This window comes from Zophobas morio, unplaced genomic scaffold (genome assembly GCF_036711695.1).
Source record: "Zophobas morio isolate AGI-343-1 ecotype UQ-CSIRO unplaced genomic scaffold, CSIRO_AGI_Zmor_V1 ptg000031l, whole genome shotgun sequence".
Lineage (NCBI taxonomy): Eukaryota > Metazoa > Arthropoda > Insecta > Coleoptera > Tenebrionidae > Zophobas > Zophobas morio.
The window spans coordinates 3,747,726-3,819,814 of record NW_026972136.1 but is presented as its reverse complement, the minus strand read 5'-3'; the positions used below and the strand labels follow the sequence as shown (position 1 = coordinate 3,819,814).

Below are 72,089 nucleotides of genomic sequence, written 5' to 3'. Positions count from 1 at the left end.
TCTGATGATCATTCATTGGTGTAACTGTGGATAGTTTATGGGATATATGAGGAATCCATTTGGCAGATTGGTTAAATTCAAATTCTTCAGACCAAAGTTTTGACCAAAATGTTGTTACATCCTGTGAACTTGGAAGTTCACCGGATAATTGAGTTTTGTTTGAATTAGTTAAATGTTGATAGAATAGTTTTTCGTTGTTTAAAAATTTAGTGTTATGAATTTTTCTGAGATGTGATTGTTTGTATCTTTTAAGTCGTTTGCTATATAAGGAAAGTTTTTGTAATAGGGTATCTTTAATTTGGGATAATGTTGTGTTGTACTCATTGTAATCAGTTTGATGAAAATTATTGTTGGTCAGTATCGAATGCATACATGTCATGATATGTGGTGTTTTAACTCCTCTAAGGTACTGTGTTATTTGACCTAGTTGTTTTCTAATGTTATTAATTTTATAATTTAACCGTGTTTCCCAATGAGGGGTCGAAGGTATACGATTGGTGTTTGTATTTATTATGTTATCTTTACATGTGTTAATTTGAATACAAGTTAAAGCTGCACAGTAGATAATTGTATGAAGTTTTTCAAAAGAGATCGAGTTTGTGAGATATTTTGGTAAAATGAAGGAGTTCATTATTTCTACAATTGCTAGAAACTTTTTAGAATAATACTGGCGGGGAAGTGAATGTCTATCATTTGGTTTTAATTTGGAACATGTTTCGAAAGTTAATTTAAATTTGTCTTCAATTTCATTTTGGAAATTAATGTGAAATTTAAAATTGTTGTTTACAGTTTTGATTAATGTGTCTTCGTTGTTGTAGTATGTGTTTTGTAGATTATCTGTGATGTTAATTTCGTTTTGGATTGTTCTTGATAAATTGTTAAATGATTTGTCAGTTAATGTTTGGGATCTGTTTGATATTGTGTTTGTAATTTGTGTTATGGTTGTGATCTTATTTTGAGGTGTTTTGTTTAATAAATCTTTAGTAAATGCGTCAGTCGGTGTCTCTGGTGTATTTGATAGACTACTGTTACTATTTTGTGGTATAATTGGTATCTTATTTTGAGATGTTGTTTTTGACAAATTGGTGACAGATGTGTCAGTTAGTAATGTATTTGGTGGTGTCTTGTTGATATCTTCAGGAAGTGGATTAATGGTTTTGGAAACTTCATTTTTTAATTGTTCTAGAGTAAGTTGAGGTATGTAGTTATTTTTAACAATAGCTCTACGTTGATCTGCTAAATTTTGAATGGTAACTGGAAAATTTGGGTACTCACGGCTGAAGGCTTCGTGTAGAGCTGTACGATAATTACTTACATCAGTTTCATTGTTTGTAATTTTATAATATAAGCGCATAATATGTAAATTCATGTCTAGAGACCACTTTTTACGCTTTTTTGGTTCTTCTCGTCTTCTAATGGTCTGAGGCTGATTTGTCTGAGAAACATTAGAGACCAATATGTTGTTAATTGTCCTTGTGGTAGTATTTCCCGAGGTGATGCCACTTGCTCCATCTACCTCTTCGGAGACTGCAGTAATAGGTGTTCGTCGGATTTCGAGTTGAACATTCTCCGTTGTAGGCGAAACAATTTGGTTTAGACTCATTTTTTAGTTGGAAATGTCAGCGTTGACAGTTGGTTATGAAAAAAGGAAATTAAATGCAAATATCGAGTTAAATACTTTGTTGTAATAGTGAATACAGTACCTTGCACTATTATGAGTCCTTTTGAGTCAAATAAAGCTATTGAATTGAGTTTTATCCAAAGATTCCGCCTTGTTAAGAAATTTATGAACAACCAAAGGTCACTTTTTTTTTTTTTTTTTTTTTTTTTTTTTTTTTTTTTTTTTTTTTTTTTTTTTTTTTTTTTTTATTATTGTTATCCTTCGGAATTTTCTGCTGTTTATTAGTTTTTTGGCCGGATCGGTTTTGGACACTCTTATCGCGTGATGTTTTATAGTGTACTTTTTTTTTCCACTCGTTTGTATCGTTTATGCCATCGGAAGATATATCGGAGAACACATCGACATCGAAAGAGGGCACCTTCAACAAATTATTTTTGGGATAATCTGTCAACATTTTTATCATATCAACATTGGAACTCTTCACATTGTTAAGCTCTTGTTTAAGACTTCGAATTTCGTCACGCAGGGAGACGGTGGTTGCTTCTATTGCCTTGCGTAAGATGCTAGAAAAGGTGTTGCTTTTTAGGAAACTAATTACTGTTTCCGTTATCGAAGTTTCTTCATCTCCTATCTTGACAGATGTACTCTCTGAAGTCGCTGTTTTATTGTGATGAAGACATTCCATTTCTGTTTCGGTAAAGAAACTAAACACTTCCTTTTTTTTATTTTTTTCACGAGCACAACTAGGGTGATAAGTTAGCCCACAAACTACACAACGTGTACACTTGCTTCTTAGCACTTGTTTGCATTTATCGCACTTTATTTCCGATTCACTTCTTTGAGAATCCGAAAACACTTCTTCACTCGTCGCCATCTTGTTCGAGAAGGACGAAGGACAAAGGACGAAGGACAAAGGACGAAGGACAAAGGACGAAGGACGAAAAGGACGAAGGACGAAAAGGACGAAGAACGAAAAGGACGAAAGGGACGGAAAGGACGCAAAAGAACGAAAAAGACGAAAAAGGACCAGAAAGAACGAAAAAAGACGAAAAGATCGAAAAAGTCGAAAAGGCTGAAAAAGGACGAAACAGGCCGAAAAGGACTAAACAGGTCGAAAAGTACGAAACAGGACGATAAAGGATGAAAAGGTCGAAAAGGACGAAAAAGGACGGAAAAGGACGAAAAGGACGAAATCGAATGAAAAAGGACAACAAAGGACGAAAAAGAACGAAAAAGACCAAAAAGGACGAAACATGATGAAAATGTCGAAGAGGACGAAAAAGGACGAAAAGGGCGAAAAAGGACGATAAAGGACGAAAAGGTCGAAAGTTGAATTGAATTGAATTAATTCAATTCAATTCAAATTCAATTCGAAAAGGACAAAATAGGACGAAAAGGGCAAAGGACGCAAAGGATGAAAAGGACGAAGGACGGAAAGGACGAAGGACGAAGGACGAAAAGGACGAAAGACGAAGGACGAAAAGGTCGAAGCACGAAGGACGAAAAGGACGAAGGACGAATGACGAAAATTACAAATTACTATTAGTTTTATATTCTGACTGGCATCAGGTCTAAACTTGATTTGGCCTGACCTGAACTAATCTGACCTGACTTGATTTGACGATTATAATTTTATTAAACAACAAAAATTTTAATAATAAACAAAGTCAAAGTGGATTTATAAACCAGAATAATATGTTAGGTCCACATAAAATTCGCAACAATCGGCAGAGTAGTTTTGGAAATTATCTGTATAATAAAAATAAATCCAGGCGACAGACATACAGAAACGGGAGACCGATTTTTTCATACCCTAGTAGAGCAATAATTTATTAGCTTACGCTCCGGAAATAAAAATATAAATAAACATTGACTTTTTTTTTAATATTGGTGAAGTCATCTTAAAAAAATGAAACAATTCGCTTACAAATGCGAGCTTGTCATAAAAAAATACATGTAGATTTATGTCCCCCAGAATACTAATGACGTGGTTTCCATTTTTGTGTTGACGTAATTTGTAAAATTTTCACTGTATTACTTTTTCTAGTAAGTAATAATTTTTATTTGTTCCAGGTAAGCCGATACCCAGCTAGAACTAAAATTATCGTAAGTAAAAACACAAAAAATACAAACGTATACAGTTTCTTAACAAATAATAAATTAGAAGTGGCAAAACTCATTTCATAAGTTTAGATTGTTTAGTAGTCTTTTTTGTGCAATTAGAGTAGTTATTGTTGTTTATTGTCGGTTAAGATATACTTATAAAATTCCTACATAATACGAAATACAAATTTTGTATTGTACTAAAAATAGTTTTCGAACAATCTTTTATCGGTCGTCGCACATTTGTATAGTGCACCAACGAAAATAGCCGTTTTACGATTTGACTCCTCCACCACCCTTGCCAACGAATAATGCAGCTTGTTATTAAAGTTTCATCAGTTTCAAAATTCATGAAGTAGTCGATCATTCTTTTGATGAAAATAGTTTCCGGTTTTTAAAAATGCAATTCACCAGGGAGAAAGTTAATCTGAAATCTCGCTCTTTCTCTTATGTTGCGCTCGAAAATTAGGAAGTTAAGAGATCTATAAAGGTTTCAGGAATGCAGACACCGAGACGAATAATCGATACCAAGCGGTACATCGGTATACAGAGTGAGAGGAATACGTTCATAAATTTCGCAAAGGTAATAGCTAAATAAAAGTGTCAAAATGAACAAAATAAATATAGACGAAACCAATATGTCCATGAATTGCGCAGAGGGTAGACAAAACGGCACTTTGAAGGAGAACTTAAAAAAACTGAAAATATTCGTTTAAACGGGGCAGAACGAGTACACAAATTAATTATACAAAAAATGCGAGCTTAAACAAAAAACTCCGCTCTCCTATGAGCTAAATTAAATTCAATCTGTGATTTCATTATCGCTGTCATTGGCTGTCATTGGCTGAAATTCAAATTCTCTAGATTAGCTTTGGCTGGATTAAATTTTGTCAGCGAAATATTCTATGTAATAAAAGCTCTAATAAACGAAAGACAAACCTGACCACACATATGATTCCCATTTTTTTAAATTTTAGCACCCGCGAAGTGAGTATTTTTGTCGTACACATGAACAGTAAATGTGTTCGTGAAGGGTCAAAGCCCAGGGGACCCAACACGACATGTAGGAGACCATCGAAATTATTAATTTTAGTACTCTAAAAATACCTCCACTCTTTTTATTCGCACTGAAGCCCGATGTCGCAAAAACTGAAAAAGCTTTAGTCGATACCGCGTCAACGAACTCCCGAGTACATCAACTAGTTATCCAGTAACCAATATAATCTTCCACACCACAACTTCATAAAAACGTATCGACAGTTCGGTATCCATTAGACCGTCTGTCGAAATAAAATCAAGCACAGTTCGCCGTATCGCGACAAAATCATCTGTGACACCGTAATTTCCACAAATATCATGGCCACTAATTGAGTCTATCGGCACAACGGGCCGTAATGGGCTCGATGAAGATTACATCCATCGTGATTTTATTATCATTTTATGCGGTTCGACCGAATTAGTAGCGCTCTTTATCCTTCAGTGGACAAAATTAGTTTTCGTCAGGAAGGACAAGTGTTTGCGGAGCGATCGATGGAACAAACAGCTGAGTTTCGCCGCTATGTCATTTAAAATTCGTGATAAAATATGACACTAAGACTATCGTAATAACGGGTATCAGTTCGAAAAGAGACGAGTGTTTGGTTAAGCAATTCCGGAGGACGGTGGAGGTGGGATTGTTAACATTTGTTTTTGGCGAATGTTTCAGCGGGTTTGAGTTTTTAGAGAGTTTTTTTGTGCGGATAATAAATGCTGTTTGGACGGTGTTTGTACTATTTCAGCTATAATTTTTTATTAAACCAATTGATTATTAAATGTTTTTCAAAATTTTTTTCTAATTTTTAATTCTATTATATCTGGATCTATATCCACATTTACAAATTCTCCTCCCAAAATTTGGCTCACAAGCGACGAGGTAGTAAAACCTACATTTTTTTCTAAAACAGACTTAAATTTCTGAAAAACTTTTTCACCTGTTTTACCTTGAACATTGGATAGTTTTTGAAAACAATTTGTTACAAGCTGAATAGAATCTACCAGTGGTAAATTGTTACATACAAGTTTAAAATTGTATCAGCAACTACGGAAAAATTGGCTGCAATAAATGCCAATTGAGATGGCAGTCCTGTTTTAACAAAAATTATTTGACATTCTTTAACAGAAGTGGCATTATCTGATAGTTCATTAACAAAATTCTTAATTGTATTGTAGTTTTTGGCAGGGGCGGCTGCTGCCAGGGGGTACAAGGGCACGTGCCTACCCAAAATTACAAGGTCTACAAACACATTTGACATTGGAAAATACTAATTTTCAAAATTTAAAAAACTATCTGGAAATTTGTGTCATAATTATCAAAACTATTTTTTTATCTCACTCCACTTGTACAAAATATATCAAAACTTATATCCACTTACATCTAAAGATGTTATGTCTTGGATATATGATATGTTATTGCGGCTAAAGTGCTAATAAAAGCGGAGGCGGGAACCAAATGGTTCATTTAGACGTTTTGTTTACACCGTTGCCATGGAAATCGTGCGTCTAGTCGCGCTATTGGGAAGGATCGGGTCCAGCAGTAATTTAATAGCGGGTTTTAATTTTCATTCTGCGTGAGTGAAATTGTTTGATTTTAAATAAAAATAATGCATTTGGTTGAATATTTAAAATCGTTCTATGTGTCACGACGGTAGAATTTTAGTGAAAAATTTCGATTTACTAATAAAAAAAAGTGTTCGTGGCAAAACGAGACACTTTCATTGATATTTTAATAGACGTAACACGTATGATAAATATTCGTGGATGTCCGGTTGTGAAAAAAATAATAAATTGTTTTGTTTTGTGTTTCCCCTCAGTAATGAGTTAAAACCATCGCCCACACACATTTTGGTCTATTAATTGGTAATAACAAACTGATTTATATCTTCATATTTAACTCATCAATCAAATTGTGTCACCCCATTTCAAAAGGTCACGAGCCACCACTGGTTTTTGATATAAAATACAACTATAAAGGTGATTTCACAATTTTTTTTAACATTGTTGGCTAAATCGTTTACTACTGCTAAATTTCTAATTTCCTCAGCCACACTATTTCTACCATGAGCTAAACGTGTAATATGGATTAAGCGAGGAAAACATATTTTTAGGTTGGATGAAGCTTTGCACATGTATGTAGCAGAATCTGATGACATTAATATGATTTTTTCAACTGAAACTAGTTCCGGAAGAAAAAAGTTCATAAATTTGTAATGGTATTATTATTTGTCTTTTCCAAAGCTTTTATGCCAAACAAGTATTTAGTGCCACATTTCTCACTGGTCACAGTTCCAATCAACAAACTTGCGAAATAACGTCCACATGAATCGGTTGTTTCATCGATATGAAAATAATTACATTATCGCCTATAATTTGACAAATAGCCTACTTTGTTTTTTGACACAATTTGTATACGTAGTTTTTAAGAAATTATCGTAGCTTGAGGTTATTCAGTTTCGCTAAAGGAATAAAAAATACCGTTCGCGATAACTGGTCCAGCTACGAACAATATAGCAAATTCGTTAAAAAATATATTTTTTAATGCACGTCCCAGATTTTTTTGTTCCCAATGCCACTTATTTGGGACAACGGCAGTTTCTGAAATAAGAAAAAGTATTTATTTTTCTGTATGTGCACGGGGTGACTCTAAAATAAGTAACTTCGGAAAATAAAACCACATTCATTCAATCATTTCTATTAAACCTAATGCAGGAGCAAAAAGACCAAAATCCACACCTACAGGCCCCGCCCACCCACCCTTTTTTTTCGTAGAGGGTATATAATTTAAAAAATTAGTCTCATCTTAGTAAATACTATCCCCGCCCACCCGCCCTCTACTTTCTTGGAGGGTATTTCTTTTGACAAAATCAGTCGCATCTTACCAATTACTAGCCCTGCTCACCTGTCCTCTATTTCTTAAGGGTCGTTGGGCTGGGCTAGTATTTACTAAGATAAGACTGACTTTTTCAAATGATATAACCTATAAGAAAATAGAGGGCGGGTGGGCACGGCTAGTACTTGCTGTGATAATTCTGGTTTTGGTTGATGACGTACCCTTTAAGAAAATAAAGGGCGGGTGGGCGGGGCTAGTACTTGTCAAGGTATTACTGATTTTTGGCGAATAACTTACCCTCGAACAAGAGAGAGGGCGGGTGGGCGAAGCTAGTACTTGCTAAGGTAAGAGTGATTTTGGAAAATTATACACACTTCTATTTTCTTAGAGGGTATATCAACTGCCAAAATCTATCTTATCTTAGCAAGTACTAGCCCCGCCCACCCGCCCTCTATTTTCTTTGAAGGTATATCGTTTGAAAAATTCAATCTAATCTTAGTAAATACTATCCCCGCTCACCCGCTTTCTACTTTCTTGGAGGGTATTTCTTTTGCCAAAATCAGTAGCAACTTAGCAAGTACTAACCCTGCTCATCTGTCCTCTATTTCTTAAGAGCCGATGGGCGGGGCTAGTATTTACTAACATAAGACTGACTTTTTCAAATGATATAATCTATAAGAAAATAGAGGGCGGGTCAGCACGGCTAATATTTGCTATGAGAAGTCTGACTTTTGTTGATGACATACTCTCTAAGAAAATAAAGGCCGTGTGGGCGGGGCTAGTACTTGTCAAGGTATTACTGATTTTTGGCGAATAACGTACCCTCGAAGAAAAGAGAGGGCGGGTGGACGGGGCTAGTAATTGCTAAGATAAGAGTGATTTTGGAAAATTATACACCCTTCTATTTTCTTAGAGGGTATATCAACTGCCAAAATCAATCTTATCTTAGCAAGTACTAGCCCCGCCCACCCGCCCTCTATTTTCTTTGAAGGTATATCGTTTGAAAAATTCAATCTAATCTTAGTAAATACTATCCCCGCTCACCCGCTTTCTACTTTCTTGGAGGGTATTTCTTTTGCCAAAATCAGTCGCAACTTAGCAAGTACTAACCCTGCTCATCTGTCCTCTATTTCTTAAGACCCGATGGGCGGGGCTAGTATTTACTAACATAAGGCTGACTTTTTGAAATGATATAATCTATAAGAAAATAGAGGGCGGGTCAGCACGGCTAATATTTCCTATGATAAGTCTGACTTTTGTTAATGACATACTTTCTAATAAAATAAAGGGCGGGTGGGCGGGGCTAGTACTTGTCAAGGTATTACTGATTTTTGGCGAATAACGTACCCTCGAAGAAAAGAGAGAGTGGGTGGACAGGGCTAGTAGTTGCTAAGATAAGAGTGATTTTGGAAAATTATACAGACTTCTATTTTACTAAAGGGTATATCAACTGCCAAAATCAATCTCATCTTAGCAAGTACTAGCCCCGCCCACCCGCCCTCTATTTTCTTTGAAGGTATATCGTTTGAGAAAGTCAGTCTAATCTTAGTAAATACTATCCCCGCCCACCCGCCTTCTACTTTCTTGGAGGGTATTTCTTTTGCCAAAATCAGTCGCAACTTAGCAAGTACTAACCCTGCTCACCTGTCCTCTATTTCTTAAGGGCTGGTGGGCGGGGCTAGTATTTACTAACATAAGACTGACTTTTTCAAATGATATAACCTATAAGAAAATAGAGGGCGGGTGAGTACGGCTAATATTTGCTATAAGTCTGACTTTGGTTGATGACATAATCTCTAAGAAAATAAAGGGCGGGTGGGCGGGGCTAATACATGTTAATTCTAATATCGACTTTAGCGAATAACATAACCCCGAAGAAAAGAGAGGGCGGGTGGGCGGGGCTAGTACTTACTAATATAAGATTGATTTTGGTAAATGATACATCCTTCTGTTTTCGTTGAAGGTATCTTTTCCCAAAATCAGTTTTATCTTAACAAGTACAAGCCCCGCCCACCCGCCCTCTATTTTCTTAAAGGCTAGATCATTTGCCAAAATCAGTCTTATCTTTACAAATACTAGCCCCACCCACCTGCCCTCTATTTTCTTAGAGGATATTTCATTTGCCAAAATCAGTCTTATCTTATCAATAAATTAAAGCAATTGTTTGAAATCGCAATTTTAAAAATTTTAAGACTTTACTTACCTTACTTTACCCAAATTAGGACTGACAAAATAAAGAATGAAACGAATAAATGACAAAATGAGTAATCGCCAGAAGGATGCCACCTGACGAGTTAAATAAGGGAGAATTAAGATCATTTTAAGCCGGATCCGTCCTATTCAATATACGAATAAATGGAATGACTCCAGTTCGGGTTAGCATGTCTTAATTACTGGTTTTTCTGGGTAAAGATTCTACCGAGGTGTCTTGGTATTTGTTGAATAAAGATACAATTTGAAAAGTTTACAAAAATATGCATTTTTTTTTAAAACCCATTGTTTAAAAAAGGGGTAATGTGGCCAGAAACTTCTTTTTTTCTGATTACGCCGTATATATTGTATATATGCGTATTAAAAAGCATAGAACATATTAATATAACATACTAGCAGTAACGTGTATGTGAATTTAGTATGTTCAATTGGGGTTTAAAATAAAACGTAACATTTTTACCGCGCAGTGTCTGTCATTTTAGTCATCGATTTTGAAAGAGTTCGGACAAATCTAAAAAGCTAGTTAAAAGCTCATGAAATAGTTATTAATGCGCGTTCGTCCAACACTCCATTATTTCATTCCATTTTTTAACTTTATTAGCTGAAAGCACATGCACGCCGCTGAAACTTTATCCTCGTATTTATAGATCCCGCAGGACGCATTAATATTGAACTTTTTCATCGAACGGTCCATTTGTTCCCTATTTACATGGTGCGTAAATAAGGGCACTCCATGCTCCCCGCACAAAACCTTTTCACTTCACCCGTTTATTGCATGATTTGTTACAAACTTGTAAACGGAGTTCGTGGAATCCAAGATGAATTACTAATTTCGGAAATGTGGGCCAAGTTTGTGCATATTCCCGTATTAACTCCACGTAAAGGAATTTCGCGATTATAACGATACCAATAAGCTTGCGGCCTCGTTCTGGATAATCAATTAACGAATTCCTACACGCTCCGGCTCTTCGGCGGTTCCAGAAGAACGGGAATGTCGAAGAGACGGAAAGTGAAATAGTCTGCGTGTTTTGATTTCTTTTCCTTGTCCTAGGGTTTTAAAACTCGACCCGGCCATCTAATACTCAATGTAAAACGTGTTATGGCTGAAAGAGTGTTTGCTTTATTTCCATCAATAAAGCATTGTCGTTACGACATGAAAAATACCGGCAGGTGCCCATAAATGTCATTACTTTTATGTCCTAGGCGAAAATAACTTTTTTATTGCCTTACAAGTTTCTTGCAAGTCCATCTGCTTTATCATGAATAATAAACGCCGGCTTGGTAACGCGGGCGTACGTGAAAAATTGAACAATTGATTTATTTATAGTCGTATCAGTCCGACGGGCTAAAATTAAATTATTTCTGTTAAACGGATTTTACCGGTTTATCGGGTAATAACGCCAGGAGGCAATTTTGGATAAAATTTGTTTCCCGATTAAATATGGACGTTAGATTGAAGGGTGAATATGGTGAAAAATAGCCGCTAAAAGAGCAGTTAGGTCGGAGTTTCTTCATCGTAAACAATTATTTATTTATGCGTGTAAACTCCATACATTGTGGAGTTTTCGTGTATTCCATGTGATATTAAAAATTTACTTCACCCTTACTTATGGAAATTTTGTATCTATAGTTGTTGGTCCGTGGAAGTCTACTCTACATTTTAAACTCAGTCTTCACGTTATTTATTAGAGATAATAAATAATTATGCTCAGGTTCTCTCAGCAATTTAGTTCTCGGTTGTCTTCAGAAACAACTAAATTAATAAGAGTTTTGCTTGTTAGTATGTGCTTTATTTTCCTCCTTGAACGACTATTCAAACTTCTTTTACTAAAACTTCCGAATTCTATTCAGCAGCGAAAGCAAACGCTCTTTGTTGAGTAAATTACGTCTTTTTTGAGGGACCCACGTCGTACTTGAATAAATTTAAATTGTTGGGATTTTGCGCCGAAACAGAGCTCATTCTTTCAGGAAAGAACGGATAATTAACTTTAAATTTGGAAAATTGAACAATTCAAATATAGAAGAAAAAAACTCGAGAAATCGAAAAACCTAAAATATGGAAAAGTTGAAAGATTGTGAGAACCGAAAGTTCAAAAACGAAAAATTGAAAATTCAAAAAGTAAAAAGTCGAGAAATCGAAAAATCCAGAACGTGAAAAATCCAAAAGTCGAAATTCTAATAAATCCCAAAATTGAAAAATTGAAGAATCTTTAAACTGAGAAAACACACAAAATTGAACGAAATATCCAAAAATTGGGACATTAAAAAATTGAAAAATTGGGAAATCGAAACCTTGGCAAGTCGAAAATGGGCAAATCAAAAAATAGATTAATTGAGAATTCGGAAAACTGAAAATTCAAAAACGTCAAACCTTGAAAATTTAAAAAATTGGAAAATTGAAAAATCGGCTAATTCAAAAATCGAAACATCGAACAATTCAAAAACTGAGACAATCAAAACATCGAAACATTGAACAATTCAAAAAGTGAGACAATCCAAACATCGAAACTTCCGAATATCGATAAATCGATTTCTCGAAAAATTGAAAAATCGAAAAATAAAAAATTCGGAAAAAAAAAAATTAAAATATACAGAACTGAAAACTCGAAACATTCAGAAAACGAAATATATGTAAAACAGTCAAAAATTGAAAAATCTAAAGTCTAAAAAACGAAAAATTAAAAATCCAAAAATAAAAAATCGAAATGTAGAAAAATAGAAATATTGAGAAATCCCGAAACTGAAACAAATATCCAAAATCGAGAAACTAAAAAATCGAAAAATCCAGAACGTGAAAAATCCAAAAGTCGAAATTCTAAAAAATAAAAAAATTGAAAAATTGAAGAATCTTTATACTGAGAAAACTCACAAAATTGAACAAAATATCCAAAAATTGGGACATTAAAACATTGAAAAATTGGGAAATGGAAAAGCCGAAAATTTGCAAACCTAAAGAATCGAAAAATTGAAAAATCTAGAGCCTGAAAAATCGAAAAATTGAGGAACTGAAAAACTGAAAAATCGAAACCTTTGCAAGTCGAAAATGGGCAAATCAAAAAATAAATTAATTGGGAAATCGGAAAACTGAAAATTCAGAAACGTCAAACCTTTAAAATTTAAAAAATTGGAAAATTGAAAAATCGGATAATTCAAAACTCGAAACATTGAACAATTTGAAAACTGAGATAATCAAAACATCGAAACTTCCGAATCTCGATAGATCGAGTTCTCGAAAAATTGAAAAGTCGAAAAATAAAAAATTCGGAAGAAAGAAAATTAAAATATACAAGAACTGAAAACTCGAAAAATTCAGAAAACGAAATATATGTAAAACAGTCGAAAATTGAAAAATCCAAAAAATAAAAAATCGAAAAGTCGAAAAATAGAAATACTGAGAAATCCTGAAACTGAAACAAATATCCAAAATTAAGAAATTAAAAAATTAGCCAACCAAAAAATCCAAAAATCGAAGAATTGAAGAACTGAAAATATATTAATTGAAAAATCGGAAAACTGAAAATTTAGCAACGTCAAACTTTTAAAACATTGAGCAATTGAAATATCGCAAAATTGAAAAATGGAGATATCCAAACATCAAAGAATCAAAAAAGAAAAATTCGAAAATCTAAAACTTAAAAATCGAAAAACTGAAAACTCTAAACATCAAAAAATTGGAAAATCGAAAAATCCAAAATTCCAAAAGTCGAAACATCGAGAAATAGAAAAAAACTGAGAAATTGATAAATTGAGAAATTGAACAATCAAAACATCCAAACATCTGAATTCGATAAATCGAGAAAAAAAAAATTGAAAAATTTTGAAAAAGAGAAATTAGAACATCGAAAAGTTGAAAGTTTGTGAAAACCGAAAGATCAAAATTAAAAATTAAAAATTCAAAAAGTAAAAAGTCGAGAAATCGAAAAATCCAGAACGTGAAAAATCCAAAAGTCGAAATTCTAAAAAATCCCAAAATTGAAAAATTGAAGAATCTTTAAACTGAGAAAACTCACAAAATTGAATGAAATATCCAAAAATTGGGTCATTTAAAAAATTGAAAAATTGGGAAATCGAAAAGCCAAACAATTGCAAACCTAAAAAACCGAAAAATAGAAAAATCTGGAGCCTAAAAAATCGAAAAATTGAGGAACTGAAAAACCGAAAAATCTAAACCTTGGCAAATCGAAAATGGGCAAATCAAAAAATAGATTAATTGAGAAATCGGAAAACTGAAAATTCAGAAACGTCAAACCTTGAAAATTTAAAAAATTGGAAAATTGAAAAATCGGATAATTCAAAAATCGAAACATCAAACAATTCAAAAACTGAGACAATCAAAACATCGAAACTTCCGAATCTCGATAAATCGAGTTCTCGAAAAATTGAAAAATCGGAAAATTAAAAATTCGGAAAAAAGAAAATTAAAATATACAAGAACTGAAAACTCGAAAAATTCAGAAAACGAAATATATGTAAAACAGTCGAAAATTGAAAAATCTAAAGTTTAAAAAACGAAAAACTGAAAATCCAAAAAATAAAAAATCGAAAAGTAGAAAAATAGTAATATTGAGAAATCCCGAAACTTAAACAAATATCCAAAATCGAGAAATTAAAAAATTAGCCAACCGAAAAATCCAAAAATCGAAGAATTGAAGAACTGAAAAATCAAACTGCGAATTCGAGAAACGGGAAAATCAAAAAACATATATTAATTGAAAAATCGGAAAACAGAAATTTAGCAATGTAAAAATTTGAAAAATTGGAAAATATAAATATTGAAGAACTGGAAAATCAAAAAATCCAGAAATCGAAAACTCTAAAATTTAAAACATTGAACAATAGAAATATCGCAGAATTGAAAATTGGAGAAATCCAAACATCAAAGAATCAAAAAAGAAAATTTCGATAATCGAAAAACTAAAAAATCTAAACATCGAAAAAATGGAAAATCGAAAAACCGAGAAATCCAAAAATCGAAACATCGAGAAATAGAAGAAAATTGAGAAATTGATAAATTGAGAAATTGAACATTCAAAACATCTAAACATCTGAATTCGATAAATGGAGAAATAAAAAAAAAATTGAAAAATTTTAAATAAAACATCGAAAAGTTGAAAGATTATGAAAACCGAAAGTTCAAAAACGAAAAATTGAAAATTCAAAAAGTAAAAACTCGAGAAATCGAAAAATCTAGAACGTGAAAAATCCAAAAGTCGAAATTCTAATAAATCCCAAAATTGAAAAATTGAAGAATCTTTAAACTGAGAAAACTCACAAAATTGAACGAAATATCCAAAAATTGGAACATTAAAAAATGGAAAAATTGTGAAATCGAAAAGCCGAAAAATTGCAAACCTAAAGAATCGAAAAATTGAAAAATCTGGAGCTTGAAAAATCGAAAAATTGAGGAACTGAAAAACGGAAAAATCGAAACCTTGGCAAGTCGAAAATGGGCAAATCAAAAAATAGATTAATTGAGAAATTGGAAAACTGAAAATTCAGAAACGTCAAACCTTGAAAATTTAAAAAATTGGAAAATTGAAAAATAGAAATATTGAGAAATCCCGAAACTGAAACAAATATCCAAAATTGAGAAATTAAAAAATTAGCCAACCGAAAAATCCAAAAATCGAAGAATTGAAGAACCGAAAAATCAAAACTGCGAATTCGAGAAACGGGAAAATCAAAAAATATATATTAATTGAAAAATCGGAAAACTGAAATTTAGCAACGTCAAAATTTGAAAAATTGGAAAATAGAAATATCGAAGAACTGGAAAATCAAAAAATCCAGAAATCGAAAAATCTAAAATTTAAAACATTGAACAATTGAAATATCGCAGAATTGAAAAATGGAGAAATCCAAACATCAAAGAATCAAAAAAGAAAAATTCGAAAATCTAAAACTTAAAAATCGAAAAACTGAAAAATGTAAACACCGAAAAATTGGAAAATCGAAAAACCGAGAAATCCAAAAACCGAAACATAATTGATAAACTGAGAAATTGAACAATCAAAACATCCAAACATCTGAATTCGATAAATCGAGAAATAAAAAAAAAAATGAAAAATTTTAAAAAAGAGAAATTAAAACATCGAAAAGTTGAAAGATTGTGAAAGCCGAAAGTTCAAAACGAAAAATTGAAAATTCAAAAAGTAAAAAGTCGAGAAATCGAAAAATCTAGAACGTGAAAAATCCAAAAGTCGAAATTCTAAAAAATCCCAAAATTGAAAAATTGAAGAATCTCTAAACTGAGAAAACTCTCAAAATTGAACGAAATATCCAAAAATTGGGACATTAAAAAATTGAAAAATTGGGAAATCGAAAAGCCGAAAAATTGCAAACCTCAAGAATCGAAAATTTGAAAAATCTAGAGCCTGAAAAATCCAAAAATTGAGGAACTGAAAAACCGAAAAATCGAAACCTTCGCAAGTCGAAAATGGGCAAATCAAAAAATAGATTAATTGAGAAATCGGGAAACTGAAAATTCAGAAACGTCAAACCTTGAAAATTAAAAAAAATTGGAAAATTGAAAAATCGGATAATTAAAAAATCGAAACATCGAACAATTCAAAAACTGAGACAAATCTAAAATTTAAAACATTGAACAATTGAAATATCGCAAAATTGAAAAATGGAGAAATCCAAATATCAAAGAATCAAAAAATCAAAAAAGAAAAATTCGAAAATTTAAAACTTAAAAATCGAAAAACTGAAAAATCTAAACATCGAAAAAATGGAAAATCGAAAAACCGAGAAATCCAGAAATCGAAACATCGAGAAATAGAAAAAAATTGAGAAATTGATAAATTAAGAAATTGAACAATCAAAACATCCAAACATCTGAATTCGATAAATCGAGAAATAAAAAATTGAAAAATTTTAAAAAAGAGAAATTAAAACATCGAAAAGTTGAGAAATTGAAGTAGAAAACTATCGAAAATTTGAAAAATCTAAAGTTTAACGAAAAATTGAAAATCCAAAAAGTAAAAATGGGGTGGAAACCCAAAAACTGCAAACTGAAAAATTTAAAAATTGGAATCGATTGGCCTGAAAATTTTTTTTTTTTTTTTTTTTTTTTTTTTTTTTTTATGTAAATGTTTATTGTCACATCAACCACGAAGGGTTATTAGTGACAAGGCGGTACAATTCAAGATGTATGATACAATTTGCAATCCTTAGATTAACTGCAGAAGGCCGGCTGTTGTGAGGAACTGCAATAGCTTTTCCACAGCTGGGAGATCACCCAGAACTTCGGTAAGGGATGGTGGCAGTGACCAGCGGATGCGGTTCTGTTGAAATGTTGTACAGTGGAGTAGAATGTGTTCCACTGTTAGTACTGACTTGCACTTCGTACACTGAGGTGGGACCTTATCGAGTGAGAACAGATAAGCATGAGTCAATCTGGAATGCCCAAGCCGGAGTCGGGAGATTAAGACTTGGCCCTGGCGAGTACTAGGTAGAGGCAACCGTGTTGTGACGCTGGGCTGGATTTTGCGTAGATGGGAGGGATGCGTGTCCCATTTGCGTTGCCAGGATGCTACAATGCGAGTTCGAAAGAGACTCTTAATATCCGTAGATGGGACAGCTATAAGAGGTTTCGAATTGACTGAAAGGATCGCTTCCTTAGCTAGGGTGTCTGCCATTTCATTGCCTGTTATGCCCATATGTGATGGTATATAGCAGAAGAGAATTTCTTTGCCCTGAAGTCGAAGTTGTTGAAACTGTTCTTGGATACGAACTACGAGTGGATTGACTGGAAACAACGCCTTGAAGGCTTGCAGTGCGCTCATGGAGTCCGTGAAGAGCACGAAGTGGAATCCTGGGAGGTTGACGATGTGGTTAAGGGCTTCCAGGATAGCGTATAATTCCCCAGTCAACACGCTGCTATAAGTTGGAAGTGAAAATTGGAGGACGTCGGTTGGGAAAATTGAATTAACCAAAAATTGGAAAATCGAAATATTGAAGAACTGGAAAATCAAAAAATCCAGAAATCGAAAAATCTAAAATTTAAAACATTAAACAATTGAAATATCGCAAAATTGAAAAATGGAGAAATCCAAACATGAAAGAACCAAAAAAGAAAAATTCGAAAATCTAAAACTTAAAAATCGAAAAACTGAAAAATCTAAACATCGATAAATTGGAAAATCGAGAAACCGAGAAATCCAAAAATCGAAACATCGAGAAATAGAAAAAAAACAGAGAAATTGATAAATGAGAAATTGAACAATCAAAACATCCAAACATCTGAATTCGATAAATCGAGAAATAAAAAAAAATTGAAAAATTTTAAAAAAGGGGAATTAAAACATCGAAAAGTTGAAAAAAAATGAGAAATCGAGTATAAAACTGTCGAAAATTTGAAAAATCTAAAGTTTAACGAAATATTGAAAACCAAAAGGTAAAAACGGGGTGAAAACCCAAACACTGCAAACTGAAAACTTTAAAAATCGGAATCGATTGGCCTGAAAATTTGAAAAATTGAAATACCCAAAAATTGGAAAATCGAAAGAAACAACAAAAATTAAGGAAATGAAAAAAAAATTGTAATATAAAATCGGGAAAATGAAAAATAAAATCAAGAAAATGCAAAATAAAAATCTGGGAGTTGAAAAATTTAGGGGACGAAAAATTGAAAAAGGGAAAAATTAAAAATCGAGAATGTGAAAAATGGAAACATGAGAAATTGTAATATTGAAAAATTGGAAAATTTGGAAGTCGCCAAACTGTAAAATTGAAAAATAAAAATCGGAAACAAAACATTGGAAAAGGGAAAACGTAAAAATTGAGGAACTGAAAAATCGAAAAATGAAAACTGTAATATTGAAAAATTGCCAAATTGAAAAACTGATGCCAACCTAAAAATTGAAGGAACGAAAAATTGAAAATTTTGGAAGTCGAGAAATTGTAAAATTGAAAAATCAAAAATAAATAAACGAAATATTACAAAATGAAAAGTTGAAAAATCTTAAAAATCGAAAAAGTGAAAAATAAAAAAAAAATGTATCTTATGAAATAGAGATATTGCAAAGTGAAAAATTTAAAATTGAAAAATACAGAAAATAAAGGAAATGAAAGAACGGACAATTGTGATATAAATCGAGAAAATGAAAATTAAAAATTCGCCACATTGAAAAATAAAAATCGAGAACATGAAACATTGTGGAAACGAAAAATTGACAAACTGAAAATTCGAAAATTGTCCTAAGAAAAATCGACACAGACGGGCAGATATAATACCTACTTTATATTTAATTAAAAATTAAACCATTATTAAATATTCACATCACGAGGCATTAATATCATACATCAAAATTAATTTCATTTGTGTTTTATAACCGCTAATTGCAAACGAACACGGAATAATAATAACACCGAGGGTTTCAAATTAGTGTTAGTCGTTAACATTATGGAAGAAATGAACAAAATATTTTAGTTTCTCTGCAATTTTTAACACATATGTTGAGCAAATATTTAACCAAAATTGGTGGATGCGCCGGGACAATTCCAAATAATTCTCATCACTCCACTAGAAAACCGACAAAGTCTCCATTGAATAAACACAACCAAATCGACTTGCAACAAAACGCCTAATTATGCACTTTGCAGTTTCGTCGTTACATTAAAATGCAAATTATGACACTAAACCAAGCAGAACTTCAAGAAGCTTCCATTAAAGCAACAAAACACCCGCTAGACTTGTTTACATTTAGTTAAGCAAAATTAATTAAACCATTTGTGGGCCAATTTACATAATTACACTACACTTTAATTTAGTACTTATATTTACGTCGATTTTGTTTTGATAGCGGTAAAAATAGAAACGGCGTCACAATTATCCACAATACGTCGTAACGAACCCGAGCTATTTTTAACCAGCACCCAATTTAAAAAATTAGTACGTTTTGACGGTTACGAGGTAATGGAATCACCCGACTTGTGGGCAGATGCAGTCAATACGACATTCAAATTAGAGGGAAAAATGGATAAAAGTGACAAGAGGTGGTTGGGAATTACACAAGTTTGAGGATGATGAATTATTTCCGAATGACATCGTCTAATCGTTAATGGGAAGATAGATTGTTACTGGCGGCGATTATTAATGTTAAAGCTTGTGTATATTTTCTTAGAGAATTATGTTTGCTTGTTTTGGCAATAACGTTTGAGGATGATTGTGCGTGCTTAAGTGCGTGGTTAATGAAAGCAAACTTAGGTTATCAAAACATTATCTAAATCACAAATTAATTGATACAGGAAGAGAACTCGAAAAAAAAGTTGTAGGAGGGCTTGGTGTACTGAGTCATTTTTGCAATCCCTGATTGCCTGTTATGTCGCTCCAATCCCAGGCCCGATCAGTAATTTTATCCGCTTCAGATGTCGTTAGCTTCATACCTGAACAGATTCTTTAATTATTTAACGAAGTCGTTGATAACAGTGCATCGAGCTCCCGAGTCTCCTTCCCATCCAATCAGACCCTCTTCAAAAATTATTAACAGAATGTTTAATTCTTGATGAGACTGAGTCACGTGTTTGCGCGAACTAATCGATACAACGTGGAAAAGTGTGTCGATTCGGGAAACGAGTTTGATTTAAACTTCGAAGTTTCGTGTAAGGGAATAAATTTGTAGTTTCTTTGCAACACAATCGTACGATTAAATATTAAGGAGTAATTAATTTTCACTTTACTTTGGAGCGGTGCTAAAATTTATTGTGAAGTTGTTGAGCAACAACGCAGGAAACTTCGGTAAATTCTAGGCGAAGAAACCTAGTTCTAGAGTAATTAGCTTTAATACTCTTAGAACCGCAAACTTGGGTATCAGTGTTCTCTTGTCCAAGTGGGTGTTACGTATTAAATCTAAATTTTGTTCATTTCTGTCTATTTTTAAGCACGGTATTGATAGTCCTTATCTGACGTGGTATTCGCAATGTTGAGTGCAGATGCTTCATTTCTGGAAGGAAGGAAGCAGATGTTATCTGAAACACCGTGATTTGTGCTGTGATCAATATTGTTAGAGGCTGGCGCTTAACTCGAATTTATTACTCTAAAAATTTTCCGGATTATATTGCGTTTTAACGTACGGGTTCATTATTCCGGGGCGGAAATATTAGAGTTGTGGTGGAAAAAAGAAAGCAACAAGGATTTTCATCTCGGCGGGATGCACACTACAAGTTTTAGATGTGTGGATATTTTGTGTTCAAAGCAAAATTAAATTGAGGTTCGTGGTTTTAGTAGAAGAAACTAAAGTTTATTTTGTTTCCTATCGGTTGTTCTATTTTCAGCTCAAGTCAGGTCAGATCAGATTAGATTGCTTTTATGTCAATTTAAAACTACGACCCATTACAACGTTTGATTCTAGAATTTCAAAATATTTTCTTACTACTTCAGTCTCTTCGTCGCCTGAGAACTTGTTTGATCTACAATCCAGTGCGCACTCAGGCCAATATCGACTCTAAGTGGTTTGATCTATAAGCCTATAAGCTATATCCTCTTATGAGTTATGGTTTATGAATCCGTGTTGAGTTTTTACCTTAAGCATTAAGATTTTTAAATGTTAAAAAGTAGCATAGTCCTGAGCGTGTGGTTTATGAATACGCGTTGAATTTTTATCCTCGATATTGGGATTTTTCGGCTTTTGGATTTCTCCATTTTTTTATTTATCGATTTCTCAATTTTCCGATGTTTCAATTTTACGATTCTCAATTTTTCTGCTCTTCCATTTTACGATTTTTAAATATTCAATTTTTCACTATTATGAAGTTTATAAATTTTCAGTTTTTCAATGTTTCGAATTTTCAGTTTTTCGATTTATAAAGTTTTCGATTTTTCGAAATTGCTTTTTTGCTTTTTCGATTTCTAAATTTTTCGCTTTTTTAATTTCACAATTTTTGGATTTCTTTCATTTTTCGACTGTTTAATATTTTGATTTCTAGATTTTTTGATTTCTCGACTTTTCAGTTCTTCTATATTTCAATTTTTCAATTTCCCGAATTTTTAAATTTTCGATTTTCTTTTTTAAAATATTTCTATTTTTCAGTTTTTTAAGTTCTCAATTTTTGAATATTTCTTGCAGTTTTGGGATCTTTCAATTTTTCGATTCTTCAATTTTTCTTATATTTTTTAATTTTTGATATTTCAGTTTTGAGGTATTTCAGCATTTCGATTCTTAGACTTTTCGATTTTTTGATTTCTGGATTTTTTGATTCCTGCTTTGTACATTTTGAATTTTCAATTTTTCGTTTTTTAAACTTTAGAATACCTTAGATTTTTCAATTTTTTGATATGTATTTTAATTTTTCAACTTTTCAAATTCTGGAGTTTTCATTTCCGCGAGTTTTCGTTTCTCTATATTTTAATTTCTCAATTTCTAAATTTTAGATTTTTCAAATTTTTGATGTCTCGATAAATCGGGTAATCGAAAAATTGAAAAATCGGGAAATCAAAAATTTTGAAAATCGAAAAATTGACTGTTTTAGAAATTAAAAAATTCAAATATCAAAAAAACTCGAAAAATTGAAGAATCGAAATACAAAAAAATCCCAAAACTGAAACATCGAGAAAAAAATTGAAAAATCAAAAACCTGAAAAATTGAAAAATCGAAAAATTGAAGAATTGATAAACTGAAAAATCAAAACATTGAGAAGTCGAGAAATCGAAATGTGTAGGCGAAAATCGAAAAGTGGAAAATTGTAAAATTCAAAATGAAAAAAATCGAATATTCGAGACATAATGATCAAAAAATCGAAACATATAAATCTCGAGAAATCGAAATATAGACAAACCGCAATATTGAAAAATTGGGAAATCAAAAATTTTTAAAATTGAAAAACCGAAAAATCCAAAATCGAGAAATCGAAACAGCAAAAAACTGAAAAATCGGAAAATTTAATATTCTAAAAATGGAAGAATTAAATTATATAAAAATTAAAAATCGAAAAATTGGAAAGTGGAAAAATTGAAAAATCCCAAAACTGAAACATCGAAAAAAAGAAGTTAAAACAATGAAATATCGAAAATTTGTAAAATCTAAAAATTGTACAATCAGAAATTTGAAAAATTGAAGAATTGAAAAACTGAAAACTCGAAACCTTGAAAAGCCAAGAAAAATTTAGAAACGCCAAAAATTGAAAAATTGAGAAATCGGAATAGGCGAAAATCGAAAGGTTTACAACTGTCAAATTTAAAATGGAGAAAATTGAAAATTCGGAAAATTGAACGATCAAAAATCGAAACATCGAAATTTAGATAAATCGAGAAATCGAAAAATTGAAAAACCGAAAAAACTAAGAGCGAGAAATCAGAAAATCGTGAAATCGAAACAAGAAAAAATTGAAAAATCTAAAAATCTACAATTTTAAAAATTGAAGAATCGAAACATTGAAATGTCGAGAAATCGAGAAATGGGAAAATCAAGAAAAACGATTAATTGAGAAGTCGTAAAATTGAAACATCGGAAAATGCAAACATCAAATGATCGAGAAATCGGAAAGTCGAGAAGTCGAAAAATCCAAAATCGAGAAGTCGAGAAATCGAAACAACAAAAAATTTATAATTTTAAAAATTGAAAAATTAAAATAAATGTATAAAAATTGAAATATTCCAAAACTAAAATATTAGCTCGTCGAAATGTATTTGCCAGAATTTTTTGATAATTTTTAGTCATCTTTTCAAAAATCTCAATTTTTCGGATTCAACCAATTTTTGACCGTTTTGTAGTACCCTTCGAAAATTACCTGCAAGCATTGGTTTTTTGAATTTCGACGTGTAGAAGTTATTTTCGGCTTTATGTTTTCGGAAAATTCAACAATTTTTTCAAAATCGATAAAATAGAACGTGAGGATTTTCGTGTTTTTTCAAAAATTTCATTTTCAAACCGAATTTTTCGAAAACCTTGTTCCTCAACCATCAACATGTTAAATTTTTCGAATCAGTCGTGGAAATATGTTTGGTAGAATTTTTGTGAATTTTAAGTAAATTTTTCCAAAATCTCAGTTTTTCAATACATACCTACAAATTTTTTGAGCGTTTTTAGGACTTCTTCGAAAATTGTCTACAAACACTTTTTGTACATTTCGACTCCTAGAAGTTATTTTTAGCTCATTTCTTCAAAAATTGCAACTATTTTTCCAAAGTTGATTAAATGGAAAAGAAAAATTTTGAGATATTTAACAAAATTCATTTTCAAATCGGGTTTTTCGAAAATGTTGCCCCGAGACGATCAACACGTTTTATTTTTCGAATTAGCTCGTCGAAATGTATTTGCCAGAATTTTTTGATACTTTTTAGTCAAATTTTCAAAAATCTCACTTTTTCGGATTCAACGAATTTTTTACCGTTTTTTGACAAATTCGAAAATTACCTACAAACATTGTTTTTTATATGTCGACGTGTAGAAGTTATTTTCGGCTTTATTTCTTCGGAAAATTCAACAATTTTTCCAGAATCGATAAAATAGTAAGTGAGGATTTTCGAGCTTTTTCAAAAATTTCATTTTCAAACCGAATTTTCCGAAAATCTTGTTCCTCCACCATCAACATGTTAAATTTTTCGAATCAGTCGTGGAAATATATTTGCTAGAATTTTTGTGAAGTTTAAGTAAATTTTTCAGAAATCTCAATTTTTCAATACATACCTACAAATTTTTTGAGCGTTTTTCGCACTTCTTTGAAAATTCTCTACAAACACTTTTTGTATATTTCGATTTCTAGAAGTTATTTTTAACTTATTTCTTCGAAAATTGCAACTATTTTACCAAAGTTGTTTAAAAAGAAAAGAAAAATTTTGAGATATTTAACAAAATTCATTTTCAAATCGAGTTTTTCGAAAATGTTGCCCCGAGGCGATCAACACGTTTTATTTTTCGAATTAGCTCGTCGAAATGTATTTGCCAGAATTTTTTGATAATTTTTAGTCAACTTTTCAAAAATCTCAATTTTTCGGATTCAACCAATTTTTGACCGTTTTTTGACAAATTCGAAAATTATTTACAAACATTGTTTTTATACGTCGACGTGTAGAAGTTATTTTTGGCATTATTATTTTGGGAAATTCAACAATTTTTCCAGAATCGATAAAAGAGAACGTGAGGATTTTCAAGCTTTTTCAAAAATTTCATTTTCAAACCGAATTTTCCGAAAATCTTGTTCTTCTACCATCAACATGTTAAATTTTTCGAATCAGTCATGGAAATATATTTGCTAGAATTTTTGTGAATTTTAAGTAAATTTTTCAAAAATCTCAGTTTTTCAATACATACCTACAAATTTTTGAGCGTCTCTTTTTGTACATTTCAATTCCTAGAAGTTATTTTTAGCTCATTTCTTCGAAAATTCCACCTATTTTTCCAAAGTTGATTAAATGGAAAAGAAAAATTTTGAGATATGTAACAAAATTCATTTTCAAATCGAGTTTTTCCAAAATGTTGCCCCGAGACGATCAACACGTTTTATTTTTCGAATTAGCTCGTCGAAATGTATGTGCCAGAATTTTTTGATAATTTTTAGTCAACTTTTCAAAAATCTCAATTTTTTGGATTCAACCAATTTTTGACCAGTTTTTGACAAATTCGAAAATTATCTGCAAACATTGTTTTTTATATGTCGACGTGTAGAAGTTATTTTCGGCTTTATTTCTTCGGAAAATTCAACAATTTTTCCAGAATCGATAAAATAGTAAGTGAGGATTTTCGAGCTTTTTCAAAAATTTAATTTTCAAACCGAATTTTCCGAAAATCTTGTTCCTCCACCATCAACATGTTAAATTTTTCGAATCAGTCATGGAAATATATTTGCTAGAATTTTTGTGAATTTTAAGTAAATTTTTCAAAAATCCAAAATCGAGAAATCGAAACCGCAAAAAAACTGAAAAATTAAAATATATAAAAATTGAAAAATCGAAAAATCTAAACATCAAAAACCAGAAGAATTGAAAGTCGAAAAATTGAAAAATCCCAAAACTAAAACATCAAAAAAAGGAAATAAACAAAAATGAAACATCGGAGTTTCCAAAAATCTAAAAACTTACAAATCAAAAACGCTTAAAGCTGAAGAATTGAAAAACTGAAAAATTGAAAAATTGAGAAATCGTGCAGTTAAAAATTCTAAAATCAAACTGAAAAAAATCGATAAATCGGAAAATTTAAAAACCCAAAAATCCAAAACCGGGAAGTCGAAAAATCGAGAAATCGGAACAAAAAAAACTGAAAACTTGAAAAATCTACTATTTTAGAAATCAAGGTATCAAAAAATTGAATAATTGAAAATCAGAAAAGTCGAAACATTGAAAAGTGGAGAAATCGAGAAATGGGAAAATCAAAAAAACATTAATTGAGAAATCGATAATTTAAAGAATCCAGAAATTGAATCCAAAAATTGAAATAAAAAATTAAAAAAAAAATGAAAAGACCTTCAACAGTAAACCACAAGTTCAGGGCCATGGGATATTTCGATGTTTTCATTGTTCAATTTCTGGATTCATCAATTATTCAATTTTTATCTTTTCGATTTTGGCCTATTTCGATTTCTTAATTTTTCGAGTTCTTGACTTTTCGACTCTTCTGTTTCTGGATCGTTTGATCTTTCTATTACTGGATGTCCCAAGTTTTGAATTTTTCGACGTTTCTAATTTTCGATTTCTCGTTTTTTTGATTTTTTACTTTTCGGCTTTTCGATTTTTCGATTATTCAATTTCGTGGTTTTACAATTTTTTTATGTTTCAATTGGTTTTTCGATGTTAAAACTTTTTCGACTTTCCGATTTTTAGTTTTCTCGATTTTTCAAATTTTCAATTTTTCAATTCTTTTAACATTATCAGTTTTGGGAACTTTTCAATTTCTGTTTTTTTCAATGTAAATATATCTCGCAGAAATTCTGAACGCTTGGCCTGGGCGCGCTCTGGTCTGTAGATCAAACAAGTCCTCAGACGACGTGTTCTAAATTTTGATTAATCAAAGTTTCTAATTTGAACACTTGAAAATTATACAGAGTGATCATAAAATAATGCACTGTAACACGGTTTTAAGGACTGTTAATTGAGCAAAAAAAAAATTAAAAATCCAAAATGTAGAAGACACAGGGCTTCAAAGTTTAATTTCACGAAATCAGTCTAACTTTTATTAATCAAAATAATTTTGTAAGTATCATCTATTTATCCATGTTTTTCTTCATTCCTTCATTTTAAGAGGTAACAACACAAAAATTGGTCTAGGGTTATTTAGACAGAACCTTCTACGTGAATGGTTTTGTTTCGTGAATATGGGGTGATAAAAGTAAAGTAAAATTTAGTGTACACTACTTCAGTAGAAAATTGGATAATTGAGGAGTGTAATGCAATAAGAATTAAGATTGTTTAGTAAACACCCTGTATAAATTCTGATACCTCCAACGTAGGGATAATCATAACATAGTTGTGCTTCCAAGATTTAAGACAAAGTTATAGAGACCCATTTTGAGATAATAGACAAAATAAACTCAACAATAATAATTGTTGAATTTTTGAGATGACGTCACACAAGTTTTGGAGGACATGAACAGCTAAATTCTGTTTAGTAATTCGTAATGTAATCTTAAAGCGCGTGAAAACTTCCAAAGATTTACGTAACTTCTGACATCAATCGTATAATAAAAAAGCTATCGTAATGTAGAAAATAACTTCACGTTTTGTAACTTATTGTCGTATGACAACTCAGACATAACTAAGTGTAACAAGGTATTGGAAATCATTAATTTCTGTGAACATGAACACCACATTTAGCCTCTATGTCATATCATCATGCAACAGAGAGATAATTGATGTTAATTAACCTAATTGTCTCTTTATAATTACACTAATAATAGTTAAAAAAGTATCTAACTTCCACTACGTTAAACAGAAATAATCTTGATCACTTCAATAAATTTCAAACACAACCATTACGGCAAAAACGCGAAAAAGGCAAAATATAGCGTTTTAAAATGAATCATGTTGACTTCCTGCTCATAATCAAGCTGTCTAGGGTACACCTGCAGAACTTCTTACATATAAATCATGTTTAAAATTGATGAATCATCCCAGGTCCTGAGAGTCTCGGGAGTCTCCTACGTGCCCAAACCAGAGTAACAAATTTCCTTAAGAGATACAATTTTTTGTAAAAGCAGCTGCGTAGTTTTATTTAGTAGCCCATAGTTCGATTTTTTTCTGCGAAATTTGGTGATTAAGCCCAGACTTGAAGATCCCTAAAGGGGATGCTCCATCGTATTAATCCGAATTTAACTCTTAGACAGCAGACTGAGTTAAGCGAAATGGTTTTAGTAGAATAAATGGAATTGCAGGAATTCGCCAGACCGAATTACCCTTCCAACGCCCGTCTTTATTATTTTGGAAGTTCTACAACTAATACACTTGGTAAGCTGACTCCACTTGTTTGTTTTCCGTTCCTTCTTCTTATTATATTTAATTGTTTGTTAAAACGGCTAAACATTTCGAAAATACACACAGCACTTAGCGCTGAACTGAAATACGTTTTTGTTTACACTCGAGATTTGCTGAAACACTATACAGACACAAAAACAGCAAAATAAGACGTTCCCTCGAGCCTCGGCAAATTCGAAACGGAAACGTGCGAGTAAGCGACAAATCCGCATGATTTACAAAACGTACAACGCGAAAAATTCAATGAAATTTTTTCGGTGAAAAACGGCACAATGCGTGAAAATTTCGTTCCATTTTTACCCCAGGTGCTAAATCCCCTAACAAAATTTTCCATTTCTCCGCAAATATTATACCAGATAAGATTGACATACTGTCAGGTGCTTGGGGGCTGAAGCGGCGGAAAGTAAAAGGATAAGATAAATCCTGCTCGCTGATCAGGCTTGATGTTGACGGCGTGACAGTTAAAAATTACAGGTCTAAATTTTTTCGTAGATGGTGTTGTTGTTATTAAAATTTAGGGTGATTCTTTATGAATTTTAGAGTTTTATTGGGAATTGGCAGAGTATTGTGACTAAAAAATAAATTTGTGTGTAAAAATAAATTGTTGGGTGTTGAGTCTGGAGTGTGCTTTTCAGGAGTAATAAAACTTTAGGGGTGGATTATTGGCAATATCTTTTCATTTTTTTCGTTTCTTTGGAAGTCTGCAAATATTTACTGTTTTTGTGTCAGCAAAAATTGAGAACCGTTCTTTGTTAGCGGTCTTTCACTGGAAGTTATTGTGTGCATCGTCACGTAACTAACCTTATTATGTGACAAAATAATTGGATGGCTTTGTTGCAGAAATAATTTAGTAGTGGCTGGGATTATAACAAATATTGTGATATGTTAAAATTATTGTTTGTTTAATTTGATGTTAGAACCTGAACAGCTTTAAAACCGAATTTATCCTTATTTTCTTACACAAAAAAAGCTAAATGCTTTTGGTGTGCTTCCAGTATTTTCTCTATAATAATGTTAATACTCGTCTTTTTTTGTCATATTAAACTAAAAGCATTTGCTTGTTGTGTAAATATAACCCAATCTATGAAAATCCATTAAATGTCAATGTATTCATGAAGTGACTCGATGTTGTGTTATTTTGTAATACCTATGTCTTATAATAAATATATTTTAATCTTAGTTAAGCTTTCACAGACAGGATAGTCGTACGGATTTTTTAAAATAATATATAGACTAGGGTGATTCAAAAAAAAAAAATAATTTTTTTTTTCGTGTCAAAGAGGTTCAAAAGTTTCTTTTCAACGTAAAAAAATACCAGTTAAAAGTTGAGCTCTTAATATTAATATTAAGACCGTCCGCATCGCGTTTTTCTATTTCCCATAAGAATAACATGGGAAAATTTTTGTTTGCACCTTCTGATTTTTATTGCTAGCCCGTCGTGTGTCGTGAAAAAAATTCAATCACATATTTTTATAGAGAATTGAACGCTCTACAAAAAGTGTCTCTTATGATTTTGCGAGAAACCTGACTATGATTTTTTAACCCACTGATGCTGAAAATGTTCGGAAAGAGTTTTACTGGCCTTATTATAGCATAAAATTATAAACAATTACTGTTTAAAAAACTAAATTTAAAATGTGTATAAATTTTTGTGGTGATTTATTCCAATAAGACCATCAAATTTATTGTAATGCATCAAAAACGTCAAAATTTGGATAAATTTAACTTTAGCCTAAAATAACTCTTCAACTATCAGGTTTCTCGCACAATCATAGGAGACACTTTTTGTAGAGCGTTCAATTCTCTGTAAAAATATGTGATTGAATTTTTTTCACGACACACGACGGGCTAGCAATAAAAATCAGAAGGTGCAAACAAAAATTTTCCCATGTTATTCTTATGGGAAATAGAAAAACGCGATGCGGACGGTCTTAATATTAATATTAAGAGCTCAAATTTTAACTGGTATTTTTTTACGTTGAAAAGAAACTTTTGAACCTCTTTGCACGAAAAAAAAAAATTATTTTTTTTTTTTGAATCACCCTAATATAGACTATATTCCTATAAACCAACTTTTACAGCATTGATTCTAAGAAAATTAGGGCGACAACGTCGGCGCAGTTTGGGCTTACCCACTGTATACCTGTTAGAATAATCTTGAACAAGTAATCTCGAAACTATAGGACCGATTCACTTCAATTTTAAATGAACTTTACGATTATTACGATGATGATAATAATAAAACAAACTGAAATTTCTTCTGCAATTGATGACATCAATTTCCGCCCTTATGAAATTTTCGTTCTTATTCCATCATCTTGAAATTTTGAAAATAAAAAAAAATACTTTGAGGCCGAATATTTCGTAAATCTTGCTACAAGTCCATAATTATGCTATATATTTCGAGATCTATTTTCTAGATTTTTTTGTGGATTTTTAGGTAACTTCTCCAACAGCCCTAATTTTCAATACTTTCTCTTTACGAAATTTTCGATTTTTTTCCATCACCCACGAAATTACCTGAAGAGATTTTTTTGCAGAATACGATCTACAAAAATTATTTTCGGCTTAATTTTTTCGAAAATATCTACCATTTTCAGAATTAAAAAAAATATTTTGAAAGCGAATATTTCGTAAATCTTACTGCGTAATCATAAATATGCTATATTTTTCGAATCAGTTCGTCAAGATGTCTATTCTACAATATGTTTTTGGATTTTTAGGCAGATTTTTCAAAAGCTCAAATTTTTAATACTGTCTGCTTACGGATTTTTGACTTTTTTCGGCCACCTTCGAAAATTCACTAGAAATTTTTTTGTACAATAAGATCTACCGAATTTATTTTCGGCTTCATTTTTTTCGAAAATATCTACCATTTTCAGAATTAAAAAAAAATTTTTGAAAGCGAATATTTCGTAAATCTTACTGCGTAATCATAAATATGCTCTATTTTTCGAGTCAGTTCGTCAAGATGTCTATTCTAGAATATGTTTTTGGATTTTTAGGCAGATTTTTCAAAAGCTCAAATTTTTAATACTGTCTGCTTACGGATTTTTGACTTTTTTCGGCCACCTTCGAAAATTCACTAGAAATTTTTTTGTACAATAAGATCTACAGAATTTATTTTCGGCTTCATTTTTTTCGAAAATATCTACCATTTTCAGAATTAAAAAAATATCTATGTGGATTTTTAGGCACCTTTTCTAAAAGGCCTATTTTCGATACTTCTTTGTTACGAAAATTTCGACATTTTTTCGATGCCCTTCGAAAATTACCGGAAGAGATTTTTCTGTACAAGATTTGTGTTGTAGAATTTTTTGGAGATTTTTAGCAACTTTTTCTAAAGCTCTGACTTTCAATACTTTCACATTACGAATTTTTCGACTTTTTTCGGCCACCTTAAAATTCCCTAGAGATATTTTTTTGTAAAATATGACCAACAGAATTTATTTTCTGCAATATTTTTCGATCAGCTCGTCAATTTCGTCAGATTCTAGGATCTTTTCTGGACTTTTAGGTAACTTTTCCAAAAGCCCTAATTTTAATACTTATTCCCTCTTTTCGAAAATTTCGACTGTTTCGATCGCCTACGAAAATTACCTAAACCAATTTTTCTGTCGAATACAACCTACAGAATTTGTTTTCGGCTTTATTTTTTTTATTTTTATTTATTTTATTTTATTTTAATAATTACTTTTCCAACAGGCCGAGAGGCCCAATTACAGGAAAAGGGGACATACAAAAACACCCAGAGACAGAGCGGGAATCGAACCCACGACCCAAGGTGTAGTGGGCAGATGCCAAGCCACCTCACCCACCGGGTCCTTTTTCGAAAATATCTACCATTTTTTCAAAATCGCAAATATAAAATATGGCAGTTTTCAGGATTTTTAAAAATTTTGATTTTGCAATGGACATTTCGTATAGTTTTATTCCTTCGGAACCTTAAAGTTTAATATTTCCTATAATTTTCGACAGAATTATCTCAAAAGAGTAGTTTTGTAAAAAAATAAAGCATTAAATTTTGGAGTCCGAAATCTTAATCGAAAATATCTTCTTTTCAAACATGTTATGAGGATTAAATTTTGGGTTCCAAAACCTTGATTTCCTTTTGAAAATTGAATGTTATAAAATATATTTTCAGACAGATTTTTCAAAAGCTCAAATTTTCAATACTTACGAAATTCTCGGCTTTTTTTTTCGGCCATCTTTGAAAATTCTCTAGAGAAATTTTCCTGTAGAATACGACTTAGAGAATTTATTTTAGGCTTCACTTTTTCAAAAATATCTACCATTTCAAGAATTAAAAAAAAATTACTTTCAGTCCAAATATTTCACAAATCTTACTGCGGAACCATAAACATGGTATATTTTTCGAATCAGCTCGTCAAGATCTATATTCTAGAATTTTTTTTTTTTAATTTCTAAGCAACTTTTCCAAAAACCCTAATTTTCAATACGAATTCCTTTCGAATTTTTAGATCACCTATGGAAATTACCTAGAGAGATTTTTTTGTATAATACAATCTACAGAATAAATTTTCGACTTGATTCTTTAGAAAATATCTTCTATTTTTAGAATTAAAAACAAAAAAAAAGTTTTACTGTGAGCCCGAATAATTCGTAAATCTATTTAAATCTCGTTAAGATCTATATACTAGAATTTTTGTCGATTTTTAGGCAACTTTACCAAAAGACCTAATTTTTAATACTTCCTCTTTAAGAAATTTTCTAGTTTTTTCGGCCACCTTCGAAAATTCCCTAGAGAGACTTTTTGTAGAATACGATGAACAGAATTTACTTTCGGTTTAATTTTTTCGATAATACTAATCATTTTTTCAAAATCGCCAGTATAAAATATAGCAGTTTTCAGGATTTTTAAAAATTCGAATTTAACTCGGAAATTGAATAAATATTGCTCCGGAATTTTCGATAGTATTATACTTTTTTCAAAAAATTACAGTTTTGAAAAAAATCTTAGAGAATAAAATTTTGGGTTCCGAAATCTTGATCAAAAACTACTAAAAAAGTACTATACTAGTACTTGCTACGAAAAGACTGATTTTGGCAATTAATATGCTCTTTAAGAAAATAGGCGGGTGGGCGGGGCTAGGATTTGCACCAAGATAAGACTGATTTTGGCATTTGACATATCCTTTAAGAAAAAAAATCGAGAAACTTAAAATTCGAAAAAATTAATGAATCGAAAAATTGCCAAGAAGAAAAAGCGAATCGAATCGAAAACTGGGAAAACCTAAAAATTTCAAAGATCGAAAAATTGAAAAATTAAACATTGAAATATTAAAAATTGAAAAAATGAAAAGTTGAATAAATGGAAAAGTTTTAAAACCCAATATTTGGAAAGTGATTTTTTTTTAATTATAATTATTCCATATTTAAAATGAAAATCATAAAATTTCAAACCGAAAAAATGAAAAATCCAAAAATTGAAACTTTTCTCACTCAAAAAAAAGAAAATTTATAAACTCAAGACTATGAAAAACCGAAAATAATTAAAAACAAAGAAAATAAACATAACGAAGTCAAATCTCAAACTCAAGGAACAAAAAAAATTAAAAATTGAAAAATTGGAAATCGAAAAATTGAAGAAAAAAAATTGAAAAAACAAAAAATTATAAAATCTAAACACTCAAGAATCGAATAACTGATAAAATAAAGAAAATAAAAAGTTGAAAGGAAAAACTGAAAATCGAAAAACGAAAAAATTATAAATTGAAAACTCGAACAATTGCAAAATCTAAAAATTGAAAAATTTAAAAATTGAAAAATTGAAAAACCAAAAAATTTAAACTAAAAAATCGAACAATTGCAAATCGAAAAACTGGAAAAAATGAAAAATCGAAGAATTAAAAAATTCAAGTGACTTCTGCGGGCCAAAATCTATCAGAAAATGTATTTAGTGAAATTTCGAAAATCGGCGAAAATTTATCGAAAATTGCTTAGTACTTGCAAAGAGAAGACTGATTTTGGCGAATGATATATCTTCTAAGAAAATAAAAGGGTGGGTGGGCGGGGCTAGTACTTGCTACGAAAAGACTGATTTTGCCAATTAATATACTCTTGAAGAAAATAGAGGGCGGGTGGGCGGGGCTAGGATATGGGCCAAGATAAGACTGATTTGGGTATTTGACATACCCTTTAAGAAAAAAATCGAGAAACTTAAAATTCGAAAAAATTAATGCATCGAAAAATTGCCAAGAAGGAAAAGCGAATCGAATCGAAAACTGGGAAAACCCAAAAAATCTAAAGATAGAAAAATTGAAAAATTAAACCATGAAATATTAAAAATTGAAAAAATGAAAAGTTGAATAAATGGAAAAGTTTTAAAACCCAATATTTTGAAAGTGATTTTTTTTTTATTATAATTATTATTCCATATTTAAAATGAAAATCATAAAATTTCAAACCGAAAAAATGAAAAATCCAACAATTGAAACTTTTCAGACTCAAAAAAAAAGAAAATTTATAAAATCAAGACTATGAAATCCGACAATAATAAAAAACAAAGAAAATAAACATAACGAAGTGAAATCTCAAACTCAAGGGACAAAAAAAATTAAAAATTGAAAAATTGCAAATCAAAAAATTGAAAAAAAAATTGAAAAAACACAAAATTATAAAGTCTAAACATTCAAGAATCGAATAACTGATAAAATAAAGAAAATAAAAAATTGAAAGGAAAAACTGAAGATGGAAAAACGGAAAAATTATAAATTGAAAACTCGTACAATTGCAAAATCTAAAAATTGAAAAATTTAAAAATTGGAAAATTTAAAAATCAAAAAATTTAAACTAAAAAAATCAAAAAATTGCAAATCGAAAACTGAAAAAAATGAAAAAACGAAGAATTAAAAAATTCAAGTGACTTCTGCGGGCCAAAATCTATCAGAAAATATATTTAGTGAAATTTCGAAAATCGGCGAAAATTTGTCGAAATTTGCATTGGACTTGCAAAGAGAAGACTGATTTTGGCGAATGACATATCCTTTAAGAAAATAAAGAAAGGGCGGGTGGGCTGGGCTAGTACCTTGCTAGGAAAATATTGATTTTGGCAATTAATATAATCTTTAAGAAAATAGAGGGCGGGTGGGCGGGGCTAGGATTTGATCCAAGATAAGACTGATTTTGACATTTGACATACCTTTTAAGAAAAAAAATCGAGATACTTAAAATTCGAAAAAATTAATGAATCGAAAAATTGCCAAGAAGAAAGAGCGAATCGAATCGAAAACTGGGAAAACCCAAAAATTCTAAAGATCGAAAAATTGAAAAATTTAACAATGAAATATTAAAAATGGAAAAAATGAAAAGTTCAATAAATGGAAAAATTTTAAAACCCAATATTTGGAAAGTGGATTTTTTTCTAATTATAATTATTATTCCATATTTAAGATGAAAATCATAAAATTTCAAACCGAAAAAATGAAAAATCCAAAAATTGATACTTTTCACCCTCAAAAAAAGGAAATTTATAAAATCAAGACTATGAAAAGCCGAAAATAATAAAAAACAAAGAAAATAAACATAACGAAGTGAAATCTCAAACTCAAGGAACAAAAAAAAGAAAAGCTGAAAAATTGCAAATCGAAAAATTGAAGAATAAAATTGAAAAAACAAAAAATTATAAAATCTAAACACTCAAGAATCGAATAATTGATAAAAGAAAGAAAATAAAAAATTGAAAGGAAAAACTGAAAATCGAAAAACGGAGAAATTATAAATTGAAAACTCGAACAATAGCAAAATCTAAAAATTGAAAAATTTAAAATTGGAAAATGGAAAAACCAAAAAATTTAAACTAAAAAAGTCGAACAATTGCAAATCAAAAACTGGAAAAAATGAAAAATCGAAGAATTAAAAAATTCAAGTGACCAAAATCTATCAGAAAATGTATTTAGTGAAATTTCGAAAATCGGCGAAAATTTTCTCGAAATTTGCATAGTACCTACTTGCAAAGAGAAGACTGATTTTGCGAATGACATATCCTCTAAGAAAATAAAAAAGGGTGGGTGGGCGGGGCTAGTACTTGCTACGAAAAGACTAATTTTGGCAATTAATATACTTTTTAAGAAAATAGAGGGCGGGTGGGCGGGGGTAGGATTTGCGCCAAGATAAGACTGATTTTGGCATTTGAGATACCCTTTAAGAAAAAAAATCGAGAAACTTAAAATTCGAAAAAATTAATGAAACAAAAATTGCCAAGAAGAAAAAGCGAATCGAATCGAAAACTGGGAAATATCAAAAATTCCAAAGATCGAAAAATTGAAAAATTAAACAATGAAATATTAAAAATTGAAAAAATCAAAAGTTGAATAAATGGAAAAGTTTTAAAACCCAATATTTGGAAAGCGGAATTTTTATTAATAATATAATTATTATTCCATATTTAAAATGAAAATCATAAAATTTCAAACCGAAAAAATGAAAAATCCAAAAATTGAAACTTTTCACACTCAAAAAAAGGAAATTTTTAAAATCAAGACTATGAAAAACCAAAGAAAATAAACATAACGAAGTGAAATCTCAAACTCAAAGAAACAAAAAAAAATGAAAAATTGAAAAATTGCAAATCGAAACATTGAAGACAAAAAAATTGAAAAAACAAATAATTATAAAATCTAAACAGTCAAGAATCGAATAACTGATAAAATAAAGAAAATAAAAAATTGAAAGGAAAAACTGAAAATCGAACAACGGAGAAATTATAAATTGAAAACTCGAACAATTGGAAAATCTAAAAATTGAAAAATTTAAAAATTGGAATATTGAAAAACCAAAAAATTTAAACTAAAAAAATCGAACAATTGCAAATCGAAATACTGAAAAATTCAAGTGACTTCCGCTGGCCTAAACCTACCAAAAAATGCATTTAGCTAAATTTCGAAAATCGGAGAAAATTTGTCGAAATTTGCATAGTACTTGCAAAGATTTTGGCGAATGACATGTCCTCTAAGAAAATAAAGAAAGGGTGGGTGGGCGGGGCTGGTACTTACTACGAAACGACTGATTCTGGCAATTAATATACTCTTTAAGAAAATAGAGGGTGGGTGGGCGGGGCTAGTATCTGCGCCAAGATAACACTGATTTTGACAATTGATCTTTAGTTTCTAGAAACGAAAATCAAAATTGCTCACATAATGTAAATTAAATTTTGATAATAATTAAAGTGTATGAAGGGTGAATTAAAAAACTTGAGATGACGTCACAACTTCTTGAAGGAACTAGACAGACAAATTCTGATGTTCCTGATAACTTTAAAATGAGCGCAAAATTCTCGAGTAACTAGATAATTATATAGTTTCTGACTTACAAATTAAATTTTGCTGCAAAATTTTTAATTGAGGTTCGAAGTTCTTAAAGTTGAAAATTAAAGTCTACTACTATTATGTTCCCAACAAATTCATAATTAAAAAAAGTATTTTGTTAGTTTCATCCACACCATTTGTCAAACTTTTTCCTTCATCAACAAACCAATTCTGCTTTCCTCTGGAAACGGATTCCCGTTTTTTCACGTTAAATATAAACAGATGTATAACTAGTGCCAATATTGTGTCAACACACTAAAACAAAAGCGTAAACCTGTTCTTTTTACCGCACATTTCGTCCACACTCTCCACCGTGTGCCAGAATTTTTCCAACACGTGTTTGCCACAAATATAAATATAACCCTGAACCTGGCAAACAAAAACTGCCCCTCGAGTGTCTGTTTAACGTCGTTGTTATCCCGGCCCGGATGTAGGTCAGTGAACAGTAAAGATGCCCACAAATCGATGTTGTTCTATTATGCTCCGACGTGACACCCAAAATTCCATCAAAGTGCATTCGACTGATTCCTCGGATACGAAAACCCGACAATACCACCCCTTGCCAGAACATGACAAATTTCTCTCGCTTGTTAGAATTCCGTCCAGGATTTAATGTTCTAACGCGATCTTTTCCAGAAGATAAATGACGATGCGTGGAAGCCGGCGGAATTTCGATGATGTATCTCCAAGGAAAATAACCCGGCTCAATTTCCTTCGATTAATTCTTTTTGTTCCGTTTTATTCCTTCCGATACGTTGTCGAAAAACTTGTTACCTTCATAATGCGTGGAAGCGGATCGGGAGAGATTTAGACTCGTTGCTCAAGTCTAGGCGAAACGAAAGCTGCTTTTGACAAGGAATCGCAGGATTTATTGTTTGTTTCGTCGGAGTTTAAAGTGGGTTAGACAAGTCGAGGCTGCGTTCTTTCCGAGGGGGAAATTCTAAATGGCTAAGTTGGTTTAGGTGTAGCTAGGTGTTTATTACGCAATTAGAGTCCACTAAGCAGCCGAATTTTGCTGACTCTTAAGAGACAGAGGAATCATCTGAAAACACGAAACCTCGCCAAACTCGTAACAATTCTCGTGAAAGCGCTCAGCTGTAAGTCTCAATATTCTCGTGAAAATATCACTGCAGAATCAGAAAGAGTGTGCTTTCAAATCCGAGTAGATTGTGCCGAAGATAGCAAACTCCATCGATTGCTCCCACTCGAACATACTTCCCGGCGATTATTTTTTCTTAACATCGAGCTTACACAACTCGTTACAAAGGATTACTTCAGACTTATGAAAAAAGTTGTTATCCTTGGAAGGGAAAGTTTGCCGTTGACAATGCGACGGAATTGCGGGACGAATATTAAAATCTCGACAGTTGCTGTTAATTTAATTGGGGCAGAAATTTGTCAAAGTTTGAGAAGGTTTATTGGGTGGTCTAGTTGTACTTTGAAGGAGTTCATTAAGATGCTGAATGGCAAGGAAAACGCCAGTTTTGGGGGAAGTTGTCAGAGGAACAGTGGACTAGTCGTGGATAGTGGGAGTATGTGTTGAAAGTCAGGAACGATCAATGATGGGGGTGGTACATTATTTTTACGCGGAAGGGTTATCTACACAGAAAAATAGTTTTTTAATGTTTCAAACGACTATTAAAACAGTCGTATTTTCTGTTTGCTTTCTGTTTGCTTTTAGAGAATAATGTATGGAAGGTTTATTTTATCACGACTACTGTAATATTTTAGCTTAAATTTATGCATTTACCTACACATTGTTGCATACTAAACTGTAATTTGTAGTCTTCGCTATTTTGTTTCCTTGTGTCTTTCGTCAAGTTGTTTTTGTACAATATAGTGCCTCGAATTCGGTATTAAAACACTACCGGTTATAAAAATAACGTGAGGAACAAAATTAACACTTTGTGTGGCGATTCAGGCGAGGCAGACAAAGCCACTTTTGCTTCAAATAGCGCATTATTTTTTTAAGTAAAAAACAGAGAAAGGAATAAAAATAAATCAGTGTTTTCAAAAAAACAGTCAAATAAAAATGAGTCAAGCTCCCATGTATTTTTTTACTTTGTTACTAAAATTCTAAAAATGCTTTCTATATAAATTTTGAGATTCCTACATTGTTCTTGCTGTAGATTTTGTCTTAAATGTTGACCTATTTATTTTAAGTGACCCAAGTTGGCACTAAAATCGGTCCACAAACTTTGTTCTTCAAAGCTATAACTAGATCATAAACTTTTTACGGGAATGTGTAACAACGAAAGTTTTTATGTTATGATTTTCTGGTGGAAAAAGTCTTACATATTTAAATAAATCTCTGGTTGTCGAAAACTTCTATCAAACTTTTGTATACATATTATAATAGTGTATTTAGTACATAACAAGCTGTATGATAAGGGGATAGTTTTTAAATTTTCAAGTTCTTTGTAGGCTACATGATTCGCTCATTTATAACGAAACAGTAATATGGAATTTCTCCTATATACATTTTCATATATACAGGGTGTTTCGGTTGCTAACCAGTTATGATTTTTTTCAATTTCATGGTTGGGTGAAAAATAACTTTATTGCTGAATAATTACTGAGATTATTTGGAACTTAGATCTACAATCTTTTTTTGACCACTTTCCAAAATTACCTAGACTTCTTTTGTGCATTTCAACTTCTGGAAATTACTTTCGGCATAATTTGTTCAAAATTTCCAACCACTTTTCTAGAATCATTTAAATGAAATAAGGCTATTTTTGAGATATTTTAAAAATTTGATTTTGAAACCTAAATTTTCACACATCTTGGTCTTGGACCATCAACAGGCTACGTTTTGGAATCAGCTCGTCACAATCTATATCCAGAATTTTTTGTGGATTTTTAAACAGCTTTGGCAAAATCTTCAATTTTCAGTAGGTACTCGACCGTTTGAAATTTTTGATTTTTTTCCGAACACTTTCGAAAATTACCAATAACCATTTCTGGTTGATTTAGATCTGTAGAAGTCATTTTCGGGCTCCTTCCTTAGAAAATTCCAACTAGTTTTCCAAAATCACCAAAATGAAATTTTGCCATTTTTAGGATATTTCAAAAATTTAATTTTGATACCGAATTGTCGAAAATCTTGGTCTGGAATCATTTTCTATTCAGCTTATCGATCTCTTTTCTTGAGTTGGTTGTGGATTTCCAGAAAACTTTTTTAAACATTCAAATTTTCAATATCCTTCTTTTGAAATTATCGACATTTGTTCGGACCGTTTCAAAATCACCCAAAACATTTTTTTGTTGACTTCAGTATATTTCTTCGAAAAGTTCAAACACTTTTTCAGAATCACCAAAATGAAATATGGACATTTTTGAAATATTTTAAAATTTTGATTTTGGATCCCCGGGATTTTTGTGGATTTTTAGACAACTTTGGAAAATAAACCCATTATTGCCGAAAGCTTCAATTTTTTGACCTTTTTGGAGCGCTTTTGGGGTATTACAAAAATTTGATTTTGACACCGAAAATTTTGCAAATCTTGGTCTTGAGGCATCAACAGGCGATGTTTTAGAATTCGCTAACCGATATCTAGATTCCAAAATATGTTGTGGTTTTTGCCAGAAGCTTAAATTTTCAATACATTTTTGAAAATTAAAATTACCTAAAACCACTCTCTATTGATTTCGGCATGTTGAAGTCATTTTCGGCAAGATTTCTTAGAAAATTCAACTACTTTTCCTGAACCACCAAAATGAAATATTGCCATTTTTGAGATATTATGTATTTCAAAAATTTAATTTTGAAACCGAATTTTAGAAAATCTTGGTCTGGGACCATTTTCGACTTACTTATTTTCTGGAATATTTCTTCCAAAATTTCAACCACTTTTCTAGATTCACCAAAATGATATAGGGTAGTTTTTAGGACATTCCAAAAATTTTATTCAGAAACCAAAATTTTCGAAAATCTTAGGGCCAATTATTCTAAGAACATCGATATCGATTTACATTTATTCCAGATTTTTCATGGATTTTTATGCAACTTTATTAAAAGCTGAAATTTTCAATAATCCTCTTTTTGAAATTTTCAACCTCTTTTCAAACCTTTTCAAAATCACCCAGACATTTTTTTGTAGACTTAAACTTGCAGAAGTAATTTTCGGACATTTATCTTCCAAAATTTCATATACTTTCCCAGAATCATCAAAATGAAATATGGTCATTTTTGAGATGTTTCAAAAATTTTCAAATATCTTGGTTCGAGATCATTTTATAACCAGTTCATCAATATCTGTATTCTACAATTTTAGCGGATTTTTAGGCAACTTTGTTAAAAGTTCAAAATTTCAATATCCATCGTTTTGCAATTTTTGACCTTTTTCCGAACTCTTTCATAAATCACCCATACATTTTTTTTTTGTTGATTTAAATTCACAGATATCATTTTCTGGAATATTTCTTCGAATATTTCAACCCCTTTTCCAGAATCACCAAAATGATATAGGGTAGTTTTAAGACATTCCAAAAATTTAGAAACCGAAATTTTCGAAAATCTTGGTCTGGGACCAATTTCTAAGATCAATTATTCATCGACAGTTGTCTATATTCCAGATTTTTTTGTCGATTTTTACGCAACTTGATCAAAAGCTGAAATTTTTAATATCTCTCCTTTTGAAATTTTCGACCATTTTTCAAACCTTTTCAAAAATCACCGAGACATTTTTTTGTTGCAGAAGTCATTTTCGAAAATATTTCTTCGAAAATTTCATCAACTTTCCCAGAATCATCAAAATGAAATATGGTCATTTTTGGGATATTTAAAAAATTTGACTTTGAAACCGAAATTTTCGAAAACCTTGGTTTGAGATCATTTTATAATCGGTTCATCGATATCTACTCGTATATTCTACGTTTTTAGTGGATTTTTACGCAACTTTGTTAAAAGTTCAAAATTTCCGAACTCTTTCGTGAATCACCCAAAAACATTGTTTCTTGATTTAAACTCGCAGAAGTTATTTTCTGAAATATTTCTTCGAATCTTTCAACTACTTTTCCGGAATTACAAAAATTAAAAATAGCCATTTTTGAGATATTCCAAAAATTTGATTTAGAAACCAAAATTTTCAAAATATTAGTCTGGGACAAATTTCTAAGAACAATTCATCGATATCGATTTATATTTCCTATGTTTTGTGGATTTTATGCAACTTTATTAAAATCTGAAATTTTTAATATCCTTCCTTTTGAAATTTTCGACCTTTTTTCAAACTTTTTCAAAAATCACACAGAAATTTTTTATTGACTTAAACTTGCAGAAGTCATTTTTGGAAATATTTCTTCCAAAATTTCATCGAAGTACTTTTCCAGAGTCATCAAAGTGAAATATGGTCATTTTTGAGATATTTAAAACCTTTGATTTTGAAACCGAAATTTTCAAAAAGCTTGGTTTGAGATCATTTAATAATAATCCGTTTATCGATATCTATTTTGTACATTTTAGTGAATTTTTAGGCGACTTTGTTAAAAATTCAAATTTTCAATATTCATCGTCTTGAAATTTTCGACCTTTTCCCGAACTCTCAAAAATCACACATTTTTTGTTGATTTAAACTCGCAGAATTCATGTTCTGAAATATTTCTTTGAATATTTCAACTACTTTTCCGGAATCACCAAAATTAAATGTAGCCATTTTTGGGATATTCTGAAAATTTGTTTTTGAAACCGAAATTTTCCAAAATCTTGGTCTCAAACCAATTTGTAATCAGCTCATCATTATCTATAGTCAGATTATTACAACTTTTTTAAAAGCTAAAATGATCAAAACCCCTTTAAAATTTTTTAGCTTTTTCAGGGTACTTTCGAAAAGTATCCAGAAACACTTTTTTCTTAATTTCTACTCGCAGAAATCATTAATTTACTTCAAAAATTTTGAAACCAAATTTTCGAAAATTTTGGTCTGGGATCATTTTTTAATCAGCTTATCGATATCTATTTTCTTGATTTGTTTTTGTGGATTTTCAGACAACTTTTTTTGAAAGCTCATATTTTCAATATGCCTCTTTTGAAATTATCGACATTTTTTCGAACCGTTTTGAAAATCACCCCAAATATGTTTTGTTAACTACAGTATATTTCTTCGAAAATTTCAATTACTTTTCTAGAATCACCGATCTTAAATTATTGGACATTTTTGAGATATTTAAAAAAATTGATTTATTTTGAAACCAAAATTTTCTAAAATCTTCGTTTCCGACCCTTCTCTAATCAGCTCATCAATATCCAGATTTTTTGTGGATTTTTAAGCAAATTTGTTAGAAGCGCACATTTTCATAATCCCCTTTGAATTTTTTTACCTCTGCCAAGTATTTTCGAAAAGTCCCCAAAAATTGTTCATTTCGAATTATTGCAGAAGCCATTTTGGGCAAAAATTTTTTCAAAAATTGCTAACTGTTAGGGAATTATCAAAACAAACTACATATTGCCGTTCTTGGTATTTTCCAAAATTTTAATTTTGAAACCAAAATTGTCAAAAACTTTGATCTGGAGCCATTTTCTAATAAGTTCATCGATTTCTATATTCCAGATTTTTGTGGTTTTCTTATAAAAAATTCATTATTAAAAGCTGAAATTTTCAACATTCCATCCAACCTCTTCGAAAATCCTCCAATGATATTTTTTTGTTGATTTAAACTTGCATAAGTCATTTTCGGGAATATTTCTTCCAAAATTTCTTCTACTTTCCCAGAATCATCAAAATGAAATATGTCATTTTTGAGATACATATTTTAAAAATATGACTTTGGAACCGAAATTTTCGAAAATCTTGGATATATATTCCGGACCACCTTCGAAAAGCACCTAAAACGTGTTTTTATTAATTTCGACTTGCAGAAGTCATTTTCAGCGACATTTTTAAAAAAAATTTTCTAGAATCACCAAAATGAAATATTGCCGTTTTCGAGATATTTCAAAATTTTATTTTCGAAACTGAAATTTTCGAAAATTTTGGTCTGAGGCCAATTTCTAATCAGTTCATCGATATCCAGATATATTCCAGATTTTTTGTCGATTTTTCTGCAACTTTAAAAAACTGAAATTTTCAATATCCTTTTCAAAATTTTTGATTTTTTCTTTAGAACTTTTTCTAAAATCATCCATTTTTTGAATTTAAACTTGCGGAAATCATTTTTGATAATATTTATTCCCAAATGTCACCTACTTTTCGGGAACCGTCAAAATGAGATATGATCATTTTTGGGATATTTCCAGGATTTTACTTTCAAACCGAAATTTTCAGTTTATCGATAACTATATTTTAGATTTTTTGTGGACTTTTGGCTAACTTTGTGAAAAGTTCAAATTTTCAATATTCACCGTCTTGAAATTTTTAACTTTTTTTTGAACCCTTTCGAAAATCACCCAAAAACATTTTTCAAAGACTTTTGTGCTGATTTAAACTTGCAAACTCAATTTCGGGAATATTTCTTCGAAAAATTCTACTATTTTTACAGAATAACCACATTTTTGCGATATTCCAAAAATTTAATTTTGAAACCGAAATTTTCGAAAATCTTGGTCGGAGACCATTTTTTAAGCATTTCATCGATATCTATATTCCTGATTTTTTGTGGATTTTTGGGTAAAAGCTCAAATTTTCAGTACACCCACTTCCGAAATTTTTTAATTTTCCGAGCGCTATCAAAAATTACTCAAAAAAATATTTTCGTTAATTTCAACTTGCATCAGTCATTTTCGGCAACATTTTTTCAAAAACTGCAAATACTTTGCCGGAATCACCAAAATAAAAAATTGCCGTATTTGAGATATTTAAAAATTTAATTTTCGAAACCGAAATTTTCGAAAATCTTGGTCTGAAACCAACTTCTAATCTGTTCATTAATATCTATATTCCAAATATTTTGTTGATTTTTTTGCAACTTTATTAATAACTGAAATTTTCAGTATTTTTCACTCGAAATTTTCGACTCTTTTTGGAACTTCTTCTAAAATCATCCAAAGACATTTTTTGTTGATTTAAACTCGCTGAAGTCATTTTCTGGAATAAGTATTTCTTCGAATATTTCCACTATTTTTCGGTAATCACAGAAATGAAATTTTGCCATGTTGGGAATATTTCAAAAAATTGATTTTGAGATCGAAATTTTCGAAAATCTTCGTCTGAAACCATTTTGTAACTAGCTCATCGATATCTGCACTACATTCCAGATTATTTTTGAATTTTTGGCTAAGTTTGTTAAAAACTGGTCTATGTCTTGGCCAAATCAGTCCATTGAAATCTATATTCCAAAAATTTAATTTTGAAACCGAAGATTTCTAAAATCTCTGTCTGAGACCATTTTTAAAGTATCTCGTCAATAAATATATTCCTGATTTTTTGTGGTTTTTTAGCTAAAAGCTCAAATTTTCAATACTGCCACTTTCGAATTTTTGAATTTTTCTAAGCGCTTTCGAAATTTATCCAAAAAAATGTTTTTGTTAATTTAGACGTGAACAGCCGTTTTCGACAACTTTCCTTCGAATATTCCAACTATTTTTCAAGAAGCACAAAAATTAATTACAACAATTTTAGGGATATTTTAAAAATTTGGTTTTGAAACTGAAAATTTTGCATAATTTGGTATGGGACCATCAATAGACTATATTTTTCTAATCAGCTTGTCCATATCTACATTCCAGAATTTTTTGTGTGTATTTGGCAGAATTTACAAAAAGTCAAGTCTTCAATATCTTTTTGAAATTTGTTGTTTTTTCCGAACATTTTCGAAAATTATCCAAAGACATTTTTAGGCAAATTTCGACTGAAGAAGTCAAGTTCAGCAACATCTCTTCAAAAATTCCAACCATAATAACTAAAGTGTTGTGCAGAAAAATATAATTTCAAGAATTCCACAAGGATTCAGCCTGGAGCTGTCCTTTTTTGCTTGTTTTGCGAATGACTACCTATATTTTAGTATTGTTGGAACAAGCATCAATTTTAGTAAATTTTGACTGCACGTTAAGTTTATTCTAGTTTAAATTATAACAATGTTTTGATAGCGTAAAACAAAACATGTTATATAAACCCACGTTTCCCCACTTTATTCCAAAAAAACACCACAATATTAAGCGATAAAGACCAAACTTGTGTAGTTTGCTCTATAAATCTCCCCGCCTTATAAATTCCAAAAACTTTGTATACACACATACGTAACTTATCCAAACAGGTAGCTATACAAAGAAATACCGCATAATAACCCGAAAGCCTCTGCTTTCCATCAAAGCTACCAGATCCTAATCTTTTGCGAAGAGCTGTAAATTAATTCTGACCGGATTCAGTGAAGAACCTTTGCCTAAATTATTGCGGTCGGTTTCGAGCCAGCCGGAAAGTCGGGAAGGTGGTCTTACTGATAAATAAACAACAACCTTCCGTGAAATATACTCTGATATCGAAATACGCGTTTTTGAACGTACACCCACCTGTAATGGACACCGCTAATGAGAAAATTCGGAGCATAGCTAGTAAATAATTATCGCTCGTTAACATTAATTTTAAATATTTTAATCATAAGGCTTCCGACCAAAATTTACAACGACAATATTTTTGCGCAGCTGCAAACTGAGGTACAAATATCAGCTTGCTCATTGTCATTCAAGCGAATAATTACTAATGTGTGGAGCCGAAGTTAATAACACAGCGTGAAAAATTACAGGCAAGGTATCACGAAAAATACGCCGCTAGTAATTTATCATTCTATTTTTTTTAGATAGTCATTAATTTGCAATTTAAATACAGGTCCTAAGTTAAGCAACCGTGTGTTAAAGTATTTACGAAATCCATATCTTACAAAGGTGGAATTAAGAAATTCGTCAAGTACGAAAAATGTATGTGTCGTGGAATAAATTTGTAGTGTGAGATTTTTTCACTGAATGGCAGCTGAATTCATTTACATAACAAATTTTCGCTGTTTGAATTTTTTTAACAACAATTATTATTACAGACAATTTATTATCCACACAACTCACCGTTCAGTTCGATCTAATAATAACTAATTCAGAGTTCAGATGGAAATCTGCGACTTCCTTGCCACAGTTTTGAATGAACGATATAAATACCCTTTCCAGCGCGTGCCGCTTAAATTCCGGTGAAAATTTACTCACCTTTTCCGCATTTTCCCTCTAAAAATAACCACAGTATTTAAATTAAGAAAATTTATCAAGCGCACGCAAACTAGATACACCTTTCAGATACACATGCAGTAAAAGCAACTAGTTGTTTGTTTTGGTCTGATTATTGTATTTGAAAGAAATTTCTAACTACAGCAAACATAGACAAACAATAAACGTTATAGGCTATTTTGTTAAAACGCAGCAGGTTTCACCGGAAGCGCACCCAAGACGACCGATATTTAAATTTCCAGGACATTCCGCAGAGGGTCGACAGACGTTGTGGCGTTGGAGACAATTCACTTGGTTTTCGGGAACTGGAAGAATTTGGTTAATTGAGGAATAGCAGGATGCAGGACTTACAGTTTGGACAACAAACTGCGCCGTCTTTTTTCTGGCCGGAGCAGAGGTCGGCCTGGGGGGCTGAGACGGTTTGGGGGCATTCTGATCTCAGGACGCAGTATCCTTTGGCGTTTGCACAAGCTTCCTCTCGGTAGAAGTTGGATTCTGTAATAATAACAAGCAGGATTTTTTTTAATTAGCTCTGTTCAAAGAATTTTTAATTTTCATGAAACGAGTCAAGGCTGCAGATGTCGGAACACAGGATGTTAATTATTTTTATTACAAAAACAAATATTCAATATGGGGTAGTTAATTTTGTGAGCAACATTTTCAAAGAAACTGATTTGAAAACGATTTTTTTTTAATACCTCAAAAATTATCATTCTTCATTTTGTAGAATCCGGAAAAATAGTTGGAATTTTCGAAGATATGAAGCCGAAAATAACTTCTATAAATGTTTTTAGATCATTTTCTAAGAGTGTTCGAAAAAGGATAAAAAATTCGTTTTGGAAAATTGAATATTTTGAAAAGTTGACTATAAATCCTGAAATAATTCGGAGAAATATATCCGACGAGCAAATTCAAAAAACAAAACGTGTATTGGTCCTGGAGTAGGATTTTTTGAAAATTCGATATGAAAATGAATTTTATTAAATAAGTATCTCAAGATTTCTGTTTATTTTGTCGATTTTGGAAACACAATTACAATTTTCGAAGAAATGAAGTTGAAAATAACTTCTATGAGTCGAAATCTGCAAAAAAATGTCTTTAGATAATTTTCGAAGAATATGCGATAAACGGTAAAAAAATTCATATAGAACAATGAAAATTTTTGAAAAGTTGACCAAAAATCTTTAAAAAAATTCTTGGAAATCCATTTTAATTAGCTGCTTCGAAAAATTTCATGTGTTCCAATCCCAGATTTTCGAAAAATTCGCTTTAAAAATCTCAAAATTTCTGTTCTCTGTTTTATCGATTTTGGAAAAACAATTGGAATTTTCGAAGACATGAAGCCGAAAATAACTTGTACGAGTCGAAATATACAAAAAAAATGTCATAAGATAATTTTCGAAGAATACGCGATAAACGTCGAAAAATTCGTATTAAAAAAGTGAGATTTTTGAAAAGTTGACCAAAGATCCTGAAAAATTCTGAGAAATACATTTCGAGTAGTTGATTCGAAAAATATAATGTGTTCATTGTCCCGAACCAAGATTTTTGAAAAATTCGCTTTGAAAATAAACTTTGTTAAATATCTCAAAATTTCTGTTTCCCATTTTATCGATTTTGGAAAAACAGTTGGAATTTTCGAAGAAATGAAGCCGAAAATAACTTCTACTAGTCCAAATATATGGAAAACATGTTTTTAGATAATTTTCAAAGAATGCTCGAATGGTCGAAAAATGCATATTGAAAAATGAAAATTGTTGAAAAGTTGATTAAAAATCTTTAAAAAATTCTTGGAAATACATTTTAATTAGCTGCTTCGAAAAATGTTATGTGTTCATGGTTCCAAACCCATATTTTCGAAAAATTCGCTTTGAAAATGAATTTTATTAAAAATCTCAAAATTTCTGTTCTCTGTTTTATCAATTTTGGAAAAACAATTGGAATTTTCGAAGAAATGATGCCGAAAATAACTTGTACGAGTCGAAATATACAAAAAAAAAATGTCTTAAGATAATTTTCAAAGAATACGCGATAAACGTTGAAAAAATCGCATTAAAAAAGTAAGATTTTTGAAAAGTTGACCAAAGATCCTTAAAAATTCTGAGAAATACATTTCGAACAGTTGATTCGAAAAATATAATGTGTTCATTGTCCTGAACAAAGATTTTCGAAAAATTCGCTTTTAAAATGAATTTTGTTAAATATCTCAAAATTTCTGTTTCCCATTTTATCGATTTTGGAAAAACGGTTAAGTTTTCGAAGAAATGTAGCCGAAAATAAAAAATTCTACTAGTCAAAATCTAGGAAAAAAATGTTTTTAGATAATTTTCGAAGAATGCTCGAACGGTCGAAAAATTCACATTGAACAATGGAAATTTTTGAAAAGTTGACTAAAAATCTTTAAAAAATTCTTGTAAATGCATTTTAATTTGCTGCTTCGAAAAATTTCATGTGTTCATGGTTCCAAACCCACATTTTCGAAAAATTCGCTTTGAAAATGAATTTTGTTAAAAATATCAAAATTTCTGTTCTCTGTTTTATTGATTTTGGAAAAAGAATTGGAATTTCCGAAGAAATGAAGCCGAAAATAACTTGTACGAGTCGAAATATACAAAAAAAAATGTCTTAAGATAATTTTCGAAGAATACGCGATAAACGTCGAAAAATTCGGATTAAAAAAGTGAGAAATTTGAAAAGTCGACCAAAGATCCTTAAAAATTCTGAGAAATACATTTCGAATAGTTGATTCGAAAAATATAACGTGTTCATTGTCCCGAACCAAGATTTTCGAAAAATTCGCTTTAAAATGAATTTTGTTAAATATCTCAAAATTTCTGTTTTCCATTTTATCGATTTTGGAAAAACAGTTAAATTTTGGAAGAAATGAAGTCGAAAATAACTTCCACGAGTTGAGATTTTTGAAAAGTTGACTAAAAATCGTTAAAAATTCTTGAAAATACATTTTGATTAGCTGATTAGAAAAATTTAATGTGTTCATGGTCCCCAACCTAGATTTTCGAAAAATTCACTCTGAAATTGAGTTTTGTTAAATACATATTTCAAAATTTCTGTTTTTCATTTTATCGATTTTACAAAAAAGTTGAAATTTTGAAGAATGAAGCCGAAAATATACAAAAAAATGTCTAGAAAATTTTCCAAGAATGCGCGATAAACGTGGAAAAATTCGTATTGAAAAATTGAGATTTTTGAAAAGTTTACTAAAAATCCTTAAAATTTCTTGGAAATACATTTTGATTAACTGATTAGAAGAATTGAATGTGTTCGTGGTCCCGAACCAAGATTTTCGAAAAATTCACTTTGAAATTGAATTTTGTTAAAAATATCTCAAAATTTCTGTTTTTCATTTTATCGATTTTAGAAAAACAGTTATAATTTTCGAAGAAATGAAGCCGAAAATAACTTCTATTAGTCAAAATCTACCGGAAAAATGTCTTCAGATAATTTTCGAAGAATGCTCGATAAATGGTCGAGAAATTCATATTGAACGAGTGAGATTTTTGAGAACTTGACTAAAAATCTTTAAAAAGTTCTTGGAAAATCCCTATTTTCCACTTTATCGATTCTGGAAAAATTGTTGAAATTTTCGAAGAAATCCAACCGAAAATAACTTCTACAAGTCATAGTATACAAAACAATGTCTTTGGGTAATTTTCGGTAAGTGCACAAAAAACGGTTAAAAATTCATGTGAATTGAAAAATTAATATATTTGAAAAGTCTAAATCTACAAAAAAAAAATTGAACAATGCTCTATAAACGGTCGAAAAATTCATATTGAAAAATTGAAATTTTTGAAAAGTTGACTAAAAATCCTCGGTCCCTTTTTGAAGAATTTGGTTTGGAAATGCAATTTTTCCACAATCTCAAAAACCCGAAAATAACTCGTACAGGTCAAAATATACAAAAAAAAAATCGAAGAATGCTCGATAAACGATTGAAAAATTCATACTGAATAATGAGATTTTTGAAAAGCTGCCTAAATATCCTTAAAAAATTCTGGGAAGAATTTACAAGTCGTAATATGCAAAATAATGCCTTTAGGTAATTTCCGATGGGTGCCCAAAAAACGGTAAAAAAATTTCTATGAATTAGAGAATTGAGATTTTTGAAAAGTTGATAAAAAGTTCTCAAAAAATTCTGGTAAATATGTTTCGACGAACTAAAACATAAAAGATATAAGGTGTTCGTGGTTTCGGGCCAAAATTTTCGAAAAATTCGGTTTGAGAAAGAAATTTTTTGAGAATTTCGAAAATCCTCATTTCTCATTTTGTCGATTATGGAAAAAATGTTGAAATTTTCGAAGAAATATTCCGAAAATAACTTGTACAAGTCGAAATATACAAGAAATCTCTTTAAGTAATTTCTGTTCACATTTTAGAACAAATAAAGCTGAAAATAACTTTTACAAACTGAAATATATAAAAAACAATGTTTTTAGGTAATTTTTGAAGAGTGCTCAAAAAACGGTTAAAAAAGTCGTATGAACCGAAAAGTTTTTTGAAAAGGTGAATAAAATTCAAAAAATATAATGTGTTCATGATCCGGAACCAAGTTTTTCGAAAAATTCGGTTTGAAAATGAAATTTTTCAAATATTTCAAAAATCTTCATTTTCTATTTAATCAATTGTGGCGAAATTGTTGAAATTTTGGAAGAAATAAACCCGAAAATAACTTCTACAAGTTGCAATATACCAGCAATCTCTTTGGGTAATTTTCGAAGAATGCTCAAACAACTGTAAAAAAACGAATTTATCAAAAAATGAGATTTTTGAAAAGTAGACTAAAAATTAAAAAAAAAAATTGTGAAATACATTTCGACAAACTAATTCAAAAAATATAACGTGTTAATGGTAGAGAATCAAGATTTTCGATAAATTCGGTTCGAAAATGATTTTTCTCAATATTTCAAAAATCCTCATTTTCCATTTTATCGATGCTGGAAATATTCTGTAGATTTTGGAAGAAATAATTTTGAAAAATTTAAATATAAAAGACAATGTCTTTAGGCAATTTTTGAGAAGTGCTCAAAAAATGGTCAAAAAATCCTTTGAACCCAAAAATTGACTTTTTCAAAAAGTTTACTAAAAATCCTTAAAAAATTCCGGAAAATACATTTCGACTAGGTGATTGGAAAAATATATTGTGTGTATGGTCCCGGACCAAGATTTTCGAAAAATTAGGCTTGGAAATGAATTTTTTCAATATATCAAAAATCCTGATTTTCCATTTTTTCTGGAAAAATTGTTGAACCTTTTAAGAAATGGTGACCAAAATAACTTCTACAAGTCGTAATATACAAAGCAATGTCTCTAAATAATTTTCGATGGGTGTTCAAAAAACAGTTAAAAAATTCATATGGATTCGAAAATTGAGATTTTTGAGAAGTTGACTAAAAATTCTCAAAAAATTCGGGTAAGTACTCTTCGACTAGCTAATTCAAAAAATATAACAAGTTTAAATAGTTTTGAAAAATTCGGTTTGAAAACGAAATTTTTTAAATATCTCAAAAATTCGTATGAACCGAAAAATTGAGATATTTGAAAAGTTGACTAAAATTCCTTAAAAAAATCTGGCGAACACATTTCGACTAGCTGATTTCAAAAATGTAATGTGTTCATGGTCTCGAACCAAAATTTTCGAAAAATTCGACTTAAAAATAAAATGTTTATATACCTATCTCGAAAATCCGCATTTTCCATTTCATCGATTCTGGAAAAATTATTGGAATTTTGGAAGAAATGAAACCTAAAATAAATTCTACAAAACAGTCTTTAGGTGATTTTCGAAGGGTGCTTAAAACAGTAAAAAAACTCGTATGAATCGAAAGATTCAGATTTTTGAAAAGTTGACTAAAAATCCTCAAAAAATTCTATTGGACGACTTAATTCGAAAAATTCAGTCTGACAATGATTTTTTTTTAAATATCTTCAAAATCCTCTCGTTTTCTTTTTATCAATTCTGGATCAATGTTTCAAATTTTCGAAGAAATGAATCCGAAAATAACTTCTACACAAAAAACAATGTCTTTACGTAATTTTCGAAAACTGCTCTAATAACAGTCAAAAAATTCCTACGAACCGAAAATTTTAGATTTTTGAGAAGTTGACATTTTGACGAGCTATTTCAAAAAATATAACGCGTTTATTGTCCCGGACCAAGATTCTTAAAAAACGCAGTCAGAAAATGCAGTTTTTCAAATATCTCGGTAATCCTTATTTTCCATTTTATCGATTCTGGAAAAATTGTTGAAATTTTCGAAGAAATCGAGACAAAAATAATTTCTACAAGTCGTAATATACAAAAGAATGTCTTTGGGTAATTTTGATGGGTGCTCAAAAAACTTTCAAAAAATTCCAAATATTTGGAAAATGGAAATTTTTGAAAAATCGACTAAAAATTCTTAAAACACTTTCACAAATATGTTCCGACGAACTAATTCGAAAAATATAACGTGTTTCTGGTCCCGGGGCAAAGTTTACGACAAATTAGATTTGAAAATGAAATTTTTTCAAAATTTCGAAAATCCCCATTTCCCATTTTGTCGATTCTGGGAAAACTGTTGAAATTTTGGAAGAAATAAACCCAAAAATAACTTCTACAAGTTGAAAAATACACAAAAAATCTCTTTGGATAATTTTCGAAGAATGCTCAAAAAACTGTCAAAAATTCGAATTTATCGAAAAATTGAGATTTTCGAAAAGTGGAGTAAAAATAAAAAAAAAATGTAAACGCATTTCGAGAAACTAATTCGAAAAATATAACGTATTAATGATAGAGAACTAAGATTTTCGGATAATTCGGTTTGAAAACGAAAATTTTTAAATATATACTTTGAAAATCCTCACTGTCCATTTTATCGATTCTGAAAATATTGTTCAGATTTTGGAAGAAATAAAGCCGAAAATAACTTCTACAAATTGAAATATAAAAAACAATGTCTTCAGGGAATTTTTGAGGAGTGCTCAAAAAACTAAAAAAATTCGTATGAACCGAAAAGTTGACATTTTTGAAAAGTTAACTAAAAATCCTTAAAAAAATCAACTAGCTGATTCGAAAAATAGATTGTGTTTATGGTCCCTAATCAGAATTTTCCAAAAATTCGGCTTGAAAATGAAATGTTTCAAATATGTATCTCGAACATTCTCATTTTCCATTTGGTCGATTCTGGAAAATTTGTTGAAATTTTTGAAGAAATGGGGACGAAAATAACTTCTACGAGTCGTAATATATAAAACAATGTCTTTAGGCAATTTTTGATGGATGCTCAAAAAACGGTCACAAAATTCATAGAAAACTGATATTTTTGAAAAATTGACTAAAACTTCTCAAAAAATTCTGGAAAATATGTTCCGACGAAGTAATTCGAAAAATATTACGTGTTAATGGTAGAGGACCAAGATTTTCGAAAAATTCGTTTTGAAAATGAAATTTTTTAAATATCCCGAAAACTCATATTTGCATTTTATCGATTCTGGAGAAATTGTTTGAATTTTCAAAGAAATAAACCCTAAAATCATTTCTACAAGTTGAAATAAACAAAACAATGTCTTTAGGTCATTTTCGAAAAGTGCTCAAAAACCAATAAACAAATTGGTAGGTATGAATCGAAAGTTAACCAAAAATTCACAAAAAATTTTGGACGATACATTTCGACGAACTATTTGAAAAATATATCGTATTAATGGTTGGGGACCAAGATTTTCCAAAAATTCGGTTCGAGAATGAAATTTTTTAAATATGTATCCGCAAAATTCGTATTTGCATTTTATTCACTCTGGAAAAATCGTTGGAATATTGGAAGAAATGAATCCGAAAGCAACTTTTTACAAGTCGATATAAAAAAAACAATCTCTTCAATGTACTCAAAAAATGGCCAAAAAATCGTACGAATTGAAAATTTGAAATTTTCCAAAAGTTGAGTATAAATTCTCAAAAAACCTGGCCAATACATTTCGACGAGCTAATTCGAAAAATATAACGAGTTGATGGTCTCGGGCCAAGATTTTTGAAAAATTCTGGTTGAAAATTAAAATTTTTAAATAAGTATGTCAAAAAACCTCATTTTTAATATTATCGAATCTGGAAAAAAATTTTAAAATTTCGAAAAAATGAAACCGAAAATAGCTTCTGCAAGTCGAAATATACAAAGCAATCTGTTTCGGTAATTTTCGAACGGTGCTCAAAAACGGTCAAAAAATCGTATGAATCGAAAGATTGAGATCTTTGAAAATTTTACTGAAAATTCTCAAATGGCCAATACATTTCGGCAAATTAAAAAGGTCAAAAATTCATACGAAAGACAAGAGAAAAAGAAATTCCAGATTTTTGAAAAGTTGCCAAGATTCGAAAAACATAACAATATTTACAATATACATATGTAAATGAGAAGGTAATGATGAAAGATCATACATCAAGTTGGCTTTGAAATTTTCTTGTCGCCTGTCACAAATGTCAATACTCATAAATCATGAACTAACTTCTTAACATTTTCAAGTATATCTGCGTGACAGATAGGCAACCAATAATTCAGCGCCAATTTTAAAGAAAACAACAAATTCTCATTAAAAATGCATTCGTAATCACATTTCCTGAAATAAGTTAACGAAATTGCCTATTAAAAATTACTACGATATATTTTCTAGAATTTCCATTGACTTGATTCCAATAAAGTGTATATGTATTTAGAAAAATTAAGAAGGAATTATGTTATTACAACACAACAAATAAATAGGGATATATAATCGAAAATAGAAAAAGAGCTTGAAAAGAACTCGGAGAATAAACAGAGGACACGGAAATCAAAGTTCAAGAAACAAATATAATAAAGAACCAAAGAAACAAAAAAATCGAAACAAATATGACAATAGAAATAGGAATGTTACATTTGTAGACCTGAAAAATTAGAAAGCGAAAACTAAAAATAAACTCAAAAAGCGCAAGATAATGACAATAGGGAAAACAAAATTAACAGTACAAAACAACATCAATATCTGAATGTGAAAGTTGTATACTTAGAAAAGTTCAAAATGTAGACTATGGAAATTCCGGCCCCCGCGACTTACAAGTGGTTAAAATTTGATGGCAGGTAAAACCCAAACATTTTGGGAAAGTACCTTATCGTAGGCGTCAAACTATAAAAGTCGGCGAGGTCATAGCAATAATTGTCAAACTGATTGATAGTTATTTAAGGACGCCCTCCTTACCCAAGACTGGTTGATAGTCAACACATTTTTTTAAATCGACTATAGTCTAAATTAAAGTTTTACAACTGTTATTAATTACGTAAAAATATCTTGATAGTGAATTTATTTTCAAGCACTCGTGAAACGATCCACATAACTCCTAAACTCACCAATAGCCATCGCACCACACACCAGCACCGACAAAACCCACACAAAATGCATCTTCTTGCGGTTTCTGATCACGTACAATCACAGAGTGGTGCTTTTCTTGAAGAATTTATAAGAGTGCTGCCTCGGGTTTCCCACTTGTTTTATTTGTACTCGCTCGAAAACGTTATCATTTCTCTGATAATTTTTTTCGCCACTGGGAACTCTAGTCTGAGGTGTCAGAAAAGAGAAAGTTGATAATGCGGTATTTCTGTCACACTTATACTATTTGCATATCTTCTTGATAACATTGCGCAAGCAACAACTAAATAATAAATATGCAAAAGATCGTTAATTTTTGCTTCGGAATTATTGCTGTTAATAGTGCTGATAGTGCGATTATTTACATATTTTAAAAGTATAATCGCTGCGTTTTACAGCAAGCGGATAAGAATTATTATTTTGATTTATCAAATAGCAGCCCGAGGCTGTAGTCTAATTTATAAATTTTAATATCAGCCTGCATAATAGAGAGCTGCACGGAATTGCATGTGAAATTAAAAAATGGGGTCAGGTGTCATTGAAATTTGTAAAAATGCGACTTGTTGAAGTGGAGAGTGTTTGTGTCAAATTGCATAATCCTGGCTTCATTTTATTTATTTATCGCAAATAGTTACCGAGAGTAACAAGTCTAGTCTAGACTATAGAATGGTCTAGACTCGATGGTTCTGTGTTGACGACCTTAAAGTGTAGGTTATTTCCCTGACACGATAAAAAGACAAGTGTTGTTGCTTCAGCACATGACGTTAATTGTTATTATTTTAATTAAACGTAAATGTCCTTTTAGCCAACTGTATTGTTATAAAATTACCGCTTCACGACGCTGAGTGGATTATTTTAATTGGCTTCTAACGGTGTCTGTTTTCCGTACGGCACATTGTTCCTTAATACATGTTTAATTTATAAATGTATCATAAAAAAAAATAAATTACTGCCTGACTTCAAAAGTGTGCTTCATATTTTATTTTATGGTGGGAACGCGTTTTCAGTTTGAGATTAACTGTCAGGTTTGCATGTGAACATTGCCTGTGATATTTACATCAAATGTTTCAATTAATTTTAACTTAAAAACTCGTTAACAACAAACATCAAGTCGCATCAGCATTGCCAACTTGGGGTTTGAAATAACCGTGATTTTAATTTTTTTTTACTCTTTCGTCATAAACAAATCGTTTCACGTCTCATAAATTATTACCGTAGATTAGAATTCGCTTATGTTCATCTGATGTACATTAGTGACTTAAATAACTTTTAAAAAATTGTCTTGAAATATACTGGGTGTAGACTTCAGTTGCCACTGGTAGACGAAATACACTGCCGGACAAAAGAAAACCAGACTTGAATTTTTTGTGAGTACGTGCAAATAAGGTCGGACAAATTTTAGTTTTTTACAATCTGCACGGTATTTCTAAAATGCTGATACAATTTCACAACGGGGACAGTTCGGGAAGTGAAAATTTAGGTAAATATTACTATTCTTATTTTAAAATCTCGACTAGGAACCGCGCACTCCGCTTCCACCACGTGTTTCTGTCTTATTTAACCTGAATTCCATTTTAAATGTTCAATTTCTATGACCCTGATATTAACGACAATTGGACAAGTGTTAACGTTTCAAAAAGAGCAATAAATAACATTTAAATTCGCCATACAATCTTGTGAAATTTTAAACAACAAATAATTCTTATTTGAGATTAAGATTGGACATCAGATAATTTATATGATGGGAACATTCATCAACTTAACAAACAGATCTGGTGTGAAATAAAACTCGTGCAGACAAAAATATTACGTGAAGTTAGAAACTGCAGAGTATGACAGTTAACGTTCAATTTAAGTTATAAAACAAAGAAAATTACTGAAGTTAAAATTGTGAGATAGAGAAATATTGTATAAAACAATTAATTTTGAGAGTTTATATCGTGAACTGCTTATCCCCAACAAAACGCATGATAAATAAACACAAAAATATCCAGTTATCGTTGCGAGGAAATGCCTCGATGATATGATATTTTAACTATTTTAACTCCCCACCAGTTCACGATATTATGAATTTTCTTTAATTTAACTGCCGTAAATGAACTACTAGTAATCTTGTGTGAAGAATTAAGAAGTAATACTTAAGTACATGCATCCAGGAACCTCATCATAACTTTATAAACAACGGGTGTTATCCTGACTAAGTGAATTTAATGATATCTCTTAGCAAATGTCTGTTAATTGTGTTAGCACCAGTTAACGATTAAAATCCTAAAATGAACTATGAATTGACAAACAATGAATTAAATTTGCACGAGTCGGCGTCGGTCAAAAATTCACATTTTCCGATTAGAAAGCCGCAAGAATTAGCTGCGCGTGTTGGGGAAAACCTTAAGTTGCAGGGAGTTGACTAAAAATCCTTAAGAAATACATTTTTAATAGCTGATTCGAAAAATATAATATGTTCATGGTCCCGAACCAAGATTTTCTAAAAATTTGCTTTGAATAATAAATTTGGTTAAATATCTCAAAATTTCTGTTTTTCATTTTATCGATTTTGGAAAAACAGTTGCAATTGAGAAGAAATCAAGACGAAAATAACTTTTACAAGTCGAAATCTACAAAAAAAGTCTTCAGATATTTTTCGAAGAATGTTCGATGAACGGTCGAAAAATTCATATTGAAAAATTGAGCATTTTGAAAAATTTCCTGAAAATTAATAAAAAATTCTGGTATATATTTCATTTCGACTAGCTAATTCGAAAAATATAAAGTGTTTATGGACCCGAACCAAGATTTTCAAAAAATTCGGCTTGAAAATGAACTTTTTTAAATATCTCGAAAATCCTCTTTTCAATTTTATCAATTCTGAAAAAATTGTTGAAATTTTCGAAAAACTCGACACGAAAATAACTTCTACAACCCGTAACATATAAAACAACGTTTTTTGGTAATTTTCGATGGATGTTTAAAAAACGGTCAAAAAATTCATATGAACCGGAAAATTGACATTTTTGAAAAGGTGACTAATAATTATCGAAAAACTGAGAAATCGAGAAATTGAAATCGAAAAATTGAAAATTCGCGAAGTCGAAAGATCAAAAGATCGAGAAGTCGGGAAATCGAAAAATTGAGAGATCGAAATAGATAAATATTGAAAAATGGAAAAATTCAAAATTGAAAAATTTAAACTTAAAAAACTCGATAAATCGAAAAATTGAGAAATAAATTGCGAAAAATTGAAAAATCGGAAAATTTAAAAATGAGAAGACCAAAAAATCGAAAGACAGAAATCGTAACAAAAAAGTGAAAAACCTAAAATTTAAAAATTCGAAAAATTGAAAATTTACAAAATCGTGAATTCAAAACATCAACGAATCGAAAAATCAAAAAATTGAAAACGCAAAAAATGTATGATTTAAAAAATCGCAAAATTTTGAAAAATCGAATAAGTAAAAAATAAAAAAAAACAGAAAGGTGGAAAATCTAAAAATTTAAAAATCGAAGTATTGAAAAATCCCAAAATTGAAAAATCCCAATACTCAAAGGTAGGAAGTTCGAAAAAATCGGGCAATGGGAAAGACGAAAAATCGAAGAGTCGAAAAATTAAAAAAATCATTAATCGAAAAATTGAGAAATCGAAAATTCCAAAAATTTAGAAGCGCCAAAAATTTAAAAATTGAAAAATCATAAATTTCAAATACATACATACAGCGAAAAATCGAAAAGATAAATTATTGAAAACCCGAGAAATCGAGATGGAAAAATTGAAAAATCGCGAAATCGAGACATCAAATGATCAAGAAGACGAGAAGTCGAAAAATAGAAAAATTAAGAAATGGAAGTGACTAAAAATTCAAAATTGAAAAATTTTAACTTAAGAAAACTATAAACCGACAAAGTGAAAAATTCGAAAAATTGAAAAACCATAAAATCAAAAAACGAAAATGCGGAAAATGGAAAGAAAACTGTTAAATCGAAAATTGAAAAATCGAAATATCGAAAAACTGAAAAATTTATTCCGAAAAATTGAAAAATCAAATAGTCTAAAAACGAGAAGGCAAAAATCGAAAGATTGAGAAATCGAAACAACAAAAAAGTGAAAAATCTAAAATTTAAAAATTCGAAAAATTGAAAATTTAAAAAATCGAGCAATCAAAACATCAACATTTCGAAAAATTAAAAAACTAACTAAATTAAAAAACTAAAATCGAAAAATGTAAACATTTAAAAGTCAAAGTGTTTAAAAGTCAATATTCGTCAGTTTATTGGATTTCTCACTAAGGCAGGTTGATAAAACACACCACTTCCCATTTAAAATCTACCCATGATAAATTTAAATATTCATTTTTGTGAAAAAATAATGGATTTTACGAATGTGGCGGTCACTTGTTTAAACTTCATTAATTCACTTTTATCTTAAGAAAAGTAACTTTTTCCTTAAGGAAAGAATATATTTTATTGTGTGATACTACAACACAGTTTCTACGTGAAGAAGGTACTGTATAACCAATTTCTGTAATCAGGCAAGGTAACTTTAGTCTTTGTCCATTTTATTCTACCAGAATGGAAATTATGATAAGCCGAAGAAAGAAGGCGGAGGAGTATTAAGACTGAACAAAAAAGTAAAAGAATTGAACATAATTCCAGATTCTTGTTTCATGTTTTTTACCGTTTGAAAATGAAGTTATCCAGTCAAATAAAAATTGGTCTAAAGAGTTTAGACAGTACTTCCCTCGCTGTCGGAAACTTGACGACTGCATGCCTATTGTGTTTTTTTTCTCATTACATTTTTGTAGTGGGAATTTAAAAAAAATTGCGATGACGTCATCAACATTTTTGCAAGGACACGTATATCAGTTGGGATAGATGTAGTGTAATACTAAGAATAAAATTATTATATTCTCAAATTTTCGGGAAAATGAATTGGGTCGTTTTGAATATTGATTTTTTATAATCAATAAAATAACGAAACAATTTACTCACGTATACGGCAACTGAAAATCGTTTATGTATAAACATTCTTAATTTAAGATGACAAGCGTAACAGCATACGTGAGAGTCAAACAGAGAAACTGTAAACAAAACGACCATCGGTTTTATTGCTTCGACTTCCGCTTATTATATAAAACATTGGGTTTTATTTTAATTCTTGACGGTGAAATTCACAATTGGTTGATTATAAACATGTCTATTTCACATTCGCGGAACCAAGTGAGCGCATAAAACAAATGCAGGTCTGTAATGTTAAAGTCGATGTAAATAAGCGTGCTACCCTTATGTTTCAACCGAGTTTTGCCTTTAACAAATTTTGCGTCCACCAAATTGCGTTGGTTGGGGTGTAATACTAATAATAAGTGTTGCCTTTAATTTAATCAATAAAATAAATTGACTTCATTAATTTTTTTGAACCACCTCTTAAGAAAATCTAAAAAATATGAATGGAATGATAAATCACAAGTACAAACTCATCATATTTTTTGCATTTTAGATAGGATTTATTCAGCAAAATTTAAGGGTGACGTCATCAATTTTTTTAGGACGGATGAACAAATACATTTTGAACAAAAGTTTACCATGCTTATAATAACTTTAAAATATTCCCAAGATTTCAAAGCATTCGGTTTTGTAATTCCTGATTAAATCGATAAAATAAATTCACGCCTTCATTAATTTTTTTGAGTCACCCTGCATATGCAAATCCAAAAATATGAATGGAATGATAAATCACAAGTACAGACTCATCATATTTTGTACATTTTAGATACGATTTATTCGGCAAACTTTTGAGCTGACGTCATCAGTTTTGTGTAGAAGATAACCAAATATATTTTGACTAAAAATTTATTATGCTCTTTATAACCTTAAAACATCTGCAAGATTTCAAAGCATTCGGTTTTGTAGTTCCTGATTAAATCAATAAAATAAATTTACGCATTCATTAATTTTTTTGAGTCACTCTGTATATGCAAATCGAAAAAATTTTAATGGAATGATAAATCACAAGAAGAGACTCACCATATTTTGTACATTTTAGATAGGATTTTTTCAGCAAAATTTTGTGGTGACATCATAAATTTTTTAGGGGAGACGTTTTGATCAAAAATTTACCATGCTTATGATAATTTTAAAATATCTTCAAGATTTCGAAGCATTCGGTTTTGTAGTTCCTGAGTAAATCAGTAAAATAAATTTACGCTTTCATTTATTTTCTTGAATCACCCTGTATATGCAAATCCAAAAAATATGAATGGAGTGATAGATCACAAGTACAGACTGATCATATTTTGTACATTTTAGATATGATTTATTCGGCAAATTTTCGAGCTGACGTCATCAAGTTTTTGGAGGGGATAAGCAAATATATTTTGACTAAACATTTATTATGCTCTTTATAACCTTAAAACATCTGCAAGATGTCAGAGCATTCCGTTTTGTAGTTCCTGATTAAATCAATAAAATATATTTACGCATTCATTAATTTTTTTGAGTCACCCTGTATATGCAAATCCAAAAAATATGAATGGAGTGATAGATCACAAGTACAGACTCATCATATTTTGTACATTTTAGATATGATTTAATCCACAAACTTTTGAGCTGACGTCATCAAGTTTTTGGAGGGGATAAGCAAATATTTTTTGACTAAAGATTTATGATGCTCTTTATAGCCTTAAAACATCTGCAACATTTCAAAGCATTCTGGTTAGCAGATTAAAAATTAAATTTCAAAATGTTGTTTTATAATTTTGATTTTTTTTCCAAAAATCTGGACGTTTCGGGTGAAAAGTCGATTCAGAGTTGTAAACTACATGTGTAGGACTATGTTATTTTATACAATTGAAAACCCATTTACTATGTACAATTTTGAAGTGACGTCATCGCATTAGTGGTGGGGATGATTAGACAAATTTTGGTTAGCGTTTTACCATCTACATGATATTCTTAATAAAAGTACAAAATTTCACAACAATCGGTCGAGTACTTTCGGAGATTATCTGTCTAATAAAAATCCGGGACGGCAGACGGACAGACGGACGGACAGACGGACGGACAGACGGACGGACAGACGGACAGACGGACAGACAGACGGAAATGGGAGACCTATTTCTTCGTCTTCTAGGGGTCATGAAAGATCGAGAAAACGTAAAAGTAGAGAGTCGGCCGACGGACTCGATTACAATACTTCCTTTGCTTACGCTCGGGAAGTAAAAAACTACCTATATAACAATAAAAAGGCAAAATGATTGGTTGTATTTAATGGATTTATAGTAATTATGCTTTTTTTTTAAAGACACGACTTTTCAAAAACCGTCAATTAAAACAGCGTCTTTTCTCTTAAACAAAGAAACCACAAACCTTTATTTCAAACTCTCATATACATCTTACACTTAGAACCAACCCCACCCTCACTTATGCCCCTTCTTCCCCCCCAGCAAATTCACCGACCTCCTCCTCTTCAACTCCGCCTTCCTCGCCTTAAACTCTTTCTTTCTCTGCGCCACCACCTTCGCGAACGCCTCCACCTGCACCTTCTTCTCCAGACACCTCTTCTTCTTCAGCGCCAGCCGTCTCCTCTTCCTCTGCAGACTCGTCGGCGTGATCAGCCTCTGGATTTTCGGTGCCTTGAACCTCGCCCTCTTGCCCTCCTTCAGCGGCAGCGGCCGCTTTACCACGTACTGCCTCACGTCGTCCTCCTTGCTCAAATTGAACAACTTCCTGATCCTCGAGGCCCGCTTGGGCCCCAGGCGCCGCAGCACCGACGTGTCCGTCAGGCCGGGGATGTCGTTGTCGCCCTTGCGCACTACCACCAGCGACAGCACGCTCAGGTTGGCGTCCACGATGCACCCCCGCACCGACTTCCGGCGGCGCTGGCCGTCGCGACGCGGCCGGAAGCAACGCGAGCTGGCGGAGAGCAGCAGCCGGACGCGGGTGGACGTGAGGACGCCTTGCTTCATGGGGAAGCCTTCTCGGTCGTTGCCGCCGGTGATGCGCAGGATGTAGCCCTTCCACTCGTCGCCGAGGGGCGAAGCGTCGATCTCCTGGCTGAGGCGCTTCTCGTAGAAGATGCGCAGTTTGGGCTCGTCGGTCACTTCGATGAGCTTCTGGCAGCCAGTGGCGGGATAAGAGATGTTGAGCTTCATTGTTGAGGGAGAACTGGGTTTTTGTTGATTTTGGGGTTGTCATGGTTAATTCGACAAGCCTGCTGTTTTTAATTTTTGTAGAATTAGGAATTTTGGCAGAAATGAAGTTGCATTTTGTGTGCAAATCGGTTCTTTTCAGTGGAAAAATATATGTTTTTTAGAGAGTCTGGTCAAAGTTCAAGAGACATATTGTTCTTATAGTGTTTTCACTTTGTCCAATAAAACTGTCACCAAATTAAACGGACAAGTACATACAGTAGACAGCGGTTAACCATTTTTGATCCTTTAAACGGAATTGCTGTTGAATATAAAGAGGTTTTTTCTGGTAAGTTTTCCATTTGGGACGAAACTTCACAGGTATTTAAACAGCACACGAAAATAACGAAACTAAACTCCCTGCAGGACGGAACGTAAGGGTCAGTCTTCCATGAAAATGTAGCTTCTCACAAAAAGGTGCACATATTAATTCAGCAACACATTTCAAGCGTTAAATATTTTTTTCTTTTATTACCTGTAACATATTTTTACATAAACTATAAATGGGCATTTTGGCCGAAAAAGTGTCTCAATGATTTTTTTCCCGAATGATCCAATCAAGTAATTTAAAATGAAGCTATAAATAAAGCAAACACATTGATTTATAAGGCTACTAACAATATGCAGTAATAATGATATAGCCTCTACCAGTCATTTTCTTGGAGGGTAGAAACAGAAAATAAAGGGTGGGTGGGCGGGGCTAGTTCCTGGCAAGGTAAGGCTAATATTGCGACATAACGTACCCTCTAAGAAAATAAAAAGTGGGTGGGTGGGGCTAGTACTTGCCAAAATAAGCCTGATTTTGGCAAATGAGTTACCCTCTAAGAGAAGCGAGGGTGGGTGGGCGGGCTAGTACCTGCTAAGATAAGACTAATATTGGCAAATGACATACTCTCTAAAAATATGAAGGGTAGAGGGTATATCATTTGGCAAAATCAGCTTTATCTTGCCAAGCACTAGCCCCGCCCACCCCCCCCCCTTTATTTTCTCATTTTTCTTCAAATATTTAAGATGTTCCTTCTCCTTTAATTCTTCTTTAATTTCCCAGAATTTTTAGTCAACTTTTCAAACATCTCATTGTTCAATATGAATTTTTCTTTTTTTTTGTAAATTTCGACCTGCAGAAGTTATTTTCGGGTTTATTTCTTCCAAAATTTCAACAACTTTTCCAGAGTTGACAAAATGGGAAATAAGGATTTTCGAGATCCTGAAAAAAATTCATTTCCAAACCAAATTTTTTCAAAATCTTGGCCCGGGACCTAGAAGGATTTCTAGTCAACTTTTCAAAAATCTCAATTTTTCAGTATGAATTTTTCGACTATTTATCGAGCATTGTTCAAAAATTTTTTTGTAGATTTCGACTTTTCAAATATACTAATTTTTCAATTCATACGAATTTTTTTATCAATTTCCGAGCACCCACTGAAAATTACCTAAAGACATTGTCTTGTATACTACGACTTGAAGAAATTATTTTCGTCTCGATTTCTTCGAAAATTTATTATTTCCAGAATCGATAAAGTGGAAAATGAGGATTTTAAAAAATTTTATTTTCAAATCAAATTTTTGGAAAATCTTGATTCGGGATCATGAACACATTAAATTTTTCAAAGCCTAGTTAAAACGTATTTCCAAGAATTTTTTAAAGATTTTTAGTCAACTTTTCAAGAATCTCAATTGCTCAATATGAATTTCTCGACCATTTATCCGAGCATTCTTCGAAAATTATCTAGTCATTTTTTTTTGTATATTTCGACTCGTAGAAGTTAGTTTCGGCTTCATTTCTTCCAAAATTTCAATTTTTTTTCCAAAATCGATAAACTAGAGAATAGAAATTTTGAGATTTTTAGCAAAATTCATTTTCAAAACGAATTTTCCGAAAATCTGGGTCCGGGGCTACGAACACGTTATATTTTTCGAATTAGTTCGTCAAAATATATTTGCCAAATTTTTTGAGAATTATAATTCATCTTTTCGACTTTTCGGTTTTCCAATTTTTCAACGTTTCGGTTTTGGGATTTATGTATTTAAAATTTACGATTTTTCAGTTTTTCAATTTTGGCGTTTCTAAATTTTTGGATTTTTCGATTTCTCAATTTTTCGATTAATGTTTTTTTTTTAATTTTTCGATTTCGCAAATTTTCAATGTTAAGTTTTGGGATTTTTCAATTTTGGGATTTTCCAATATGTACTAAATTTCAATTTTTAAATTTTTAGATTTTTCGACTTTCTGTTTTTTTTTGATTTTTTACTTATTCGATTTTCCAAAATTTTGCGATTTTTCAATTTTTTGATTTTTCAATTCGTTGATGTTTTGATTTCACCATTTTGTAAATTCTCAATTTTTTGAATTTTTAAATTTTAAGTTTTTCACTTTTTATTGTTACGATTTCTCAGTGTTTCGATTTTTTTGGCTTCTCATTTTTAGATTTTCCGATTTTTAATTTTTGCATTTTATTTTTCAATTTTTCGATTTATGGGGTTTTTTAACTTTAAATTATTCAATTTTGAATTTTCCCATTTTTCGATATTTATCTATTTCGATATCTCAATTTTTCGATTTTTCGACTTCTCGATCTTTTGATGTTTCGACTTGGGAATTTTCAATTTTTCGTTTTCAATTTGCTCGATTTCTCAGTTTTTCGATAATAATTCATCTTTTCGATTTTTCTGTTTTCCAATTTTTCAACGTTTCGGTTTTTGGATTTATGTATTTAAAATTTACGATTTTTCAATTTTTCAATTTTGGCGTTTCTAAATTCTTGGATTTTTCGATTTTTCAATTTTTCGATTAATGGATTGTTTAATTTTTCGACTTTCCGATTTCTCAATTTCTCAAATTTTCAATGTTTAAGTTTTCGGATTTTTCAGTTTCGGGATTTTTCAATATGTATTTCGATTTTTAAATTTTTAGATTTTTCACCTTTTTGTTTTTTTTGTGATTTTTTTACTTTTGCGATGTTTTAAAATTTTGCGATTTTTTTAATCATACATTTTTCGAGTTTTCAATTTTTTGAATTTTCGATTCGTTGATGTTTTGAATTTTCAATTTTGTAAATTTTCAATTTTTGGAATTTTAAAATTTTAGATTTTTCACTCTTTTGTAGTTTCGATTTCTCAATCTTTCGATTTTTTGCCTTCTCGTTGTTAGATTTTTCGATTTTTCAATTTTTCGGAATTAATTTTTCAATTTTTCGATATTTCGATTTTTCAGTTTTTTGGTTTATCGGGTTTTTTAAGTTTAAATTTTTCAATTTTGATTTTTCTCGTTTTTCGGTTTTTAGTTATTTCGACTTCTCGATCTTTTGATGTTTCGATTTCGCTATTTTTCAATTTTTCGATTTCGATTTCTCGATTTCTCAGTTTTTCGGTAATTCATCTTTCCGAGTTTTCGATTTCCAATTTTTCAACGTTTCGTTTTTGGGATTCATGTATTTAAAATTTACGATTTTTCAATTTTTCAATTTTTCGATTAACGGATTGTTTAAGTTTTCGACTTTCCGATTTCCCGATTTCTCAAATTTTCAATGTTTAAGTTTTCGGATTTTTCAGTTTTGGGATTTTTCAATATGTAGGTATTTAGATTTTTCACCTTTTTGTTTTTTTTTTGATTTTTTACTTATGCGATGTTTTAAAATTTTGCGATTTTTGAATTATACATTTTTCGAGTTTTCAATTTTTTGATTTTTCGATTGGTAGATGTTTTGATTTCTCAACTTTGTAAATTTTCAATTTTTCGAATTTTTAAATTTTAGATTTTTCACTTTTGTGTAGTTTCGATTTTTTCAATTTTTCGGAATTAATCCTTCAGTTTTTCGATGCTTGGATTTTTCTCTTTTTCGGTTTATCGGTTTTTTAAGTTAAAATTTTTGATTTTGAATTGAATTTTTCCCCTTTTCGATTTTTAGTCACTTTCATCTCTCAATTTTTCGATTTTTCGCCTTCTCGACTTGTTGAGCTTTTGATGTTTCGGTTTCTCGATTTCTCAGTTTTTCAATTATTCGTTTTCGACTATTCGAGTTTCCAATTTTTTGTCGTTTCAGTTTTGGGATTTACGTATTTAAATTTTTTGATTTTTCAATTGTTCAATCGATTTTTTAATTTTCCGATTGCTCTGTTTAAGTTTTGGGAATTTAAATTTTGGGATTTTTCAAGACTTGGATTTTTAAATTTTTAGATTTATCGACTTCCTGTTTTTTTGATTTTTTAATCGAAAGAAAACCGTTAAATGGAAAAATTGAAAAATCGAAATATCGAAAAACTGAAAAATTAATTCCGAAAAATTGAAAAATCGAAAAATCAGACGGAGTTAACCGTCATTTTTATATTGCAAACCGTAATCTGGAAAAATATTAATCCATTTTCACCTAAAAGTAGAGTAGGATACACATTAACAAAACATAAAAGCATCGTGACAGGCAAAAGTTACGTGATATTGCGTCAATTATCGCTTCATCACTTAAAAGTGCGGACACAAAAACCACGACGCCATTAAGGTGCCCATTTATCTCCTAATTAATGAAACCAAACACTTCGAAAATTGTACCTAAAATTAGTCCAAATACAGCACATTTCCCCTTTTATTACACTCCCAAATTAAAAATACCCCACATTTACATCGCATCCACACGCAACTTTGCGATAACGCAGTTAATTCCTAACTTCGTCATTATCGCAACTAGTGATAACACATTGCAATATTCATGGCAATTTTTCTCCTACTACATCCACACGCTTACGCATTTCCCAGGCTATGATTCATTGAAACTGTTTACCTTTAATTAATTGGGTTTATGAACGCGGAAGGTCGCGAAGAACAAGCCCAGAAGGTAATTGCAGATAAATAATTTATTTTTGTTCCCTTGTCGCAGCGGTACAAAGTTGCTTTTCTTTTAAAGTTGCAACAGGGATGTTCTTGTAATTAGCAGCCTTTGTCGCCGAAATTCGGGCGGAAATTGCTTGATCTCGGGGGGCGGCACTGTTCGATATTTAACAGGGAGTGGGCGGCGATTATTTGGAGAAATAATCCGCTTCGGTACCGTCCAGGAATGTGCGTTGTTTTTAATTTCGACAGATGTGATGAGATTCTTGTTTATTCTGGTGGATGGAGGACGAAGCCGATAAACCAAATTTGGGATTGGATTTCTAATGATTTGAGTGGGTTTTGGGAAAGCTGACATAGGGAAGGCGACTTTTACAAAAAACTGTGGGTATTTATTAGTTAGTTGGGATATTTTGTTGGATTAAAAGCACCGTTATCTACATTAGCGTTAATTAAAATGTGTTTGCTTGCTAAAGTTAGCTACTTTACTTAAAGAAATTATGTGATTGCAGTTCTCATTCTTGGCCGAATGATTTTTGACCATGAACGTCTTGAGATTATGGCACTAATAATTTACAGCTCTATTCATAGAACGTTAATCCTTATAGCCAAAGCAACCAAGCACGTCGTAAAGTGGTAAGCCGCTTTTCCACCCTGTTGACTCTTTACTGCTATAATCCTCAGTAATAATCGGATAGACCCACCAGAATTCATCACTATTCACTATTTCAGATCCGGAACTATACATTTTTATTGAATTAACTTAATTGATTAATATTAATAGACACAAAAAAAATGAATTCAATCTTTTTGATAAATGGTGTTGAAGTTTCCGTTGACAGATTGCTTTTCTGTTCGTTCTTTCCAAAGAATTGACAACGTTCACTTTTTGGCGGAGTCTACTTTAGTCAACGATCAAAAATTAACATAATCTCTTTCAGAGTGATAACCTTTACAAGTGCCTTACGAATTCATAACTCCAATAAACGACGTCGTAGAAGTTCCATAGAACTTCATACATTTTATATGTTCTGGAAGTTCCTAATCTTTTTCTGATTGTATTTTTGTGTAGCAATAATATTCTCAATAGCAGCTCTCTATAATATTTAAATGTCACGGGAAGAACGTTGTCTTTAGGACAGAATTTTCACGAACTATTATTTTGTACATTATTAAAAAAATGTAGATCCAAAAACTGGCAACTTTATTAAAAATGTACCCATGCTCCATGACAATTTTTTAGAAGGTGATTATAAAAAATTGGTCGATGGTTATTTCGACCGGACCAGTAACATTGTAAGAAGCTAAATAAATAATCACCTATGTATATATATATATTTTTTTTTGTCTATGACATCCAACTTTTTTTTATGACACTTTACTTTTTAGAATTTTAGAACTTGTTTTTCTGAATTCATTAACGTATCATAGTTTAATCACCCATACTCCGCCGCTGTCTATGATTCGAACGCATTATGTTACGAACATACATTTGTTGATTAAATTGGAAAAATCAAATTTTATAATTTTTCGAAAAGCAAGCTGTGTTTTGTTGCAGTTACTTCAAGTGCGAAGGAAATTCTGTCGAAATAACCACCGACCATTTTTTTTAATATTATTATTATTAGTATTATAACAAGAAAGGTAAAACATGTTTACAACGGTAAATTTTTGTAGGAAAGTATCGATTTTGCAATTAGGCTTCGCCCCTCGGTCTGACAACGAATGAAAAATTCATCACGATTGAGATCGAGACGGATGGGTGGGGCTTCTCTTTTGGTTTTCTTTTTTAATTAATACATTTAGTATTCTTTGTATAACACGATCACATACTTCACATGGTCATTTCTCATAGAAAAATAAGAATTTTACAATTAACGAATAAAAAAAATCATCAGAATTGAGATAGGGCGGGTGGGCAGGGCTTATATTTTGCCTTTTCTGTCTTAATATACATAGCTATCTTTTCACAAAAAAAAACGTAGAGCTTGGAAAAAATGGTACATTTTTGCAAGGAAATATG

The 72,089-nt window shown here is 31.0% G+C and overlaps 3 protein-coding genes across 3 annotated transcripts in view; all 3 read right to left on the bottom strand.

The window, feature by feature from the left end:
• LOC135139449 (uncharacterized) overlaps positions 1–2,122 on the bottom strand; it is a 5,802-nt gene extending 3,680 nt beyond the window's left edge. Inside the window, exon 1 of the mRNA XM_064069688.1 lies at positions 1–2,122. This exon is cut by the window's left edge and continues 2,708 nt beyond it. Coding sequence (XP_063925758.1) covers positions 1–1,603 — 1,603 coding nt within the window. The 5' untranslated portion in view covers positions 1,604–2,122.
• A 45,667-nt stretch (positions 2,123–47,789) lies between these two features.
• On the bottom strand, positions 47,790–57,265 carry LOC135139509 (uncharacterized). The gene is made up of 3 exons (XM_064069766.1): positions 57,049–57,265; positions 48,029–48,172; positions 47,790–47,982 (listed from the first exon to the last, which is right to left on the bottom strand). The coding sequence occupies exons 1-3, from the start codon at positions 57,098–57,100 to the stop codon at positions 47,852–47,854; spliced, it is 327 nt and encodes a 108-aa protein (XP_063925836.1). The 5' UTR covers positions 57,101–57,265; the 3' UTR covers positions 47,790–47,851.
• A 7,208-nt stretch (positions 57,266–64,473) lies between these two features.
• On the bottom strand, positions 64,474–65,233 carry LOC135139569 (small ribosomal subunit protein eS6-like). Its single transcript, XM_064069865.1, has one exon. The coding sequence runs from the start codon at positions 65,206–65,208 to the stop codon at positions 64,474–64,476; it is 735 nt and encodes a 244-aa protein (XP_063925935.1). The 5' UTR covers positions 65,209–65,233.
• Positions 65,234–72,089: the final 6,856 nt, after the last annotated feature.

Excerpts from the sequence above, each read along its gene's own strand:
- LOC135139509 (XM_064069766.1), bottom strand. The coding sequence starts at position 57,100 with ATGCATTTTGTGTGGGTTTTGTCGGTGCTGGTGTGTGGTGCGATGGCT. Across the intron at positions 48,173-57,048 it reads GTGTGGTGCGATGGCTATTG|AATCCAACTTCTACCGAGAG; the intron begins GTGAGTTTAGGA and ends TTATTATTACAG. Across the intron at positions 47,983-48,028 it reads CGCAGTTTGTTGTCCAAACT|TTCCCGAAAACCAAGTGAAT; the intron begins GTAAGTCCTGCA and ends AAATTCTTCCAG.
- LOC135139569 (XM_064069865.1), bottom strand. The coding sequence starts at position 65,208 with ATGAAGCTCAACATCTCTTATCCCGCCACTGGCTGCCAGAAGCTCATC.